At 44.5% G+C, this 72,089-nt stretch overlaps 3 protein-coding genes and 1 long non-coding RNA gene across 4 annotated transcripts; 3 read left to right on the forward strand and 1 right to left on the reverse strand.

The window, feature by feature from the left end:
- The first annotated feature begins 13,268 nt into the window (after positions 1 to 13,268).
- On the forward strand, positions 13,269 to 14,219 carry LOC136473216 (uncharacterized). Its single transcript, XM_066470896.1, has one exon. The coding sequence runs from the start codon at positions 13,269 to 13,271 to the stop codon at positions 14,217 to 14,219; it is 951 nt and encodes a 316-aa protein (XP_066326993.1).
- A 2,143-nt stretch (positions 14,220 to 16,362) lies between these two features.
- On the reverse strand, positions 16,363 to 21,514 carry LOC136473218 (protein Brevis radix-like 1). Its single transcript, XM_066470897.1, has 5 exons — positions 21,152 to 21,514; positions 20,354 to 20,766; positions 17,595 to 17,730; positions 17,065 to 17,498; positions 16,363 to 16,782 (listed from the first exon to the last, which is right to left on the reverse strand). Exons 1-5 carry the CDS (start codon positions 21,317 to 21,319, stop codon positions 16,704 to 16,706), a joined length of 1,230 nt encoding a protein of 409 aa, XP_066326994.1. The 5' UTR covers positions 21,320 to 21,514; the 3' UTR covers positions 16,363 to 16,703.
- A 17,941-nt stretch (positions 21,515 to 39,455) lies between these two features.
- LOC136473220 (uncharacterized) lies at positions 39,456 to 40,341 on the forward strand. The gene is made up of 3 exons (XR_010762542.1): positions 39,456 to 39,639; positions 39,891 to 40,091; positions 40,201 to 40,341. It is a non-coding gene; the product is annotated as an uncharacterized lncRNA (long non-coding RNA).
- Positions 40,342 to 40,344: 3 nt separating this feature from the next.
- On the forward strand, positions 40,345 to 41,747 carry LOC136473219 (uncharacterized). The gene is made up of 4 exons (XM_066470898.1): positions 40,345 to 40,449; positions 40,518 to 40,736; positions 40,820 to 41,135; positions 41,221 to 41,747. Exons 1-4 carry the CDS (start codon positions 40,399 to 40,401, stop codon positions 41,481 to 41,483), a joined length of 849 nt encoding a protein of 282 aa, XP_066326995.1. The 5' UTR covers positions 40,345 to 40,398; the 3' UTR covers positions 41,484 to 41,747.
- The last annotated feature ends 30,342 nt before the right edge of the window (positions 41,748 to 72,089 follow it).

Genomic DNA, 72,089 nt, shown 5'->3' on the forward strand with positions numbered 1-72,089 from the left:
CAAAAACTAATAGGCTACATAGCGGCACTCAACCATTTCATATCAAGACTTGGCGAAAAAGGGTTACCTCTCTTTAAACTACTAAAGAAGACAGACAAGTTCAAGTGGATGGAAGAAGCCAATGAAGCTTTCAAGAAACTTAAGGCATACCTCACTTCTTCACCAGTCCTCACACCTCCAAAGAAAGATGAAGACATGATGCTATACATTGCAGCAACTTCTACTATAGTCAGCACGGCGATAGTAGTGGAAAGGGAAGAAGAGGGGCACGTGTATAAAGTACAACGCCTAGTATACTACATCAGCAAAGTGTTGTCAGAATCAAAAATCCGGTACCCACATGTGCAAAAACTACTCTACGCCCTACTGATCACTTCACGCAAGCTTCGTCACTATTTTGAAAGCCACAAGATTACCGTGGTGACAGATTTCCCACTAGGAGACATCTTACACAACAAAGATGCAATAGGATGCATATCCAAGTGGGCGGTTGAACTCGGTGCTCTCAACATCGATTTCACCCCATGGAAAGCAATTAAATCTCAAGCCCTTGCTGATTTTGTTGCCGAATGGATAGAAATTCAACAACCTGTGTCAAGCGCCATCCTTGATCTTTGGAAGACGTACTTTGATGGATCACTCAAGCTAGGTGGAGCCGGCGTAGGCATCCTCCTAATCTCTCTAGATGGAAAACAACTCAAGTATGTCCTTCAGATATTATGGCAAGCTACCAACAATGAAGCAGAATACGAAGCTCTCATACACGGGCTAAGAGTGGCTATTACCCTCAGAATCAAGCGATTACTCATATATGGTGACTTGGCAGTAGTCATCAACCAAGTCAACAAAGATTGGGATTGCACCAAAGAAAACATGGGTGCTTACTATGCTGAAATCCAAAAACTCGAAAAACATTTCCAAGGATTAGAAATTCTATATGTCCTACGGGATTCCAACATTGCAGCAGATGTCCTCGCCAAGCTTGGATCAGACAAGGCAGAGGTACCACCCGGTGTTTTCATAGAGGAGTAATCAGCCCCCTCTATCAAACAACCCGGAGAAATAACCCCTCAAATCTCAGCAAAAGGCACCCAGATCTTGGTAATCACCACTTCATGGACCCAGGTTTTTATTGATTACATCAAAGAGAATAAGTTGCCAGCGGAAAAACAGGAAGCCACACGAGTCGTTCATAGAAGCAAGAATTACGTTCTAGTAGGAGACAAGCTATATAGAAGAGCCGCATCATTAGGTGTACTCCTAAAATGCGTCTCATTTGAAGAAGGCAAACAAATCCTAGACGAAATACACTCAGGTTGCTGTGGAAATCATGCCGCTTCAAGAACACTAGTCGGCAAAGCATTTCGCACTGGTTTCTACTGGCCAACCGCCTTGAAAGACGCAGAAGAACTCGTCAAAAGATGCAAAAGTTGTCAGATGTTCGCAAGACAGGCTCATGTGCCAGCCCACAACCTCATCTGCATCCCACCCACTTGGCCTTTCTCCTACTAGGGGTTGGATCAAGTAGGACCTCTCAAGAAAGCAAAGGGTGGTTTCGAGTACATCTTTGTAGCAATTGACAAGTTCACCAAGTGGATCGAATACAAACCACTCGCAAAATACAGCACAGCCAAAGCAGTCGAGTTCATCCAAGACATTATGCACCGCTTCGGCATGCCCAATCGAATCATCATAGACTTGGGTTTTCCCTTCACAGCTATAGAATTCAAAAGTTGGGCACAGGATTGTGGCTTCAGCATTGATTACGCATCAGTCGCACATCTAGAAGCCAACGGATAGGTAGAAAGGGCTAATGGACTCATACTAGCTAGATTGAAACCAAGACTGTATGAAGAACTAGTAGACTATGGATCAAAATGGATTAAAGAATTACCCAAGGTTGTATGGGGGTTATGGACTCAAATAAGCAGAGCCACCGGATACTCACCTTTCTTCTTGGTGTATGGATCAGAAGCCATACTACCCATAGACTTGATCTGGACGTCACCAAGGATAGAGCAATACGACGAAGGAGAAGCAGAACAGACACGAAGATTAGAACTCGACAGTACAGAAGAAGTCAGAGTAAACGCTACCCTGCAATCAGCAAGATACCTCCAAGGACTAAGGCGCCACTACAACAAGAATACCCAGTCTCGATCATTACAAGTCGGAGACCTAGTACTAAGAAGAGTACAAAAAACCGACAGACGCCACAAACTACTCAGTCCATGGGAAGGTCCTTTTATAGTCACAAAAGTCATCGGACCAGGCACATACAAGCTCATAACTGAAGACGGAAAAGAAGTCAACAATACATGGCACATCAGTCAGCTACGAAGATTCTACGCATAAAAACAACTCAAGGGAAAATATGTATACAAGACAAAAGAGATCAATGTTCATGATCAACAAAGATAGCGCTCATCAAAAACATATGTACCATTGTGACACATCAATATTCATGATCAATAAAGATGATTCTTTCTCGACAAACATATGTCTCATCATGGCTTCCTCCGAGTTGTTTCCTAAATGCAAAATGGCTGAAAATACGCCTGAGCATCCCGACCGAGAGCAAAAAAGCTGAAAAGATGCTTGAGCCTGCCGATGAGGGTAGCTAACAAGCTAACACCCGAAATAAAATGCAAAATGGCTGAAAAGACGCCTGAGCATCCTGGCCGAGAGCAAAATAGCTAAAAAGATGCTTGAGCCCGTCGATGAGGGTAGCTAACAAGCTAACACCCGAAATAAAATGCAAAATGGCTGAAAAGACGCCTGAGCATCCCGGCCGAGAGCAAAATAGCTGAAAAGACGCTTGAGCCCGCCGATGAGGGTAGCTAACAAGCTAACACCCAAAATAAAATGCAAAATGGCTAAAAAGACGCCTGAGCATCCCGGCCGAGAGCAAAATAGCTGAAAAGACGCTTGAGCCCGCCGATGAGGGTAGCTAACAAGCTAACACTCGAAATAAAACACAAAATGGCTAAAAAGACGCCTGAGCATCCCGGATGAGAGCAAAATAGCTAAAAAGACGCTTGAGCCTGCCGATGAGGGTAGCTAACAAGCTAACACCCGAAATAAAAGCTAACAAGCTAACACCCAAAACAAAAAAGAAAAACGACTGAAACTAAGTCTAGGCATAGACCAGAGCAATTTCAAGACAAGACCCTCCAGCTACTTGTCCCAAATAGCAAGAGGCTTGGGGGCTACACTAGAAATACCCAACAACACAAAGACCTACATATAACGAGTTGTTTACATGGCACAGAAGAAGGCCAGACAAGCACTCGACAGATCAGGAAAGGTTGTCAACAAAAAGACCTACATATAACAAGTCGTTTACATGGCGCGGAAGAAGGCCAGATAAGCACTCGACAAATCAAGAAAGTTTGTCAAAATAGCGCACAAAGTTGTTTACAGGGCAAAGATGAAAGCATGACAAAGTACTCGGCAAGTCGAGTAACTCTGGCCAATTGGACAAATCATCCAAGGAATAAACAAGGAATCCTGGCAGAGAAGACATCAACAAAAATCTTCATTCAAAAGAAGCATAATGTCATATTACAAGGCACAGGCATAAAGGTCAAATACATCAAGCCTCATCATCAGGAGGAGAGAGAACAATATTAAGATTATCTACTATTCTACTAGCTAAGTCTTCAACCTCAGGCTCCATCCTCTCAACGGCATCAATGTATTCTTGACTATCAGCTTCCTCTGCTATCTTGGACAAAGGAGCCACTGGAGAAAGAACCCGAACCTAGGCTAGGACATTCTTGGTACACAGTTGAGCGCACCTCTTCACAAACTCTTGGAAACAAGTCGGAATTTGAGGAATCAACTGAGCCCAAGATTGCCCATCATCCGCTAGAGTTCGAAGAACGTCGGCTACTGAACGAAAGGATTTCCACAAAGCCTTCCAGTTTTCAGTAGTCATCACCAACTTGCTAGACAAGTCTTCAATAGTTTTTTAGGCCTACACAAGATCTCTATTAGCTCCATGCCTAATCAACTTAGCAAGCGCGAGTTCCTCCTCAGCATGAGTAATTACCTCCTCAGCCTTGTTGTGACTTGTACGAACAAGAGTCTTCATTTCTTCAACGCCCTCCAAGAGCTTCTGCTTTTCAACCTGGAGAGCTAGACAAGATAGCAAACAACAAGTTAGCAGAAACGAGAATTTGAATGCAGAAAGAAACAAAAAGAACCCTCAATACCGTTGCACTCCTTCTTCATGGCCTCCAAGTTCCTCACGGCCTCTGAGTTCTTTTGAGCCTCCTGAAAAGTGGCATCCCTCTGCTTCTCAGTCTCAACAACCCGGGCACGAAGAGATTTTTCCTCATCTTGATGCGTTTGACGCTCAGCCTCCATCTCGGCCTAGAGGAGGTCAAGATCAGCTTTCAGGGTGCTCACTTTGGAAGACAACTTTTTCTCGTTTTCGGACGAGAAAAAGAAGCTGGTATGATCGTGAGAAAAGGACTGAGCAGAAAGAGATAAAGAAAAACAAAGCATAAGGACAGAAGAAAAGCGAATATCCAAAGAAGGAACGGCGGGAAAACTTACCTGGAGCTTTTCTCCAAAAGAAGTCACAAGGGACGATAAGCTTCCCTAGGCAGTAGTTAACTTCGATAGCCGATGTGTAGCATCAAACTGCTGCACCACATCATCAGCAAAAGGCGGACCACCAGAGGTAAGAGAAGGAGAAGGAGAAGCCAGCCGAGGCGAAGAAGGCATCACCAGAGCAATCTCCTAGGAAGCCGAGGCCAATCCTTCAGAAGGACCCGCCGCAATGGCCACGGTCACCTCCGGGGCAACCAAGTCAGCAGCGGCATCACCGCTAGAAACCCTTGTCACCCCCACAACCACTTCACCAACAGTGTGCTGTGAGTCCTAAGGCTCAGTACTCGGTGGCACAACGGAGGGCTGAGAAGAAGTCGACGGGGGGACGAGAGAAGACGAAGGCCTGAAAGTTGATAAAAGAACTCGCCAATGAGAACAAGAGAAAAAGAAAACAGAAGCAAAGAGACGAAACCAGAATCCACTCACCCAGCTATCTTCTTCTTCGCAAAACAAAAAGAGGACCTCGCAGGGGGAACCACGGCGGCAAAAACATCCCCGCCACTTGGCGGTAGCAGCGGTATAGCTGGTACCGGAGCCCCGAAAGAACTTGGCACCGAAGCTCCAGAAGAACTCGGTACCAGAGCTACTGAAGAACTCAACACCGGAGCGACCGAAGAAACCGGTGCAGGAGCCTCAGAAGAACCCATACCCGACGTCCGATTACTACAAAAGATCAAAACTAAAGTTAAAGCAAAGAGGAGGAATTCAACGGCAGGAGAATATGAAAGCAACTCACCGCCGCATGATAAGGGGTACTTCATCATCCTCTTCCTCCTCGGTCTCGACCAAGGCCACCAGGGCACCCGCTAAAAAAAGAACAAAAGTACTCGGTTCAAGATAAAAACAAGAAAACAAAGGGACAGAGAGTATTAATATGCTCACCTAAGAGCATGCTAGCTACAACAGGAGTACCTAGACGAGTACTTGGTTTGCGAGACTTCTTGGAAGCAGGCAGACCAGATGAAGAGTCATCCATTCACCCTCTCTTTAGGACACTACGAGGACCTTGAGGGACTAGACGAGGAACATATTCTTCATATACATCAACAACTCCAGAAGAAACTCTAGGAAACGATGCGGTGATTTGGAACTTACTAATTACAGAAGCCCCAGTAGGATCCTCCCCAGTATTCACCACGGTAGGGAGGACATCAAGGGGAATTGGGTCAATAAAGTTGCACCCCAATTCCTACAAAGAAGAGTAAAACAACCAGATGAGAAAGATTAAACAAAGGTGGAGACCACAAAGGAAATTCAAAAAGTACTCGAATAAAGAAAAACAACTCACAACAAGAGGAGGATTCTTAGCGCAATACTCAACAATAGCATAAGGAACGATGTTCACCCCTTTCAGCATCTTCCGAAGACGCTCGAGCACCTCCTCGTCGGTCAACTCAAGGGCAGGGACCATACGAGAAGGATCCTCTGCCCCAGAGTACTCAAAACCAAAGTTTTCTCGCTCCTTAAGAGGTTGGACTTGATGGTGAAGAAAACTGGAAATAATACCAAGGCCGGTCAAACCTTGCTGTTTCAGAGTACTTATCCTCTCAACAAGCGGCTTGATCGCCTGGTTCTCATAATCCGTCAAGAGTTTCTTTTCCCATTTATCGTTAACCGTGGGACCAGAAGAAGAATGAACGGAAAGAGGAGGAATCATGTTGGCGGAATAAAACCACTCGGAACGCCAATTCTTCACAGAGTCAACTAAGTCATAATCAAAAAATTTAATTTTGAGACCCTAACGGAACTGAATCCCACACCCACCAAGAACAGAAGTGTCATCACGGCGGGGTTGTGGTTTCAGATGAAAGAAGAAACGGAAGAGGGAAAGAGAAGGAGGAATTCCAAGAAAGGTTTCGTAAAGATGAACAAAGATAGAAAGATGGAGGACAGCATTGGGGGTAAGATGGTTCAAAGTAACCCCAAAATAATTAAGGAATCGATGAAGGAAGGCAGAAGCGGGAAGGCAGAGTCCAGCACGGACAAAGGAGACAAAGAGGATGATCTCACCAGGACCGGGAGCAGGGACCCAATGCTCGCCTGGAGCTCTCCATTCAGCAAAGTCCTTATTCTAGATCAAGCCGTCGCTGACAAGCTCGCGAAGCTGCTCTTTGGTTGTTGTCGGAGCTGGCCAGACCTTCTGAGCAGCCCTCATGGCCACAAACTCCTGGTTCTCGATCAAAGAAAGAGATGATTCCTCGTCCACGAAATCAGACTAGGACTTGCTCGCGCTTTTCTTCTTACCCATGTACTAATAGAGGCAAAAAGAAACTAGGGGAAGAGAAAGTTTGGACGGCAGCGCTAAGACGACGGCGGCAATGGCGACGGCGGATTTCTGAGAGCTAGGGTTTTCAAGGCAAGAGAAGGACAGTAAAGAAAAAGAAGGTGAAGGGTCTTTAAATAGATTTTACAGCGATAACAACGGCCCACCAGGCCTGTGAAAGCACCGTGTGAGAACGCAACGGTCCATTTACTGACACAGCTAAAATGACAGAGGGCATAAATCCACACAATGGTACAATTCAACGGACAGATTTCAGACTTATCTATCTAGCACTACGATGGAGTTGTCAGATTGCTGCAAAAAACAACCCGTCAGCCATGAAGAAAAGAAGGGCTACCTCACAAAGAACATAAGAACTTGGTTCTTACTGAAAAAACTAGGGAATCTGATGAACAACTAGGACCATAGCAGAAGAATAAATGACAACTCAAAAGACAAGACTCTCTCCATTACAAGCAACTTCAAAAATAGAAGATTACAAATCTTACAAGACCCAACGAACTCGGTACCACGAAAAGCAAAGTAGCAAAGAGGAACCCGGACACGGCTAGGCTCTGGAATGACTACATGTCCCAAATTGCTACTCGGAAGGACAAACCACCATCGGCTACACTATTTTCTTCAAAGGACAGACGTAGTGCATCCAAGGCGGAAATAAGCAGCACGGCAGGACAACATGGAGTAGAGAAGGCCGGCAGGCATCTGTCTACCCAAGACCGATGTGATGCTGGATATGGTGTTGATCTATACCGGACAGTCTTAGGATAGGCAATGAGGATCAACCCAGAACTGCCAGATGAAGGAATGAAGCCCACATCACAAGACTTCCTCCAACTACCGCCATGTACATCCTAGTACAATGCTGCTGCAGGATTAGCCTACCTCTAATCCCTATCACAAGACTTCCTCCAGCTACGACAAGACACATATGAACTACAAAACATGCCTAGGGGTTGCTCTACTTCACAAACTACCATGTTCATGACCACGAAGGTTTCAACAGAATGTTCAATGGATGAAAACAAGCACTCCGGGAGGGTATTTATAGATCAAAGGAGCGGTGCACATGAACTAGGAGTACCAACGAAATAAGCCTAACAAAGGACACAGTGAAAAGACAGGACTCAATAATGGAAGACTCAGGCGAGAGGGAACAGTACTCGAATACAAGCATATCCGGAAGAATATACCAACACAGTACAACCCGTGAACAAAAGGCATTTACACTCAACCAACACACAACTACATCTGACAAACAATAGACTACCAGAGAATACGCCAAGATTCTACATCTGAGTTCTTCCTGAACAAAACAACTCGGATATACGCTCGGGGGCTGCAAAAGGAAAGGTATATAGTTTTTTTGGACAACTCAGATTCAAGACCCTCCAACTTTTTGTTCCAAATAGCAAGAGGCTCAGGGGCTACATTCAGTGAGTGCACTTTTTTTCAAAAAAAAAGCGCAGTCACTCGGAAGACTTCTTTAGGACAGACGACTTCAAGGCCACAAGACAAAAAGAACCCAGACATAGCTAAAACCAAACTCTTCTCAACAAAGAAAACGGGTATATGCTCAGGAACCTTTCGACGAAGAGTCAGAGAGATTTCAATAAAAGACCCTCAAAGCTCCTTGTGCCAAACAGCAAGAGGCTCGGGGGCTACATACAAATGGGAGTACTTTTTTCTTCAAAAAGGTATACACCACGCAAAGGTCTCATGAAGCGCTACACGGTTTCATTCAAGAAAGTACTCAGACGACGCTTGTTCCTACTCGATGAGACTTGAAGGAACAAGACGAGGCTTCTAGAACTCAACCATGAAGTGCTCGGGGGCTTGTCGGTGCGGGACCCATGGGATACCCCACAAGGAAGAGAGAAGACCTAGTCTAATTAGGATTCTTCTCCTGTAATCTTAGTAGTAGTATTACTCTGTAATCCTACTAGGAACTCTCATTGTAAACCGACTAGGACTCTGGTCTCCTAACTATATAAAGGAGGGTAGGGCTCCTTAGATCGGGAGTTCAAGACAACAATTGTACAACACAACACTTACAATCAATCCAACGCAAAGGCTAAACACCGACTGGACGTAGGGCTATTACTCAATCACGGTCGAGGGCCCGAACTAGGATAAATCGACTATCTCTTGCGTTAACCGTCGAGTTCTGCATACGCTGAAGCCCGAACATACTGCCCCGGGGACCCTCGTGGTATGCTATCGGTGGTGAAACATCGACAAGTGAGTACATAATAATCTAATGATCTTATTGTAAAAATTTCATGGCTAAAGCTATCATCAATTTGCCACAAAAATTCCTACAAATATTAAGCTAAGTAATACTAAGATTTCTAAATCGAATTTATGAACCTATCATCATCATAGCTAACTGTAAACTAACTACACTAATAGATAGATGACATTTTTATGAACCTAGTAAAATTTGTCTCACTATTTTTGGATACCTACAACATTTACTATCATTTTTTAAAGTTCAGCTCAAAACTAAATTGAATAAATATTTGTTAAGTCACTGGAAAATGAAAAATCGATTCCTACCCGCGTGGCCCGCGAGCGAGCGGCTCGGCCCAGTCCAGTGCAACGCGTGCGCTCACGCGACGCACCGGCGTGGCCCAACGTGGGCGTGGCCCAGCCGAGTGACAACAGCCCGCACGCGCCGGTCATCGTGCAAAAATGCCCTCGGACTACCCAGTAATAGCGTGAGCACTAAGCGTACTATTCTAACAGTCAGCTAACTTACAATTCCACCCCTCCCCCTTTCTTCTTTACCACGGCCATACCCTCGGCCTCCCATGCGTGCACCGGCACGGCGGCGCTGGCATCGGGTGGTAACGCCGGCCACACCCGTCCCTCCCCACCCTATTTATGGAGCCGATACCTTACTAGGCTTGAACGCGAAGCACTGGGTGAAGGAAGTGCAAGCTAGGATGTCGCAACAAGGTCGAACCACAGTGGCGGAGCTCCTACACTGCAACGACGATGTTCCAGTGAGCTACAACAACGTTGAGGCAATTAGTACAGTGAGTGAGCTTCAGGCACTCACCACGGACCCAGAAGAGGTGGCGGTTTGACTGAAGGTGGCCCGAGTCAAGCTGGCCGCATACGCACGGACGGTGCGGTGGCGCACGGCGGTGGCAAGCCTGTGTCAGGGGGCGGCTAGGCGGTGGTAGAGATTAGACAAAGGTGCACAGGGTGATGAGCAGGTGGAGGCGAAGCTGGCGGTACAGTGAATTGGACGCGAGCAGCACTGGAGTGGGGCTTTGCCGTCGACACGTGCCATGGCGGGAGGAAAGCTCCAAATTGGTGCATGGCACAGTATGGATCACGACGCGATGGGGTCGGGCGGTTGGCTAACTACACCGCGAAGCTATGCACGGAGTTAATTTGGCCAAGGCAGCTCCACCAAGTTGAATTGCAAGCGCAGGACTGGCGACCAAGGTAGCAGAGGAACAGGGGACGGTTGGCATGGCTTGGCGTGACGTTGTCATGGCAGGACACAGCTGTTCATCGATGCACAAACGCGTATGGCTATAGGGCAATGGGGAAGCGGCCAACATGCTCAGGACGGTGGGCCGCACGGCCATAAACCGTAAGCCAACGACGGCGGCTCGGCCCTACGCGCCGCAGCAGATGGCACCGGTCTGAGGAGGCAGCATCGCTAAGCGCTGACGTGACGGCAAGGCAGGCGAGGCAAGGCGACGTGCCTGTAATGCCAAATGTGGCCACGCGCGCATGGTACCGCTAGGCGGGCATGAGGCGGTAGAGCGGCCAGGCGGACGCGACAGTGGTGGCAGGGTGCACGTGGTGACTTCACACAAGCGACCACGGCCAGCAGCAGCGCAGTGATGCAACGTGCGGGGTCAGCAACACGGCAAAGCGGCGGCAATAGCCGAGCCAGAGCAGTGGGACCGCAATGCCGGCGGTGGTGGCCAACCGGCTAGGTCGTCGGGCGTGGCAAGCGTGTGCGTGTGCGTGCGTGGCGTGCCAGGGCACAGCAACGGCGGCGTGGCCTGCAGCGCAAAGCCAGCGATAGGACCAGCCAGCATGGTGGCCCACGTGCGGCATGCGTGTTGGGCAGCAGGCACGGCGACGCCGAGTGCCGGCACGGTGATCGTGCCCAGACACTGCAACCGTGTCATGCACGCTTTTTAAAGCTACCCAAAAATCCAAATCAATGACCTAGTAGCTAACTAACTATTTAACGCTCGAGATGGGATGTCAAGCTACTAAAACAAACCCTAAAACCATACTGCTACTTAAATCGATTCTCCTATAAAAATTCCCAAACTTCGCTTCGTCGGTCCATTTTCCAACTTAAAAAATGACTTAAGTTTTTATTCGGATTCGCGTAAACTTCGATTTCCAAGCTATTGAGTAAGCTATCTAGCAAATTCAGTTCTCGACCGCAAGTATTTCATCGCCACCTACGAAGTTTATACTACAAACTTTATTAAAGTGCTGGGTATGCGTTCTATAGCATTTTCGTTCAATAAAAATTCGTCTAGAACCCTAAGTGACACAACGCGACATGAAATATAACATTCGTTTCGCTTTTCCGATGAACATTTCAAGTTACGTATATTGCTTTACATACTATGTTACACACATTTATACATAAGTATGATGCTCATGCAGTGTTTTAGCAAAAGACTGTACAGTGTAACACCATTCCACCAGACCTCTGCGGCCTTCTCCACTGGAGTGGCGAGCTCCATGCCATCGGTAAAATCCATGCGTCGACTAGCCTCTATTTGCAAGCAGCAAGGAGATGTTATGATGAAAGAGCATGTTGCAAGCTTATGTTTCAAGTGTTTTATACGTTTCATAGGTATGTTGCAAGTGTTTCATATGGATATTGCAAAAGTAAAATCGGGATGTTGCATATGTTGAAATGGTTGTACACATATGTTGCAAGCTTCTGTTCCCTATGTTTTATCTGTTTTTTAGACGTATGTTGCAAGTGCGTTTATTTGGATGTTGCATATGTTTCACACATATGTTATAAGTGTTTTATCTGGATGTTGCGTATATTTTACAATTGTTTCAAGTGTTTTTTAAGGTGTTTTTGCAAGTGTTTCAGGTGCATGTTTCAAGTGTTTCATCTGTCTTCAGACGTATGTTGCAAGTGTTGTATCTGGATATTTCAAAAATAGATCAGGTGTTGCATCTTCCTCCTCACCTTCTGCTGCTTCACCTCGGTGTCTCCGCCTCCTCCTAGTGTCGGCTGGGCATCCGAACCAGAGGCACAGGCGGGCACTGCCCGCTCCCCCTCTTCTCGATGCAGTGATGTTCGGGGCGGTGCGGGCCTCGTGTGAGGCGTGCGAAATGAGTGCAGGCGCAGAGTCCGGACACGCCGCCAATAGATATAGGCTACTTGATTTGACCGTTATTGGTCTGGTCAAGAGAGCAAAACTTGGACACCACCATTCGAGACGATGCTAATCTCTATTCGTGTGAGAGAGAGAGAGAGAGATTCTATGGGCGCTGCCTGGTGGAATTTAATCTGACTTTGCTATACTAGCTAACATGATTCCAGCGAGCCATTCGGTTCGCAGATGAACGCGTGTGTGTGTGTGTGGGGGGGGGGGGGGGGGGGGGGGGGAGACAGAAAGAGTTGCATTTGACTTTCCGTACGTAGGGAAAACAGCAGGAGGTTTGAGCTTATACATATTCACACTCAAACATCTCCGAGAAATTGAGCTGAAAATCTTAAGATTCTAACAAATATATTAAAGGTTATATTACTCGTCCATCGGCACTTAACTAGCCGAAATGCGTGAGCACCTATACTGAGTTGCTAAATAAGTTCTATCATCTAGATATGTTGATTGCTTGAGATCTTCACTTTAGTCTAGCTCAAGTTCATCTTTATATCCTACGGGCTAATGTACCTTATATACTAGCACCTGTTGTTAGTCCATATTATTATTGTTGATAATTAACTATCAAAATCACTAAACCCTTGCCCGGGTTCATATTACTTACAATGTCCACCATCAAAGTACATGTTTTTATTAATGGTACGAGGTACGTGACAAATTTTTAGATTAGCGTTATATACCAGTAAATAATACCACACAAGAACGCCAGTAAATAATACCACACAAGAACGCCTAAACAAAATTTGAAATGTTCTAGAGAGAAGAGTGTGTCACGTGCACAAAATGCAAAGTCCAACTCAACGGAAGAAGCTCGTAAAACCTTCCAAGCCGTAGTCAAACCATCTTAAAACCTGGAGACCTCAAACCCAAAACGGCCACACCATCGCTTGCTGCCTTGCTCTCCTACACGCCCACACCGGAGAATAAGCAAAGACCCAACCCAACTCGATCAACGCTGGCGCGTCATGGGCACGCTCGTCGGCCACGTCGCACCGGGCGTGGGCTTCATCGTCGTCGGCCTATGGCACCTCTACAACCACATCAGGCTCTTCCTGCTGCGTCCCGGCTCCTACGTCGCGCCCGTCTGGTTCCCCGTGCGCGGCGCGCGCCACCTGGAGCTCATTCTCGTCATCGCCGGCGCCGTCGCGTCCATCCTCATGGAGCTCATCGTCGGCCCAGCGAGGCACCAGCCGTTCGACGACGACGGCACGGTGCCCTCGGACCACCTCCACAACTTCGAGCACGCGTCCATCTCGCTCGCGCTGCTCGTCTACGCCGCGTCCGCCATCCTCCTCGACCGCGCCGGCCGGGCGGCGCCGTGCCGGGACGCGGTGTCCCAGCTTGCCGCCGCCGCGGCGTTCGCGCAGGAGCTGATGCTGTTCCACCTCCACTCGGCGGACCACGTGGGCGTGGAGGGCCAGTACCACCTCCTCCTGCAGGGCGTCGTCGCCGTCACGCTCGCCACGACGGTCCTCGGCGTCGCGGCGCCCCGGAGCTTCGCGGTGAGCCTGGTGCGGTCAGCGAGCCTGGTGCTCCAGGGCGTCTGGTTCGTGGCCATGGGTGTCATGCTGTGGACGCCCGCGCTCCTGCCCAAGGGATGCGTCCTGAGCCACGAGGACGGGCACGACGTCGCGCGGTGCCGCGATGAAGGCGGCGCGCTCGCCCGCGCCAAATCGCTCGTCAACCTGCAGTTCAGCTGGTACCTGTCCGCCACCGTCGTGCTCGTGGTCGCGCTCTGCCTCCGGATGTGCAGCCTCTACAAGGAGGAGCCGCGGTACGTGCCGCTGGTTAGGGGAAACGACCATGGAGAAGATGATGATGATGGTGACGGCGAAGAAAACGTCGTCGAGGCAGCGAAAGGCGGCTCAGGGCGTGTGCTCGGCGAAGCGAGGCCGATGGAGATATCACGGCCATAAGAGGGCATAAAGGAAAATGATTTTCAGCGTGGGAACGTTTGTGTAAAATGTAATTTTGTGCGCAAATAGAATTGGAGGTAAATTGTAGCTTAGGGCGTGGTTCTTTGTTTGGTCATCAGTCCTCACTGTATGCATACTGATAAGGTTTGAATTACCATATGCTGTGATTGGAGGAGAGTTTGTACTTAGAAAACAGGAGTAATAGTCTAATAGCTATTGCAAATTTGGTCTTGTTCATGTCAGCTGCTTATATCTTGACTAGAATTTTGATTTGATCTTTGGCTGTCCCTCATTTACGATTAGGGATGAAAACGGATCGGATACGGACGGATATCACCGATATTATATTTTTCATCCCTATTTACGATCTTGTTGATGATGAACTCTGGCAATGCAAAATTGCTTAATGCTTATCTTTACATATGGCCTCTGGTTTCTGAATTGTCTTGAGAACATTATTATACTACTTGCTGAACGGAAAGGTGCCACACTGGAAACTTTTCATGACTCAGAAACAGAAAATGCAATCATATGGTTACAATCTTTGTTTCCTGGTGCATGACACTGACAAAGAGATGGAAATCCGCTGGTCTAAAGTATGATTAATCTGCCCAAAGTAAATTCTCCTACGCCCCCTGATTGGGACGGGCACACTGGTTTCGCCCTTTTTCGCTTCATCGGTTTTTCCAGTTCTGGTATAGCAGCCGGTAGTGAGAAGGCTTAAGAGTATCCAGGTAGGCAGGTAGCACACAAATTGAAGATGATTGGCTCCAGGGGTTTTTCTTTTCATCAAGCCATCAATAGTTTGTGGATGCTGCCTTCAAAAATACTCCTTTATTAAAACATTGCATTCTTTCTGTTTTTTAATGTGTTCAGAACATTCGCAGTCTGATAGCTCAAACATTATCAGCGAACGTTTATATATCTTTTCAGTTTCTCTCTTCTTGAACTATTTGCACACATAATTTTAGTCACTACTAACCCTTTTATTTACTAACCTAGATATGCACATGATTTAAGGGTCTGATTGATTAGATGCATTAGCTTATATTCAGACTTGTGTAGTGTAATTTATCCATGTTTGATTCCCCGAAAAGACTCTTTATAGAGGCTTGCATGCCGCTTAAAGTTCAACACAACACTAGCTACTAGTATGCCAAATTTAATCATATTAGTCAATACAGATTTGCACAAATCAACGGGGCAACACAAAAAATGCAGGCTCTTCACCTCCTCCACCTGGATTAGAAATTTAGAACATGAGACTTCTAGCACACATTGGTGACCACGTGCTACATAATATAAGGAACCAAACATAATCTTACCAACTATAGTTTGTTTGTGCGAATAACCAAACAAAAGACATCGCATACACTTAGGGTGTGTTTGGTTGAGCTGTGGCTGTAGAAAAAAACTGCTGTGGGCTGTGAGCTGTGGGAAAGCTGCTGTGGGCTGTGAGCTGTAGAAAAGCTGAAAGCTGTTTGGTTAAACAAGTATAAAATATACCTTCTATATTTATCTCTCTTGAAACAACTATGGAAGAGCTTTTTATTCCACCAATTTCGAAAAGCAGAAAGCCAAAAGCCAAAAGCAGGGTCAAACCAGCTTTCAAAACTGTACTACGGAAAAGCAGCTGCTTCTGAAAAAGCCGCCTGGAAAAGCAGCCCCTTTGATTGGGCTTTTAACTTTTGGGGCCAAAAGCCAAAGTCCAAAGCCCAACCAAACGGACCCTTATGCTAGCTTAGATATACTCCATCACAAAATAATCGACTATCTTGCTTTCTAAGGAGTCAACCATTTTAATATTTGACCAAATATATAAAAAAGATACTATGTTTATTATAACTATTGTTAGATTGATCGCTGAATATACGTTCATAATAAACTTGTTTAGAGATATAAATATTAATATTATTTTCTATGTACCTAGTTATTTTTTAAATAAAAAGTCACTCCTCAGGAAGCGGATGAGAAGCAAAATTCGTGGTTATTTTAGGACAAAGAGAGTACCGTATAAAATCCAATACAAATTAAGACTAATGCAAATAAACAATCTCTCTCAAAGCTTCTGTTGATGCACGGAAATGACTTTACATGCGGAGAATCACTAGTGCTCATGCTTGGACTAGCCATCAGTGATTATCATGCGTCAATTCAGTGATTATCATGAAGCCATCAGTCCAGTTTTGTTTTCCAAAACAGTAACTTATGGTTGGTATAAAAAGGTACAATTTCTCAATTTTTTTCTCACATAAGCCGTCGAGCAAATGTTAGACACAAAAAGAAAAGAAAAAAAATAAGCCTCGAAGCCCACTGTCAGTTCTGTCACACTACACATGCAATGCAAACAGTCCTAGCTGCCCAGGGTCATTGTTGCGCCAGCAAGGAGCAAACCTGATGACACGATGTTAGTGCCCGATGTACAGAGATGTTTCTATGATGGTAGAAGTAGCGAATGGTAAAATGTAATTGACACGTCTTCTCTCAGAGATATTGCTCATGTATCCTCGCTCGGTTTTCTTCCCACCACAACCTGGCATGCATCTCACTGAATCTCTGCCGGCTGCACAAAGAACAGACAGAAAAGAGTAAGTTCTCTAACCATATCAAAAAAAAAGGACAGAGGTTCTCGATTTTATAGTCAACCAATGTGTTCTTAAAAGTAATCTCACTCATACTATATATTGTTGATACAAGTTTAGTTTGCAAATTGAGTAGCAATATCTTTGCAAAAGTCCAGGCTCTCAATGAGCACATAATAATTGCAGGGAGATAATAGTTCTATTCACACACCCACTAAGGTAATCCATCCAAAAACCATGATCATAAGCAGAAAACAGCAAACCTGAATCTGACGCGACGTAGTTCTCTGATGCCACCAGGCAAAGCTCGAATAGTAATATACACACCAGACTCGTCCTCTTCTACCCATTCCCTCTCTTGGTCACTTGTGTTGCTAATAGAGGCTGAAAGTTCACCTGATCGATCGATCTCTTCAGGAGATGAGCTTGTCCTGACTGATGCATCAATAGAAGTTTCTGTCTTTGCTCCACTAATGCTTGATAACTTAGGCGTTGATGCCAGTCCAACTGAATCATAGCATTGGTGCCCAAGGTAGCGGTCTTGGCGGTAAATGTTGCCAAGATGATTGGGTTGGTGATGAAGACAATCTGAAGACGAATATCCTATGGCTCCACTAGCTTTTAGTGGTCTGTGCAAAGTATGCACTGGCTGCCCCTTGTTAAGGGGAGCTGTAGCTGGGTTATCATCTTTGGAGCTCTGCATGAAGTGCAAGCCATGACACAGCAGGGGACAACATAAGAAGGCATGCTTCAAATAATCACATCTTGAAAGGTGATTCAAAGGGGCTCTTACCTCATTTTCAGACCTTGGAATGCTTGGCAGAGGAGCAGCTTGACTGTTGAACTTCAGAACGTTGTAAAGCTCCATGACCTTCTCGTAATTTTCAGTCCACCATCTTTGTGCTTGCCATTTGTTGAACATTTCACGGCTATTGTGCGTTAGTCCATGCATGAAGGAACACAACAGAAACTGGTAAGTTGTCATTATCATACAGAAAACACTTAGTTTTGTACTTTTGTCACCTGAAACAAGAAGCAAGCATATTGTAAAGTAAATAGCGAAGAAGAGGAAGGACCATACTGGACCAACAGAAGACAAACTTGTCCGTCTCCTTATTTTGTCCCAACATCATTAAACTTATGCAAGCTAATTCTTACTTAGTGCAGCAACATATTTTTGTTTATATTAAACCATACTGAGCAAGTGAGCAATTTTGTTTATATTGAACCATGCTAGAATGCTCATAAACAGATATACCCATCCATTCCTACAAATTATATGAACTACAAAAAGAACTAAATTACTAGCCAACTTGCTCTCCCAGCTACGAATTAGAATCTCCTGTTGGCAAAAAGCTAAAGATTGTTCTCTCTACCAGTGTTCAGCTTTGCACAAACTATCAATGGATGATTGGTGGGCATTTCATTTAGAATATGATTGGCTGAGTTCTGCTGAGCTAATCCACACATGTGACAAGAATGATTGTTCTTACAGTTCATGTTTATAGACAAAGCACCAACACTCAGAAAATCTCATGATTTGTTTTTAGACCACGAAAATAAGCTACAAGTGAACCATATTAGCGTTCCAAATTCAGTTCATCTTCCCATATAGAATAACAATCTTTTATTACGCCCTCATCCCATGTAACATTACTGGTGGTAGGTAATCAAAGAAGCGTACCACGAGGAACTTCTCTCATAACATTCTTAATACAGAAATACATTCCAATCTGAAAAAAAAAATACTTAACCATTTCAAAAGTTCAGAACATTGTAATAAATTTCACAAGTATCTTTTTTCCTTGATAGTGTATGAATCAAGTTTCTAGGAGTCATTTACAAGATCTACATGAAAGCCAGCACTACTTCAAATAAAATAGCCAAAGAAGTGCCACCAATCCAATTATCTAGGTTGGTTGGCTCCCCGCATAAGCAGGGGGGGGAGGGACCCCATTAGAATAATGAGATACCAAAGCAAGGCTACCCTTTCTTTATTACAGAAGGACAACGAACGAACACAACCACTTGCAGTTTTTGTCCTTTAATTTTGTTCCATTAAGACTACTAGATGGTGGTCCTCTACATTTCAGACTCACTTTTTTCTTCCTGCTCTATGATGAGATTATTAGGTTAAGACAGATTGCGTTAACCTAATAATCTCATCATAGAGCAGGAAGAAAAAAGCTGAGTCTGAAATGTATGGCATGGACTCATAGAAGCATGAATGTGCAAGCTTGGCTTCAGAGCTATTCTACCTGGTAGAGTTTCAAATGTAAGTGACATTTAATTGATGCTCTGATGAATAATTTAGAAGTACAAATTTATTAGCTTTCTGGCAGACAGATCCAGATATTGTCCTGTTGCAGCATGTGAGTGACTAACTAGATGCTCTTTGTAGGAATCATGCCCTTAGACCCATGTAGTTCAAATGCACAGTGTACCATTTGAAGAATGGAAATTTTGTCAGAAATCAACACATGATGCTTTGAGAAATAAGAGATTACATAACAAATTTCCGTGTGCTTTTTAGTCATCTGTTCAAGCCATATTGTACACACACGTTTATAACTGCCTGCGCTGATTAAACACTAAGCTGATGGCAAAACATCTTAAATGTCCCTTTTCTTGGTGGCTGGGACAAGTAGAATATTTTTTTATTTGGAATAAAAAGTACACAAATAACTTATGTCTAGAAAAGAGAGATATTGGAATTGCAGAAGGACTGCAGCTCATGCACAGAAGTTGCAGGTGTTGAGATTCTCACACGGTTCCCCCCCAAATTTAGAAATCTATTGTGCATTGTTCAAAAAATTCCTTCTAATTCGAACTCATGTAATCATATGAGTACCCAAAGCGATGTCTTTTATGCTTGTTCAGAACAGTGATGAATCAGTGTTTCTATTTGACTCTTCGAATGGTAGATATGTCTTTATCCCTTCCTTCTCCATTTTATTCTTAGTGTACAATCTCCTTTTCTTTTCCTCTTTCAAATTCCGAACTTCTCATGAAAGCAAAGGTGGAAAAGATCAAAAGGAACAAAACAACAAAGGCGAAAAGCAAGATAAAGCATATACTTGTCTCGTTTACCTAAAAATATGAAACCAATACTCAATCGAAGGATCATTGGAACTCCAAATTTAGCTAACAAGATCAAAGTTTAAATTTTTCCAGGATTAGACGCTTCAATTTTTTCCGGACCAATAACTTTCTTACTCATTTTGCTTCCTCTGTTACCACATGGAAACTTATGAAATAATCCTAGAGCTCAAGAACAATCATTCAGGAACAGAAGGAACAAACCAAATGAATTGTACAAGTTTCCTTAAATAACAAACCAGTATGCACAAAATTCGGCATCGCAGAGATGCAAACCTATGTTTTCCGGTTGCTTGGGCAATGGACAAGGTGATGCCCACAGCATCCAACGAAAGTAAACTAAAAATCTAAACCAAATTTATTGAATTTTAAGCACTAATATCTGTTGCAAGTATCAACCAAGTTGTTCTACCAATGAGCAAATGTTTGGCACAAATGAGAGCAAGATCTCACCTGAATCGGATGCGCTTCAGACCATTGCCGCCCCGCGGCAGCGAGAGGAAGGTGATGAGCACCCCGGGCTCTACCTGGGCGACCCACTCCTTCGCCTCATCCTCCTCGCTGCTGCCAGCCGCCGTTTCCTCTTCATCATCCCCGTCCTCATCGCCGGAGAGGAAGTCGGTGCGCGCGCTGACCGACGGCGTGATGTCACCGCTGGACATCGCGCCCCCCGTGCGCAACCACGGCGTCGATGCTGCGGAGCTGCCGGCGCGCTGGTACGAATAGTGGAAGCGGTCAGACCCGGACTCCGCGTACGCGCCGTGGTAGTACGGTTGCTGCGGCCGCGACGCCGCCGAGGAGGACGAGCCGGCGCACGGCTTGCAGTGCCGGTACGCGCCCGATGCCTTCAGCGCCATGTCCTTGATCTGAAACCCACGAAAATCTCCCATCATCCATCAATCGTACTGCCCAGCTCGCACTTCACACCGTCCAAACAAATTTTGTACCAAACATTTCAAAAAACATTGAGATTTTGGAGAAATTGAACCATTCCAACGCCTCAAAACCCTCAAAGCAGGCCGAATTGGTACCAGTTTGCGCTTCTCCCAGGCCAAGGCAAGGTACATTTGATCAGATACACACATAAAAAAAACAAATTTTCCACTCAGTCTAAACCAACAACAATTGGAACCCTGGTCCATTTCATGATCAGAAAATCACAAAGGCACCGAGAACAACCACTGGATTTCAATTATCGCCACCAAAGGCCCAAAGGGGGAACATTTCAAGAACTCAAGCACGGCGACCAACCTGAGCGGTGAGCGACTTGACGGCGTGCCTCGTGCCGGGCGTCGTCGCCGATTCACCGCCGCCTCCGGCGATGGCGTGGTCTTCGTCGTCGTCCTCCTCCTCCGGCGGCTCGCGCAGCGGCGGCGCGCCGCCCGGGAGGTGCTTGGAGCACGCGATGCACGTGAGCATCGCGTCTCGCGGACCTGACGCAAGCGCGCGCCCCTCGGATCCCGCGACGAAGAGGGGGGGCTGGGGGCGGAGAGAGGACGGGAGGGCGCGGCGCAGGTTTATAACAGAACGGGGAACTCGCGCCTCTGCGATAGGCGTCGAGCTCTCGAGCGGAGGACGTTAATGGCGGATTAGGATCCGGCGTTAGAAGACAGAGTCGCGGTGTGGGGGTTATTTTTACTCTCACCTTTTCCCGGGGTTCAGTTGCGCCTACTGTTTGTTCACTGAGATAGTGAGATGGTCAAACTCAATCAAATCGGAGGATTTTGCAGTTTCACCTTCGTTTCTATATAAAGAAACTGAACTGCACAGATCTCTTTTCCTGTTCTCCGTATGGGACGGTGGACACGTTTTGTGACATTGGGACGGTGGACACGTTTTGTGATATCCGCCGCCTCTGTGGCACGTATTTTCGGTCCAAGGGCCTTTCAGCTTTTGACAACACCACTGAGCTGAAAACCTCAGAGGGCGTACCTTTGCTCTATGTGGGTATGTTTAATGATGCGGAAAAAAAAATACTAAATCTCTTCACCAGCTAGCGGCACATGTAGTCAATAAAATCCCCAAACATTGGCTTTTGCTACCGTGCTAAGAATTACGGGTAGGTTAAGCATGAATCTAGCCATACGGCACACCATGTATATATTTAATAAAACCGCAAATCTTCTCTACAAGTTAAGGGTATGGCTCACAGCCATAGCACGCTGAATGGTGGCGCGCCGTATCTATGTTTAGTTATTGCCACGTCTTGGACGTGCTGAAAGTGTTAACCATTCGCTGTGTAATTCTACGCCAATTTTGACCAAACGTAGACGCTTGTTTTGTTCGTTGCACTTGTGGCGCGCTAAGACTCGTGGCAGAATGACATGCTGCAGGAGCCAAATAGGCCCTAAGTCACAGCACTCATAGTTGGGCAACTCACCTGGTCACTAGGCTTGTTCAACCACGGGTTACAGCGGTGTCAACTGGTTTCGTAAACTAGAAATTGAAGTCACAACACTCATAGCGTTTCAGCGGGGTTACAGTGGGCGATCTAAGTGGTCTTGCCAACCTTAGATCATCCCCAAGCGTGCCTCCCTAACAGGTCTTCCCGGGAGGCGTCCATGGGTTTCTGCGCGTTCTCTACAAAAACTAGCTAGGCTTGGTTCAGAAGTTGGCTAGGTCATGTTTCGCAGCACTGCCAGCTATCACCGTGTTTGCACGGCACATGTGAGCTAGCACTCATCTGCTAACAGAATCAGGACAACATCATCTTGCCCTCAAACTTCGATCAACTCCTAGAGGACCTTTCGCAAGATGTTGCAGGCAAGATACGCAGCCGATCTAAAATCTGCTCTCAGCTCACGAGCTACATTGTCGATGAGCGGGGTGTTGTAGCTCAATATAAAGAACTTGTCTTCGACGAATCGTAAAGAACAACGCAAAGATTGATGACCCTCATCCTACTCATGATGGTTTTGCTAAGATGTTAGATGATCATAGAATTATCAATGATAGCAGCCTTCTAGCTATGGTAAATATGATAATAGCTCGCTTTGATAGATTAGAAGGTCAAAAGGTTGACCATATTGATGCATCTACTAGTGGATCAACCCCGGTTGCTAAACAACCTCAGAACTTGTATGCATTTGCTAGTCAAGTTAAATTGGGCCCTTCGGCGACTAAAACCGATGAATCCAGTTTAGGTGAAGTTAGCACGACTTTACAAAATTGTCACATTCGTTCCAAATTCGACTTAAAGGAGATTAAGGGTTTGAGAGTTGAATTTGGGGTCCTTGTCCTTCAAGAGTTTGATCCAAAAGTTAACTTTGTGTCTATGAGGTTGTCCATTGCCGGAGAAGAGCTAACTAGAGTTAGGGCTTATTAGTGCCATGGTTGACCAAGTTCGTGATTTAGACATATAGTGAGATACATCGAGTACTCGAGTCACTGTTCTGGGAGAGGCTGGTGAGAGTTCTGGGCTACAAGGGCTTGGTCGGGACACTCCAAGGACAAAAGGAAAATATCAGGTAAGAATCATCACTGAAGTCTATGAGGTACTCCCTCTGATCTAGTTTATAAGGCATTTTGTCTATGTCAATAATCAAACTTTATAAACTTTGACTAATAATTTGGCCAACATTTTTTAATTATTATAATACAAACTTAATACTATTTGATTTGTAATCAAATATACTATCAAATAATCTTAGTGGGAGTTTCATTTGAGTTTTATCTGCATTTAATAGGTTGCCACATAAATATTTTTGAAGATATGACAACTTTTTTAAGAAGAGAGAGAAGAAGTGGGTTTCATGGGGATGAAACTCTCTTTGCTTAGTTTCCAACTCTAGATGAGTCATGAAATTAAATGTCCATGAAACCAAAGAATAAAACTATCCATGGCCTTAGGTTGTACCTGAAACTAACTAAAAAGGTTTTTTTGTATCCAAAGCATGTTCTTTTGGTGGCTATTATATTAAGATGGTATTTCTTTCGAGTACCCACAGTATGGTTTGCCTGGTCTCAGCTGATTTGATTTTGGTCTCATTTTCAAGTTTGCAAAACAGTTTATTGTGTGATTCATTGTTATGAGCAATTGTCTATAAGAAAATCAAGGGTTTAGTCATTGCAAGTGAGGTGAGTTTGCCGTCACTTCCAAATTTGCAATCCAGTTTATTGAGTGATCCATTGTTCTAAAACAATTGTGTGTTTAAGAAAAATCAAGGGTTTAGTGTTAGAGTAGGGATAGGAAGGAATCGTATTGAAGAAGAGCGAACACAACACAGAGAGAGGTAGGAGAACCACGATGACATGTCCCTGTTGGGTTGCTCTTAGGGTGCGCGCTGGCTGGCGTCGAGCTCGCGTCGTTGGGACAACAAGCTTACTGCCTGTTGCGCCACCACACACTCGAATAGTGTGCGAATCTCGCGATGAGCCCGATGATCCTCGGGTGTCGTAGGCCCCGGAAGCCCCCGGAGCAAGGCCACCACAGCAGCGATGTTCTAGCTTGCCCAAGTGAAGTGTGGGAGGGCTTCGTCGTCCTCGATGATCCTCTGGTTCACGTCGCAGGCCACGGCACGCGCACGCCCACCGTCTCTGTGGCGCTCGATCTCTCATTCGAGCTTCGCGCGTTCTTGCTCGAGCTAGAGTCATGCTTCCTCGAGCTCTTGGTGCCGGGCCTTCAGCTGCTCTACCTATAGGTGAGGTGGGGCCCCTGCATCTCCCTCGACCTCGTCGTCGAATCCATTCATTGAGGTAGCCTCTCCCTCGTGGATGCTTTCGACGTACCCTTCGGGGGTACCTACCATGAAACATTCACGAGAAGGGTGATGGCTCCCCCTGTTGGAGTCAGAATTAGAGGGCGGCTCCGAATCTCCTACAAGGAGGTCATGGAAAGATTCTACGATATATTCGGTCATCCCCACGAACTCGTCGTTCGTGGGGGATGGGGGCATGCGTTGCACCATAAGGTAGCCAACGGTCTCAGTGGCATTGCGTAGACTGAATGAGAGCGCTATTGAAAGGTCATAATATGGCTAGAGGGGGGTAAATAGCCTATTTAAAAATCTACAAATCAACTAGAGCAATTTGATTAGTATGACAAATAGCGTAATGCAAACTTGCTCTAGCTCTACAAGGGTTGCAAGCCACCTATCCAACAATTCTAGTTGCAATGATTACTAAGGCACACAAACTTGCTATGTAATTACCCACTAAGAGCTCTCAATCTTGCTACTCTAAAGAGCTCAATTAGATGAATGTAAATAATAAAGCAAGCTCTCAATTCTAATTACACTAAAGAGCTTATATCAACTAGTTTGCAAGAATGTAAATAAGTGAGTAGGGTGATTATACCGACATGTAGGGGATAAACCAATCACAAGATGAATATATAGCCAATCACCGGGAGAATGCCAAAGACAAGAGACAATCGATTTTCTCCCGAGGTTCACGTGCTTGCCAACACGCTACGTCCCCGTTGTGTCGACCAACACTTGGTGGTTCGGCGGCTAAGAGGTGTTTCACAAACCTCTTCCACACAATTGGACACCGCAAGAACCGACCCACAAGTGAGGTAACTCAATGACACGAGCAATTTACTAGAGTTACCTTTCGGCGCTCCACCGGGGAAGGTACAAGTCCCCTCACAATCACCGGAGACGGCCACGAACAATCACCAACTCGTGCCAATCCTCCACCGCTGCACCGAGCCGTCTAGGTGGTGGCAACCACCAAGAGTAACAAGCGAAATCCGCAGCACAACACGAATACCAAGTGCCTCTAGATGCAATCACTCAAGCAATGCACTTGGATTCTCTCCCAATCTCACAAAGATGATGAATCAATGATGGAGATGAGTGGGAGGTCTTTTTCTAAGCTCACAAGGTTGCTATGTCAATGAAAATGTGCAAGAGAGTGAGCTTGAGCCGGCCATGGGGCTTAAATAGAAGCCCCCATGAAATAGAGCCGTTGTACCCCTTCACTGCACTGAACATGGGCCGACCGGACGCTCCGGTCATATTGACCAGATGCTGGACCTCAGCGTCCGGTCGTGCGATGTGCGCCACGTGTCATCGGCTTCAAACGCTGTTCGTCAGATTTCAACGGCTACGAAGCTGACCGGATGCTCCGACAAAACTGACCGGACACAGAATCCTCAGCGTCCGGTCATTTCCAGTAAGCTCCCCGAGGCATATTTCTTCGACCGGACGTGTCTGGTCCACCTTGACCAGACACAGACCAGCATCCGGTGCAATACCCTCGGTACTGTGCAGACCCGTCAGTTTGACCGGACGCACGCTGTCAGGGTCCGATGCTTTCAGACCCAGCGTCCAGTCAGTTGACCGACGCCAGCGTCTTCACGATCAACTTGTTTTCACTTCTAACTTTTTCACCCTTGCTCTAATGTGCCAACCACAAGAATTTGCATCCGGTGCAATAGAAAATAGGCATTCCATTTTCCCGAAAGCGCACCCATCTCAACCCTGCAAACACCACCTCCTTTGTAGATGTGCCAACACCACCAAGTGTATCACCTTGTGCACAAGTGTTAGCATATTTTCACAAACATTTTCAAGGGTGTTAGCACTCCACTAGATCCTAAATGCATATGCAATGAGTTGGAGCATCTAGTGGCACTTTGATAACCGCATTCCGATACGAGTTTCACTCCTCTTAATAGTATGGCTATCTATCCTAAATGTGATCACACTCACTAAGTGTCTTGATCACTAAAACAAAATGGCTCCTACATTTTATACCTTTGCCTTGAGCCTTTTGTTTTTCTCTTTCTTCTTTTCCAAGTTTAAGCATTTGACCATCACCATTGTCATGATCTTCGCCATTGCTTCATCACTTGGAGTAGTGCTACATATCTCATAATCATCTTGATAAACTAGGTTAGCACTTAGGGTTTCATCAATTAACCAAAACCAAACTAGAGCTTTCAGCTATCAAGGCGCTCTGGATGAGGTATTCTGGGGAAAGCGGCTCTCCTCCAACAAGCTACATCGTGACATTGGTGAACAAGAAGGTGAGGCGGCCTAGGTCCTCTCAGGACGGTCGGGGTCCTAGGAAGGCGCTGAGCTAGCGTTCTAGCCTCCCATAATTGAAGCCGAGGAGCTGGTCACTCCCAGGGGCGTGGGCCTCCGGTGCGTGCAGCCGCAGCTCCTTAAGCACCTCGGTGATCGCATCAAGGTCTACGGAGTGGAGAGGTTGGATGGCGACGGGAGCCTGCACCAACTCTCCCCCCATCGTGACAATGAAGTCCAGGTTCCCGAAGTGCACGTACGCGCTCGGGACCCAGCTGACACCATGACTAGCCATCCGAGGCCTGATGTGGACGTCGAGACACGTAAAAAGCCCCTACCTGGCGCCCCAACTGTCGGTGTTTTTAGACCACCGGCGAGTAAATTTGTATTTGGGCATCTGGCTCGGATGGTGTGCTCGTAGGACACAAGGGTTTATACTGGTTCGGATAGAACGTCCCTACGTCCAATTTGCTGCTGCTCGTGTTACCGGCACTTGGTTTGTAGTAGGGGTTATAAACAGGCGAGAGAGGAAAAGGATCCCAAGTCTCTGGTGAAAGAAATGAACGGGTGCTGAGAGCTCGATCACTAAAACAAAATGGCTCCTACATTTTATACCTTTGCCTTGAGCCTTTTGTTTTTCTCTTTCTTCTTTTCCAAGTTTAAGCATTTGACCATCACCATGCCATCACCATTGTCATGATCTTCACCATTGCTTCATCACTTGGAGTAGTGCTACCTATCTCATAATCATCTTGATAAACTAGGTTAGCACTTAGGGTTTCATCAATTAACCAAAACCAAACTAGAGCTTTCAATCTCCCCCTTTTTGGTAATTGATGACAACCCTTATACAAAGATATGAATTAAAGTTCATTTGAATCCATGTTGCTTGCCCAAGCATATTTACCATGTGCAAAGGATATGGACAAGTTTCATGAACTCCATATGATAGCAATTGCTCCCCCTACATATGTGCTAAGAGTTTGGATTGTAGCTTGCACATATGCTTAGATAGGAAATATAGGAGTCAATTTCTACCAAATGATGCTAAGGTATAAGAGATGGACCTTTGAAGCGTGATACCAATCGGAGTGCACCAATATACCATCCTTAGCACCATTAGTAACTAGACATATACAAAAACTAGAATACCCCATGAGATCAACATTACATGCAAGGGTCTAGTTTCTATAGAAAGAACATAAGTCTAGTTACTTAGCCTATGCATGCTAGTTTTTCATTTCAACATTCAAACCTACAACTAGCATACACCACACAAGCATGGATATTTGAAATTAAAACTTATGCCATGCAAACAAACATATGTAATGCTCATTCAAATGCACCATACAAGTTTATGAGCTTGCTCCCCCTATTTGTATGCTTAAAATTTTAATTAATCCCCTTCCTTTGTCATATATTTTCTCTCCCCACTATTTCTCCCCTATCACTCATATCTTTGTTTCTCTCCCCCTTTATCAACAATTAGCACAAAAGGTGAGCTCAAATTATCGATAGGTTGGGGTGAAACCATGTGAAATGAGGATCATTTTCCCAATTTGGTTCAATCTAGATTACTTGCAAAAGATATTTAACTCGGTTTGATCCAAGGACAAGCTTCTTCACACCTCCAAATAAGGGTTATCTTATACCATGTTGAGTTAAACACTTATAGCTCATTTTCTAAATCAAACACTAGGTTTATAAGCCCACAAACATGTCATATGCTACCACTAGATCATTTCAACCATACAATCAATAGTGGTACCATATAAGCATCAAATTTATTTGATTTTAATGAATGAGCCTAGGACATGATAGGAATGATTAGATGCACTAAACAAGTCCTTAGCAATGGATGGATGACATGTCAATCAACTTTTACCTTGCTTTGCTTGAAGGAGAGGCATGTCATATAATGGGGGGTGCATCAACACATATTAGAGAAGTCAAGTATGTTCAATTCATTCCTTAGCTTGCAAAACCTCTTCTCATCAAGTGGCTTGGTGAATATGTCGGCAAGTTGATCTTCGGTGCCCACACTCTCTATGCAAATGTCCCCTTTTTGTTGATGATCTCTTATGAAATGATGACGGACATCTATATGCTTTGTTCTTGAGTGTTGAACTGGGTTGTTGGTGAGCTTTACGGCACTTTCATTGTCACATAGCAATGGCACTTGCTTGAACTTGATTCCAAAGTCACTCAAAGTAGCCTTCATCCAAAGTAATTGAGCACAACAACTACCGGCCGAAATATACTCCGCTTCGGCGGTTGAAAGTGCTACACTATTTTGCTTCTTTGATGACCAAGATACAAGTGATCTTCCCAATAGTTGACATGTGCCCGATGTGCTCTTTCCCTCAACTTTGCATCCCGTATAATCGGAATCTGAATATCCAATCAACTCAAATCTTGCTCCTTTGGGATACCATAATCCAACATGTTGTGTATGCTTCAAGTACCTCAATATTCTCTTAGTTGTCTTTAAATGACTTTCTCTTGGTGAGGCTTGAAATCTAGCACACATACATACACTAAACATCACATCCGGTCTTGATGCGGTCACATAGAGTAGACTTCCAATCATAGACCGATACATCTTTTGATCCACCATGTTGCCACTAGCATCACTATCCAAGCTTCCACTTGTCCTCATTGGTGTACTAATAGCTTTACTCTCATCCATTTCAAACTTCTTGAGCATGTCCTTGATATACTTGCCTTGACTCACAAATGTGCCATTCTTCATTTGTTTGATTTGAAGACCAAGAAAGTAACTAAGCTCTCCAATCATGGACATCTCAAACTCACTTGCCATCATCTTACCAAACTCCTCACAAAATTCTTGATTTGTTGACCCAAAGATGATATCATCAATATAGATTTGCATTACAAACAAGTCATTCCTAAGCTTTTTGGTGAAGAGAGTGGTGTCAACCTTTCCCATCTTGAATCCCTTAGAGAGTAGGAAATCCATCAATCTCTCATACCATACTCTAGGTGCTTGTTTCAATCCATACAAAGCTTTTCTCAACTTGTAGACATGGTTGGGTTTCTTCTCATCTTCAAAACCAGGAGGTTGCTCAACATACACAAGCTCATTGATGTACCCATTTAGAAATGCACTTTTCACATCCATTTGGTACAACTTGATGTTGTAGGCACAAGCATAAGCTAGCAAGATCCTAATTGCTTCCAATCTTGCAACCGGGGCATATGTTTCTCCAAAGTCAAGACCTTCAACTTGAGTGTAACCTTGAGCCACTAATCTTGCTTTGTTCCTTATTACTATCCTATCTTGATCTTGCTTGTTCCGAAAGACCCACTTAGTTCTAATTACATTATGATCCTTAGGCCTCTCAACTAAATCACATACTTGGTTTCTTGTGAAGTTGTTTAGCTCTTTATGCATAGCATTGATCCAATCAACATCCCTCAAAGCTTCATCTATCTTCTTAGGTTCAATGGATGACACAAATGAGAAATGCTCACAAAATGAAGCCAATCTTGATCTAGTTTGCACACCTCTTGAAATATCACCAATGATAGTATCCAAAGGATGATCTCTTGTAACATTGGTTGGTTGAAGCACTTGCACTTGATTGCTAGCATTTGATTGATCACTTGATTGAGATGATGAACTAGCCATTTGTTGATTTTGCACATTGCCATTACTAATGCTTGCTTAGATTTGATCATGAGAACCACTAGCTTGCACATTTGAGTTAGAGAGCACTTGATTCTTGTCATCTTCAATATCAATCACCTCTTTAGGCCTTAACTCACCAATGTCCATGTTCTTCATTGTATTGATCAATTGAGTGCCTCTTACATCATCTAGATTCTCATCTTTCTCTTGGGAACCATTTGTTTCATCAAACTCCACATCATGAACCTCCTCAAGAGTACCACTAGCCAAATTCCAAACTCTATAAGCATTGCTAGTAGTGGAGTAACCAAGCAAGAACCCTTCATCACATTTCTTTTCAAACTTGCTCAATCTAGTGCATTTCTTCAATATATAGCATTTACAACCAAAGACCCGGAAATATGCTATGTTGGGCTTTCTTCCATTCAATAGCTCATAAGGTGTCTTCTCCATCATGGGGTGACAATAGAGTTGGTTGCTATAGTAGCAAGCCGTGTTGATTGCTTTGGCCCAAAATGAATGACTCACATTGTACTCACTCAACATTGATCTTGCCATGTCAATCAAAGTTCTATTCTTCCTTTCAACTAAGCCATTTGATTGAGGAGTGTACTTGGCCGAGAATTGATGTCTAATTCCAAATTCATCACACAACTCATCAATTCTAGTATTCTTGAATTCACTACTATTGTTACTTCTAACTTTCTTGATGGTTGTTTCAAACTCATTGTGAATGCCCTTGACAAATGATTTGAATATTGCAAACACATCACTCTTGTCACCAAGAAAGAACACCCATGTGTATCTAGTGAAATCATCCACAATCACAAATCCATATTTGTTTCCACCAATGCTAGTGTATGTTGTTGGTCCAAACAAGTCCATGTGCATCAACTCAAATGCCTTGGATGTGCTCATCATGCTCTTCTTAGGATGTGTGTTACCAACTTGTTTTCTGGCTTGACATGCACTACATAGCTTATCTTTCTCAAAAGTGACATCTTTCAAGCCTCTAACTAAGTCATGCTTGATTAACTTGATTAATTGTTTCATTCCAACATGACCAAGCCTTCTATGCCATAACCAACCCATGCTAGACTTAGTGATCAAACATGTTGATAATTGAGCTTCTCTAGCATTGAAATCAACTAAGTATAGATTCTCATATCTAAATCCTTTGAATATCAAGTTAGAGCCATCTACACTTATGATCTCTACATCATCCACACCAAATATGCACTTGAAACCAAGATCACACAATTGAGCTACCGACAATAAGTTGAAGTTCAAGCTCTCTACTAGTAGCACATTGGAAATGCTCAAATCATTGGATATTACAATCTTACCAAGCCCTTTGACCTTGCCTTTACCATTGTCACTAAATATGATACTATCAATCCCATTGCTCTTGCTTTCATTGATTGAATTGAACATTCTTGGATCACCGGTCATGTGTTGTGTGCACCCACTATCAAGCACCCAATGCCTTCCTCTGGCTTTGTAATTTACCTACAAAAGAAGATCAATTCTTTTTAGGTACCCAAACTTGCTTGAGTCCTTGTAGGTTAGTCACCAAGGACTTTGGTACCCAAATGGCCTTCTTCTTTGGGCCCATAATTGGTGTACCAATGAACTTAGCCTTCACACCATTGGCACCCTTATAAAGCATGTAACAAGAATCAAATTTGATTGAGGATACATTAGGTAGCTTGTTCTTGTTAGTCTTGCAATTTTGCTCTATATGCCCAACTTGCTTGCATCTATTGCAAAACCGACCATTGCACTTCACAAAGCTAGCTTTGGGAGTGACAAAGGCCGCCTTACCCTTCTTGGGGGTATAGCCTAGTCCCTCTTTGTTGGGAGAAAATCTTTGGCTACCCAAGCACTTTAGCAAGTGGGCTTCTCCGCCATAGGCATTGCCTAAGGCACGAGTGAGCTCATTCACCTCCTTCTTGAGGGTTTCATTTTTCACCATAAGTGAGGCATCATAAGTGAGACCATCACTCAAGGGTGAAGTGGAAGTAGTAGTGCTACAAGAAGTGTTAGTAGGAGCAACAATAATGGGTTCATGAAAAGATTCATCAATAAGATCACATGTTAGTCCCACATCACATGTTATGATCACTTGCTCCTTCTTGGCTTCCTCCACTTTGACTTGCTCAATGAGAGAGGAGTGAGCCTTTTTAAGCTTAGAGTGAGCTTTGCCAAGCTTCTCATGGGCTTCCATTAGCCTCTCATGAGTTGCATTGAGCTCATCAAGGGATTGCTCAAGAAATTTGACTTTCTTGTTCAATTCCTTGCACTCCTTTCTCTTTATCTCAAAGCAAGTATGCACTTGCTCACACATGTCCATGAGCTCCTCCTTGGAGTACTCCTCATCATCATCATCACTCCTACAAGCATCACTTTCACATTCATCATCTTCACTCACATCATATTTTACCTTGGTAGGTTTTACCATGAGGCACGTCGATGGAGTGTTGAAGATGGAGGGCTTGTTGTTGATGGTGATGCTTGCTAGTGCTCTCTTGATAGATTTCTTGTCATCATCACTAGAGCTATCACTATCCAAAGAGCCATCACTATCCCATATGACCACATAACCTCCACCCTTCTTCTTCTTTTGGAAGGTCATTCTCTTCTCCTTCTTCTCCTTTTCTTTCTTATCCTCCTTGAGCTTCTTCTTCTCATCCTCATCATTGTCACTATTATATGGACAATTTGCTACTACATGATTGGGGCTCTTGCAATTGTAGCATCTTCTCACATACTCCTTCTTCTTGGTGTGATCTCTTCTCTTTCTTGCACCATAGCCCTTCTTCTTCATGAATTTTCCCATCTTGCGCACAAAGAGAGCTATAGCTTCATCATCAATATCACTAAGATCATCATCATCACTTGATTCTTTCTTGGACTTGCCCTTGTTCTTTGATGATGATGAGCTAGCCTTGAATGCTATGCTTTTCTTCTTCTTGTCTTCTTCTTCCTTCTTGTCATCCTTGTCATCCCCCTCCCTTTCCACACGGTATGTCTCTTGTGTCATGACATCACCTAGTACTTGGTTGGGGGTAATATCCTTCAATCCTCCTCTTATGATGAGCAATCTCAACATCTCAAATCTTAGAGGTAGGCACATTAAGAACCGATGAGAGACATCATCATCCTTGATCTTTTCTCCCAAAGCCTTCAAGTCATTGACAATTACTTGCAATCGATGGAACATCTCTAGAATGCTCTCATCTTCCTTCATCTTGAAGCTTGTCAACTTGTCCTTGAGGATGTACAACTTGGCACTCTTCACCGCCGGTGTGCCCTCATATGTTTTCTCCAATCTCTTCCACACTTCATTTGCTCTTTCACAATCCTTGATTTGCTCAAACACCTTGGAATCAATGGCATTGTATATGGTGTTGAGAGCCATTGTATTGCATTGCTTGTTGATCTTATCTTGGTTAGTTGGATCATCGGGATCAATGATAGCATAGTCATTCTCGGTCACTTCCCATACTTGATCATTGATTGAACCAAGATACATCATCATCTTTCTCTTCCAATAATCATAGCATGTGCCATCAAAGAACGGTGGTTTGCCCCCCACATGGTTGAACACAACTTGAGTCATAATTTGACACCGAGGTTGTTAAGCCTTCAATCAAACGATGACCACTGCTCTGATACTACTTGAAAGGTCCTAATATGGCTAGAGGAGGGTGAATAGCCTATTTAAAAATCTACAAATCAATTAGAGCAATTTGATTAGTATGACAAATAGCGTAATGCAAACTTGCTCTAGCTCTACAAGGGTTGCAAGCCACCTATCCAACAATTCTAGTTGCAATGATTACTAAGGCACACAAACTTGCTATGTAATTACCCACTAAGAGCTCTCAATCTTGCTACTCTAAAGAGCTCAATTAGATGAATGTAAATAATAAAGCAAGCTCTCAATTCTAATTACACTAAAGAGCTTATATCAACTAGTTTGCAAGAATGTAAATAAGTGAGTAGGGTGATTATACCGACATGTAGGGGATGAACCAATCACAAGATGAATATATAGCCAATCACTGGGAGAATGCCAAAGACAAGAGACAATCGATTTTCTCCCGAGGTTCACGTGCTTGCCAACACGCTACGTCCCCGTTGTGTCGACCAACACTTGGTGGTTCGGCGGCTAAGAGGTGTTTCACAAACCTCGTCCACACAATTGGACATCGTAAGAACTGACCCATAAGTGAGGTAACTCAATGACACGAGCAATTTACTAGAGTTACCTTTCGGCGCTCCGCCGGGGAAGGTACAAGTCCCCTCACAATCACCGGAGACAGCCACGAACAATCACCAACTCGTGCCGATCCTCCACCGCTGCACCGAGCCGTCTAGGTGGTGGCAACCACCAAGAGTAACAAGCGAAATCCACAGCGCAACATGAATACCAAGTGCCTCTAGATGCAATCACTCAAGCAATGCACTTGGATTCTCTCCCAATCTCACAAAGATGATGAATCAATAATGGAGATGAGTGGGAGGTCTTTTGCTAAGCTCACAAGGTTGCTATGTCAATGAAAATGTGCAAGAGAGTGAGCTTGAGCCGGCCATGGGGCTTAAATAGAAGTCCCCACGAAATAGAGCTGTTGTACCCCTTCACTGCACTGAACACGGGCCGACCGGACGCTCCGGTCATATTGACCGGACGCTGGACCTCAGCGTCCGGTCGTGCGATGTGCGTCACGTGTCATCGGCTTCAAACGCTGTTCGTCAGATTTCAACGGCTACGAAGCTGACCGAACGCTCCGGCAAAACTGACCGGACGCAGAATCCTCAGCGTCCGATCATTTCAAGTAAGCTCCCCGAGGCGTATTTCTTTGACCGGACGCGTCCGGTCCACCTTGACCAGACATAGACCAGCGTCCAGTGCAATACCCTCGGTACTATGCAGACCCGTCAGTTTGACCGGACGCACGCTGCCAGGGTCCGGTGCTTTCAGACCCAGCGTCCGGTCAGTTGACCGACGCCAGCATCTTCGCGATCAACTCGTTTTCACTTCTAACTTTTTCACCCTTGCTCCAATGTGCCAACCACAAGAATTTGCATCCGGCGCAATAGAAAATAGGCATTCCATTTTCCCGAAAGCGCACCCATCTCAACCCTGCAAACACCACCTCCTTTGTAGATGTGCCAACACCACCAAGTGTATCACCTTGTGCACAAGTGTTAGCATATTTTCACAAACATTTTCAAGGGTGTTAGCACTCCACTAGATCCTAAATGCATATGCAATGAGTTAGAGCATCTAGTGGCACTTTGATAACCGCATTCCGATACGAGTTTCACTCCTCTTAATAGTATGGCTATCTATCCTAAATGTGATCACACTCACTAAGTGTCTTGATCACTAAAACAAAATGGCTCCTACATTTTATACCTTTGCCTTGAGCCTTTTGTTTTTCTCTTTCTTCTTTTCCAAGTTTGCATTTGACCATCACCATTGTCATGATCTTCGCCATTGCTTCATCACTTGGAGTAGTGCTACCTATCTCATAATCATCTTGATAAACTAGGTTAGCACTTAGGGTTTCATCAATTAAACAAAACCAAACTAGAGCTTTCAGCTATCAAGGCGCTCTGGATGAGGTATTCTGGGGAAAGCGGCTCTCCTCCAACAAGCTACATCGTGACATTGGCGAACAAGAAGGTGAGGCGGCCTAGGTCCTCCCAGAACGGTCGGGGTCCTAGGAAGGCGCTGAGCTGGCGTTCTAGCCTCCCATAATTGAAGCCGAGGAGCTGGTCGCTCCCAGGGGCGTGGGCCTCCGGTGCGTGCAGCCGCAGCTCCTCAAGCGCCTCGGTGATCGCATCAAGGTCGACGGAGTGGAGAGGTTGGATGGTGACGGGAGCCTGCACCAACTCTCCCCCCATCGTGACAATGAAGTCCAGGCTCCCAAAGTGCACGTACGCGCTCGGGACCCAGCTTACGCCGTGACTAGCCATCTGAGGCCTGATGTGGACGTCGAGACGCGTAAAAAGCCCCTACCTGGCGCCCCAACTGTCGGTGTTTTTGGACCACCGGCGAGTAAATTTGTATTTGGGCGTCTGGCTCGGATGGTGTGCTCGTAGGACACAAGGGTTTATACTGGTTCGGACGGAACGTCCCTACGTCCAATTTGCTGCTGCTCGTGTTACCGGCACTTGGTTTGTAGTAGGGGTTATAAACAGGCGAGAGAGGAAAAGGATCCCAAGTCTCTGGTGAAAGAAATGAACGGGTGCTGAGAGCTCGATCGCTACTCAGCCATGTGCTCGTGTCGTGCTCTTGTGTTTTTATCTCGTGGTTTGGTCTTGTGCCGATATGGATCGATCCCCTTCGTGGGGCGCCCTACTTTCCCTTTTATAGGACAAGGGAAAGTGGTGGTTACAGTGGAGGAAAAGGAGAAGAACAAGAGAGAGGAAGGCTTTTAGGATCGCCGGGTCCTTTTTCTCCTTCATGCGGGTCCCGCCGATCCTGTAGATGTCAACAGGGACGGCTCCACGTCGTGATCCTGTCTATCACTAGCGCCATGCGCAGGCGTCATCTGCCGGGTGTTCCATCCCGTCCCGGCGGACGTCGTGGTGAAATGATGCGCCTGTCGGCGTTCGTACGAGGGTTAGGCAGAAGAACACCTGTAAGTCCGACGCTGTTCTTGATGTGAATCCCCATGTATGGCCCGTCATGGCCTCGGGTTACATCGAGTCGTGCCCGTCTCTTCCCTGGTGTCACAGTTTTGACCTAGGCCCGTACGCCTGGACCTGGAGTGGTTGGCAGTGATATGAGTCCCCGTTGGGCGAGACAGAGCCCGCGACTCTTGGGGGGTCGGACGAGACGGAGCACGCACCCAAGGGTCGGGCGAGATGGAGCCCGTAGCCTTGGGCGAGACCCCCGCAGTCTCGAGGTCGGGCGAGACGGAAATTGTCCTCGGGGTCGGGCGAGATGGAGCCCGTACCCGAGGGGTCGGACGAGACATGTTAATATGTCTTGCTCTGTCCGTGGAAATCAGCGTAGATGCTAACTCACTTGCTTTGGTTATCCCTAATATCGATACTCGATAACTTTGCTTATATTCAACACTCATGCCTTTTTCCCCCTCAAAACCACATTATCAATGGCTTTTCAATGCAAGAAATAGTTTGTGATTTTCATTTTTACTAGAAAAACTCTTTTACTTCCTCGCAAAAAGGAAATAGAGAAGCAAAACTCTTTTACTGAAAGCAAGGGCTGTCGCAAAATGATTTATTTGCTCCAAGAAACATGCTTGAGCTGTCCAGTACAGACTCACCGCGTCCAGATTTGTAATCCTCAGGCTCGCTGCCACCCAGGCCCACCTGTCATCCTCGTTGGGCCTTGGGCCCTGGGCCGAAGCACGTGGGTGCTGAATCAGAGCGGCAACTTATTCATGCGTAGCTGCTAACTATTCCATTCTGGACTGGACCACCGTAGCGTGTGCTGGGCCGATCACGGCGGCCCGACCTGCGAGGACCATCAGCAGCTGGAGCTTCCTTTCTGTCTTTAGGAACAACAGCAGTGTCTGTTATCTCCTAGATAGGAGAACAAAAAAAAAGAACCCATTAGCATATTTTTCTGCATTATCAGGAAGCCACGTCATCCTTCTGCTCCATCAAGAAACTGCTCCATCGCATTTATTCGATCCAGTCGCTACATGCTCCACAGACTGCTTCATCTGCCACCGCTACCTTTCGCGTTAAAATCATCCCGCTCTCATCTCGGCCATCACCCTCCGCCTAAGCAAGTGCCCAGGCAAGTGGTCGTACCCTACTTTCTCCTATCCCAAAGGTTAATCTCCCAAAAGTTAATGTTTACAATTTGTCAGATTTCATGATTTCGTGATTCCAGAGATGCTTGCCATGATTTCGTGAATGCACTTTTGCTCTATTGCTCCGAAGGTACTCGACGATTTGCTAAAAAGGGAATATCTGCAGAGTTTGTGCTTCATTGATCTCTTCCACCTCCCAGCTCCCACAGGTACAGACTCTCATCTCATTTACGTTGGATGAGTGTATTTTTCCCCCTGTTACTTCTGCTGCTCCATTCCCGGTCCCATGCCTGAATTTTTGTACGCCCATGCCTGTGTTTTTTTTTACATTAGATGACCAACAGCAACGTCTATTTGTTTCCATGCATGTTAACTACAGATTAACCAAAGAACACAACGTACACATTTATGCTTTTTAAAGTAGATTTTCCCCGAAGATGGATGACGCTGAAAATTTTCCGAGACATCCTGGAACCGATTCAGTCTCACGCGGCCGTGGACGCCCCCGTCAAGCTGAAATTTTTTTGAGCAATCGTGGTGCCCATTCAGTTTCACGCGGCCATACATATAGGTATTACACATGCAACATCGACCTCTGCAACCAAAGTATACATTAACTTGGATATAGATGAAGTTAAAAAGTACCAAATCAGGTCAGTAGTAATCCTTCCTCTGTAGCTGAGTATATGTCTACACTATCTGTAACATAATCATAAAAGCTGACATTTTTTGCTGTTAAAATTATCAAGCTATCAATGGCGATGTCCACCTCTACAGCAACAACCACCTCAGGTCATACGTTTATCGCCAATTCAAGCAGCAGGGAAACTTTATACGTTACAGGAAATATCCGTCGGTCCCGAGATCTCCGGTACGGGTGAGCCAACTGCTCACCGTGAATTTTTTTTTAATTTTAACACTTTTTTGAAACTAATTTTAAATCAAACACTGTCAGTTTTTTTTAAACTAACACTTTTGGCCGCGCCTATTGCCCTGGCGCGGCCAAATGCCTGTGTCGCGCCATGCATAACGGCGCGGTAGAGGGCTGACGTGGTGGCAAGCAGAAGCGCTGGCCGCTGACGTGGCAGGGCTCTGCCGCGCCACCGATCTTGGCGCGGCAGAGCCGGGTATAACCCCACGGCCAGTCCCGCTGCCCGAGCAGCAAGGCCGCCTAGGCGTCGCTCCCGCACTCGCTCGTCGCCAAGCACGCCGCCCGCCGCACCACGAATGGCGGCAGCCCGGCCCTCCATTGTCGCCTCCCTCCCTTCCCTTCCATTCCCCGGCCGACTTCCTCCCTCCTCGTCCTAGTTCAAGGTAATGACGCACATTTTAATTTCGTTTGAATGGTGGATAGGATATTATGAATGGGAGTTAAGGTTAGTAGGAAAATTATGTTTGAGAACTATGCTGAAAATATTAGTTTGATTTAGTTAGAAGTATGTTTGTCATGTATATTTTTGTTGCTATAATTATTGTTTATAAAATTTTAGTTGCATTGTAAATGATTACATTTTACATTAATTTGCCTTGTTTTGATTGATGTTTAATTTGAACCGTTTTATTAGATGAAAGACATGTTTCGGGAGCAGTTATGACGAAAATAGGGTCGTCCTAGAGAAATGTACCCCGACGAGTGTAGCAAAGATGCCCCCGTCCCTCCTGAACTCCCTGTCCCTAATTGTGACTGTGGTCGTCCGACCGACGTGTTTCAATCGAGACATCCGGACACAGCGGCTCGTTGCTTCTACACGTACAGTCGTTTTAATGTAAGTAATTATTTCCACTATCTTTTTCTTCTTCATTTGTATTACTAGATTACTAATATTTTGTTGAATTTTTATTGTGTATGACCATGAGAGGTGCTTTTTCTTTCAGAGGATCGACGGTGCAGACAAGTTTGACCCCAGGTACCTCCTTTTCGACGATTGGTGGAGAGAGCGACATCCACGAGAGCACTTCGAGCGGTGGGTTCCACCTCCCCCTAACCCCCCTCCAATGATGGCTAAGGAGAAGCACTTAGCCGCAGTTAGACAACTCGAGGAACCTCCTCTGTGCCATTGCGGAGACCGAGCCATGATAAACCCTGACAATATGTTAGAGTTTGTGTGTCCAAACAAGCATGAAGTAAGTGCAAAGTGTATTTGTTGAAATATTGAGCTATATATGTCATGTACTAATGTCACGTTATTTAGGTGTATTCAATGGCGAAGTATTGTTTCAAGGAGTGGTTGTATGGTCCTAAGAACAAATGGCCCGAAGAACCTCCAAAAGCAAAACAAAAGAAGAAAGAAAGGTTAACTTACAAAGCACCACCAGTCAAGTGCGAATGTGGTGTTAAATCCAACTACGGTCTAGTCCCTTCGGATCTTGGAATAGGCCATTATTGCGGCCATATGATTGACTATGACGAGGTTGGTTATTTTTGTGGTAACCATAAAATCGTATTTTGTTTATTTTGCTAAGGCATATATGATATAATATATCGTTTGAACAGAGCATAAGAAAATACAGGTGGGAATGTTATGATGGTCAAGCTAAGTTCTTAGATGAACTAAAGGGGAGGCAAGTAATTGCACGAAAGAGGAGATATGGATCTGACTACGTCAACCTTTTCGTTAAACATCACAAAGACAAGATGCGTGAGTTTGCTAGACAGCGCGGTATTTGTAACCCGATCGACATTGGGCTTGTCAAATGGGGATTGGAGAGACGGGTGGCATTAGAGGAGGAGAGGGCAAGGAAGAAGGCAAGGGAGGAGACAAGAGTACAGATGCAGGTCCTGAACGAGCATATTGTTTCATTATGTGCAAGTGAGTGCTTGAAAGCCTTTTTTCATTGCCTGATTTTAAATGTAATATAATCACGTTGCTAACGGATTGCATTTTATACATAAAGGGATTGGATGCAGCAAGGATCATGCTGCAGAGGTGGCCCGTGCAATGTACGAGGAAAAGAAGCTAGATGAGCACAGAAAGCGAGTTGGTCGCACCGTTGAATCACCGATTGTGTTGTCTGATGAGAGGGGTGAGGATGAGGACGACACTACCAGACTCAGCGAGCTCATCACTCTAGCAGAGGCGGGCTTGCAGGCAAATGAGGCTGAAGACGACACTGCTAGACTGAGCGAGCTCATTGCTCTAGCAGAGGTGGGCTTGTAGGCGGAGGAGGCTGAGGACGACACTGCCAGACTGAGCGAGCTCATCGCTCTAGCAGAGGCGGGCTTGCAGGTGGAGGAGGATGACGACGCGTTCTTCACTCAGGCCGCAGAGGCCGCAGATGAAGCGGAGGCCGCTTACTACAGGTGAAAGGCAGATCAGGGCAATGCAGGTGACCCTAGCCACAGCAACAGGGTTGTGGTTGAGGATTGGTACTCGGACGACGAGTTGCTTACTCAGTATGTTTCTGACTGAGGGTTTTTGATTGCGTCGTTTGTTAGTTCCATGCTTTATTAATGATCAATGTAGCTATATAGTAGAAATTCTATTGTGTTGTCTTATATTCTATTTGAACTACTGATGTATTGTACTCATGTATCATGTACTCGAATTACCCAAGATCGATCTTAAGTGATCACATCTATTTGTATCATGCGTTCAAAATTTCTAAAATGAACGTAATCATTTGCCGCGCCATAGCCCAGGTTCTGGTGCTCCATAGGCATGGTTGTGCCGTGCCAGAGCCCATGGCGCGTCTGTGCCGCACCATAGTACATGGCGCGTCAGTGACGCGCCATAGACCACATCGTGATAGTGATGCAGACAGACAACAGCCAGCTACAATTGAGTTGTTGTCGGTGCTATACAAAACTACAAGTGCTATACAAAACAAACATGAAGCAAATAAATGGACAAAAATAAATGGACAAAACTACAAGTTGTCACATAACATTTTGATTGGTTTATGAGTCTACAAGTTTTCGACGACAATATTCGTTCGACATAAGTTCGACGTAATGAACTAAGTCCCACGAATGTAAGGATCCCTTGAACGCCTCTTGGAAACCTCGTCGTCCGGTAGAAGAAGGGGGTCGTCATACTCCACATCAAGAAGGGGGTACAGCTGGTGCGGCGTGGGAGGGGCCATCCTGTTACAAAATGATAAACAAAGGGTTAGAGTATTCAAATTAACAATTTTTAGATTAACATTATGTAGCATTGCAAAATTTGAACTACTTGTTATGCAATACGAACACAATATGAAATCACTTGCTGTCTTCTATGCTGGCTAGCCTTATGGCCAGATTGTTTACAAACGGGGCAAAGATTCCTACCACGGGTCTCGTTGAAGTCTCCCCTGCCGTACATGTCTTCGTCGTACCCTCTTATAGCGTCCATGTCCCCCTTCAGTCGCTTCTTCTTCCTCCTACCCTTCCCTACCTTCATTAGATCCGGATGCGGCACATAGTCATAACCATTCTAAGGTGGCCACTGTGTTAGGTCAAGGTATGGCTCGAAGCTCATCTGTCAAATACTAACGGTGTTCGAACGGAGATACAAGGGTGACTTATATGGCAGATCCTCATAGTTGTAACCGCGAACCCTATAGGCTGTGATCATATGAGAGCATGGGGCATGCATGATTTGAGGGATGTTGCAACTGCACTCTACCATTTCAAGATCAACTTGGTAGTTTCGTGCACCATAATGTTCGCCGCCCAAGCTTGTGCCACCCTTGCCCCGTACACTAAAGATATGGCGGCGGGGTCCATACGGCTCGACGATGTGCTGCTTGGCCAATTCCTCGGCCTCCTTCAAATGTTCAGCTCTGGCCTTTCCAAAACACCCCTGCTTAGCTATATTTCTCTACGCAAGTTCCCACCTCTTCATAAAATATTCGTTGCACTTATGAAAGGAGAACTCAACAATTCTAGACACAGGCAACGATCGAACTTCGGTGAATACACGGTTGAAGGACTCCGAGGAGTTAGTGGTCATGATGCCATACCTGAAACCCCCCTCATCATATGGTAACGCCCACTGAGCCTTCTGTTCCATCTGGGCCTCTAACCAGGCCTTTCCCGCTGCATTTACCATCTTGTCCAGTTCTCTCTTTGTCTCCTAAAACTGGTGCTCTGTACGTACACAACATAGAGCCTTTACCTTGTCACATACCTCCTGCTTCTGCTGACGCCGCCAGAAATTACCGACAAAGTGTCTCATGCACCATCTATGTACTAGAGGCGGGAACCCATCTATATGCTCAACTGCAGCATTAAGAATCCCTGCGTGACGGTCGAAGATCAAACATATAGTGCGAGTTGGACCAAGCACTTGCACACGTAGAAGCCGCATGAACCATGACCATGATTTATTGTTCTCTCCCTCTGCCAAAGCAAAAGCCACGGGTACTATCTGGTCCTCAGGATCAACAGCAGCAGCCATCATCAAGGTGCCCCTGTACTTTCCTATCAGGAAAGTGCCATCAACAAGTACGACTGACCGACAAAACTAGAATGCATGTTCCGTTTGCGCGAACGACCAGAACGCATGATAGAGGACATGCCTCATTGGGTCCTAGAAAAACATCCCTCCAGTGTCCACAAACCATTTAAAGCCAGGGTTGTAATAATGCATTGCACATAAGATGTGGGGCACCCTGTTGTACGCTTCCTCCCAAGTACCCCATTGAATTGCTAGAGCAATTTGCTTAGCACGCCAAGCCTTTCCGTACATCACATCGTACCTAACGAATCCAGATATGGACTATTGTAAAGAAGACACCAAGATGTCGTTATTGTCATCAATGAGCCCCAATATACGACGGGTAAGGTAACGTGCAGTGAGCTGCTGATGATTTTCCTTCCCCCTATTGTCTAGGCAAGTGTGGGGTTCAACAACTTTAGTTATCCTCCCCTTGCCATCACTCTGTCTCCTTCGTGCATTTAACCTCCACAGATAACCGTTTTTGCATATCAAGTGGTACCTCAACTTCTGGTCTGAATGAGTGACGGTGTACGGTCTATGGTGGTACATGGCATAGTCCTGAAGGAAGAGTTTCATCTCTGACATTGTATTGAATATCATCCCCTTCCTAAGGGTTTCTTTCTCATGGTTATACAATGAATTCCTACACAGCTGGAGACCGGTATCACAAACTGCCATATCCGTCATGCTGACATCCCTATAGTTCAGAATGCCCCTGAAAGGTACGTTCTTGGACCTTAGTTGCTCAAGCTTAGTCGCTATGTAAGGTGGTGGTGGAACATACTGCTATGCTTCACTAATTCTGGCCCATGAATCATAGGGGGTATCATCTGTAGCCAAATCTGTGACTAGTCTACCCTAAGCATGGACATCTTACAAAACCTCAGTTGGTACTAGTAATGGCATAGTATGAACCAGTACTGGCATAGCATCAGCCGGTGTTGCCATAGCATCTGTACCTCCTTGGTCATCATAAGAATCGTCTGAATCACTGCTAAGTACATCACCGATCCTATTGTAACACCTCTGGTGTTTTGACCTAATACTAAAATTTGACATGTCATCATGTGCATTGCAAAGCATTCATATAGTATAAAGTTTTGAATGCATTCACTAAATAAGGTTTATTTCATAATGTTGTTATTTCATGTGATGTGTTTCAAAAACCCTAAATACAGATCATGACCACAGGGGTTAAATTTCATGTGATCATGTGAGGTCATATGTCCTTTGACTCAAATAACCCTAATGGGCCATGTTACTGGTCAAAAATCAAAATCTAAGTGAAAGGAAGACAAATCAAATTTGAATTCATATTCAAATTATAAAAGTCCTTTTTGCCCCTTTTAACTAATTCAAAATCCATGAGGAATTTGGGGTTGAGGCAAAAATCAAAGTTGGAGATTATTTTATAAGGATCAACTTTGGCATTCAAAGTTTTTCAAGTTTACATACAAAATTTGGAGTAATTTTGAAATGATTCAAATCTTTAAATGTACCCCAAATGTGAAATTCAAAATGGAGGTAGAATTTGAAAATGTTTCTTAAATCAAAGTTGTAGTACTTGAAAAGTTGAGCAACTTTCATTTTTGGAGATTTTCAACTTCTTTAGAAAATTTGAGAGTAATTTGAGAAATGGACGCAATGGCAGTTTAGTAAATTTTTCAAAATTTCACCTCCACCTCACTGCTCACCGCCGGCGCCACGCAGTCAGCTTGCCGCCGCCCTTCTTCGCCGCTTTCACGCGCGGTGACACGCCGTTGTCACCGTGGCAAGTCCGCCCGTGCGTTGGCGACACCGTACGCCTCCTTCCGGGCTATAAATAGCCACCGTCGTCGCCGTCGCTCCCATTTCTTCCCTCTGCTCTACTCCGCCACCGCGTAGCTCCGCCGCTCGCCGTAGGTCTCGTCGAGCCGAATCTATCGTTCCTAGCTACGTCAACGCGAGCGCTTTGGTCTTGTGCTCCTCCCCGACTTGCTCTCGTCGCTGATGTTGGCCAGAATCGCCCGGCGCAACCCGTCTTCCCCGTGACCGGTCGGAGCTCCGCCGCGACTGCCTTCACCGTGGCCAGGCTACTCCAGGCCATCTCCGACTGCGCCAAGCACATCATCGTGATCACTGTGAGCTGCTGATCCTTTCTAAGCTTTTTGATTGATCTCAACCGCCCTTGTTTCGCCGGCATAACATCGCCGTGCCACCGCGTCCGCCATGGACGGCGTAAGCCTAGCTCCGTGTTGTAATTTACCTCCGAAATCCCACTGGTCGACGCGGCTAGTCCTTGTGATTGTTTTGGTACCATGGTCGTCACAGTTGAGCTCGCCATCGGTGAGCTAGCGCCGGTCAGCGCCGTCGCAGCCACGGTCAAATCCCGAGGTTAGGGATGACAGGTGGGGGCCGGCTGTCAGTGAGAGCGTGAGTGAGAATAGTGACTTTTATTATTTTCTGATTTTGAATAGTGCAGCAATTTTGCAATTTTGTAGGAATTTATTTACACATCCAAAAATTCTGAAAATTTTTGTGTAGCTTCTGTACATGTTCTAGTATGATGTAAAAATTTGAAGTTTGAAATTTGGATAAATTTTGAATGTTCAAATATTCAGTCCATTAATTGAGAAATGCAATTTCCATGATTTTTGTAGGTCACTGTATCATTCCAAAAATTATGAAATTTGTTTTGGTACACTAATTTGTCATAAGGAAGCTTACATAAAATTTTCAGGTCATTTGGAACAAGTTTATTTTTGGGCTTAATTTCAAATTAATTCAAAAATAGATAAAACCAAACCCTAAGTGTTTGATTAGTGTTGGATCTTGTTTTGGTCATGTTTTGTGACTAGTAGGGTTTCAAGATCCATTTGGTCAAGTCACATGTGTGGGTCATAATGGTAGGATTTCAAGTTGGTTTTGTTGGCTTGCAACTGTACCGTGAAATAAAATCATTTGCGGGTATTTTACATTTCATGTACTGTGAAAGCATCATGTTTACATTATCATCATGTTAAAGCATATGTTATCATTTCGTGTAGAACCCGAGAACGAAACGATCCTAGTTGAGCAAGTTCTGGAAGAATCCCCGGTTGTCACGGGATTTGATAATTGTGGTACTAACCCGGAACCTGAGATCGTCAACGAAGGCAAGCCCCGGTTTATGCATTAAGCCATTACCTTGTTTACTTTGAAAAGTTATCACCTATGTTATTTATTGCATTAAGTTGTTTAATTCAAATGTTACCTACTTGATGCATTACCTACCTTGATAATTGTTTACCATCCTTGAAGATGTTTTCGTTTATAAAGGCGTAGTGTGCTTAGTATGCTTTATGATAGGCTTTCAAAGTAAAAGTTTTGATACAATCAAAGATGGCATACTGGCCAAAGAAAGAAAGGATTTAGAATGAATTAGAGACTAGTCGGGTGACTTATCTTGAATGTTGGGTAATGTTGCCGACTATGTCACTTAAAGGCCACTCATTGTGGATCTTCTGAACGAGACACTTTGTAGTACTGGTCACATACTCCGGTAAGCCTACTTCGGCTAATCCGATACTAAGACGAATGCCCGCGCACTGGGAGTGGAGAGATGGCGGGAGTAGCGTGTACCCTCGTGGCTAGAATGTGGCCGGATTTGAGGTGTGCTGTGCTCTCGGGTGGCGTGGAGACGGCTTAGTATAGGAGGATCCTGTAGCGAGGTTGATATATGCAAGATTAAGTTCTGCATATGTCGTGTGATAAGGAATCCCCAGCTGGGACTTGAATCAATTCGAATTGCTGGTGCTCCGCGGATATGGAGACTCGATTCATTACAGAAGCAATGTAGTACTGGTGAATTACTAAAATATGATGAGAAGGAATGGAATATGAGAAATATATATTTAGTTGAGATAATGAACTAAAGAACTAGTGGTAAACTTGAAAATAGAATGAAGGATAGTAAGCTTTTGGCAAAGAACTTTTGAACCTTGCTACATCCTTACCTTGCCCCAAATCCCTGCATCTCTAAAGTCTTACACCCCGTTACGTCGGGTTAGTCTTGTTGAGTACCTTTGTACTCAGGGTTTGTTAACCCTTGTTGCAGGTGAGTCGCATGCGCAGGCTTGTTTTGGTCCCTGCTGCATGTCTGTGTTTGAAATCAATGACGATGAGGAGTGATGAATGGTCTTTGGACAAGGCACTAGTTTGTTTGATAAATAAAGTTAATGTAATATTATCCCGCTACTATGGTTGTATAACACTTATGGTATTGTAAGTTTGAAAACAACTGGTTTGTAATTATGTTATCTTAAGACTTCCGCTATCTTTTACTCTGGTATATATATTTGAATAAACTGTTGTAATCTGCAATGACTGTGATTGGGATCCTGTTTGAAAAGAGAATCGTGGATGATTCGGGTTTCCCGAGGACACCCGACAGACCTGTTGAGTTGTTGGGAACTCGTGTACGCTATCCGAAGTCGGTTAAGACAACGATAGGTGCATGTGGGCCTGATTCCTTAGGAGGTTCTGCCACAGCTGGTATCAAAGCAGTTCCTATCTAAGATCATTGTAGGTTACTTTAGAAAACCTTCAAAATGATTTGGATCAATGAAAGTAAACATGATATTTTGAAAGTTCAATTTCTTTCTTCTTACCTATGATCTAGCCTCAAGCCTGTCTTATTTGAAAGTTTGTGGCGGATAATATGATTAGGTTTGTCCTATGTATTATGAAAATCTAGTGCTTATGATTATATCAATCTTTTGTACTTAGAATCGTAAGATCGATTCATGCATCATGCTTGAGCACAGTGCATAATAATTCCCCTTAATAGTGGTTGGGTAAGTAATGTCAAGCCCATTCTTGCTAACCTCCGTTATCCTCAAGCTATTCTTATAGTCCTACCCTAAATTCTTCAGGCTATGGCAAAGACCAAGAAAACCACACGCAAGTCCACGGGACCTCATGGAGTCCCTCATCACCAATTGGCACCAAGAAACCATGAGCTTGGTGAAGGAAGTGCCAAGACCCTAGGAGATGAAGGATCTTCAAGCAACCCCATCAATGTCGAGAACCTTAACAAGGAGCTCAACACTCTTCGTTGAGCTCATGCTAAAGATCAAGAAGAACTGGCGGAAATGCAAAGGGGTATCACCATGACCATGGAGCTGCGGAATGAAGCCTGGACACGAGAGGATGCGGCCAATGAACGCGTCCATGAGTTGGAGTTCTACGTAGAAGACCTGGAGATGGACAATGCCATTCTACATGAGAATGTCCATATGCTATATGCTCAACTTCATCCTCCTCATGGGGATGGTGAAGTTACCGATGAAGAAATGATTGTAGCTCCAGGAGAGGTCGAGAATGAAGAAGAGGAGGAGGACCCTGAGGAGTTAGTGTACTTCTCAGATGAAGATGAGGTTTCGTCTGATACGGGCACGGATGCCGAAGACTGAAAGCTTGGAGTAGAAGTAGTTCCTTTACTGCTTTCATGAAAACCATGGTTGTCTTGTGGGATACAAGACATGTAATATAAATAAGAACCCTTTGTAGTATGCAACCTTTTAAAAGCTTTCAATAAAGAATAATGTACGTAAATGTATTTCTCCAACAGATGCCGCGTCCTATCACCCGAGCTGGTGCTAGTGGCTCGCATGATGATGATGAGTGTCCAGATCCTCCACCAATGCCCTCGACTATGGCAGATGCCATAGCTGCACTCGTCAACGCAACGGCAGAAAATGCCAGGCTGTTAAGGGAGTTAGCGCAGAACCAGCAGGCACCATACCCTAATCGTGGCCGTCGTAATAATGGAAACGACGAGTCAACTTATGTGGATTTTACTGACACACGTCCGCCTGTGTTCTCTAAGGCAGACGAACCTTTAGAAGCTGATGATTGGCTTAGGACAATAGAGCAAAAGTTCGAGCTAATCCACTGTACTGAGATTCAAAAACCAAGGTTTGCGGCACAGCAACTCCGAGGAGCTACTGGTGCCTGGTGGGCAAATTTGGTAGCAGTACAGCCCGTTGGTCACCAAATCAACTGGAGGGAGTTCAAGGATGCCTTCAGGGCACATTATATTCCAGATGGTGTGATGACCATGAAGCTGGAAGAGTTCTTGGCTCTTAAGCAAGGGGAGCACCCGGTGATGCATTATGTTGGGCGTTTCAACCACCTGTCTCAGTATGCTATTGAGTATGTGAACACGGACAGGAAGAAAAAGAACCATTTTCTTCGAGGCTTGAACACTAAACTTCAGACAATGATGGCAGCCTGTGGTAATGCAACTTACCATGAAACAATCAACATTGCTATCGCTTCGGAAGAAAATTACCGCCGACACAAAGAGGCGAAGAAGAAGAAAATAGTTGCTTCCGGATCATCAAGTGGCAAGCGTCAGAAGATAGTATACCATCCTCAGAATCATGGCCGTACGCCATTCCGCCCACAACAAGGCCAAAGCAGGCAGCAAATCTTCATTCGCCCTGCAACTAGTACACCTTATACACATCAAGCACCACAGCAGCAGAACAATGTCAATAATGCAAACCGCAATGTTACTTCCCAGAATCACAATTTTCCATGCTATAATTGTGGTAAACCCGGGCATTTTTCCCGAGAGTGTCCGTATCCTAGGAAGAACAATCCTGATGCACCCAAAGTCCCTGTTAATCAAGCTCAGAATCAGTACAAGGGCAATGCTCAGAACAGTCAGAAGGGTCAGGCTAAGAAGAAAACTGGAAGGGTATTCTATACGCAAGTGGAATCTATTCTAGAAGGAGAACCAGTTATGATGGGTATGTTTCCCATTGCTAAGCATCCTGCAATTACCTTATTTGATTCTGGTGCATCCCATACATTCATCAATCGTACATTTGTTGTGAAGCATGAGATAGCTATTGGGGAAACAAAAGAACCCTATCATATACAGTCGCCAGGGGGACGAATCTATACAAGGGAGGTAGTTCAGCATGTACCTATTGATTTGGGAGGATATGAGTTCCCTACCAATATGCTGATATTAAAGGATCAAGATATAGATGTGATCCTTGGTATGAACTGGCTAACTCAACACGGGGCTATCATAGATGTCCTGCGTAGAACAATAAGGGTAAATGCACCTGACAGCAAAACCCAACTTCTCATCCAACTTCCTTTTCCTAAGAGTACAGTGGAGACCGTCTGTGCAACTATTGTTGAAGGAGCTGAGAAAATTTCAGTGGTATGTGAGTTTACGGATGTCTTTCCCGATGACCTGCCTGGTCTGCCACCAGACCGAGACGTAGAGTTCAGAATTGATCTGAAACCAGGGACAGCACCAGTGTCCAGAAGAGCATATAGGATGCCACCGAAAGAATTAGCAGAATTAAAAATGCAACTACAAGAGTTGTTAGACAAGGGTTTCATTCAACCCAGTTCATCACCTTGGGGATGTCCTGCTATTTTCGTGAAGAAGAAGGACCAAACCTTAAGGTTATGTGTTGACTATAGGCCATTAAATGAAGTCACCATCAAGAACAAATATCCCTTACCCCGAATCGATTTACTTTTTGATCAACTTGCGGGAGCTAAGGTATTCTCTAAGATAGACTTAAGATCAGGCTACCATCAGATTAAGATCAGACGTGAAGATGTGCCAAAGACAGCGTTTACTACCCGATATGGACTATATGAGTATCTAGTCATGTCTTTTGGGCTGACCAATGCCCCGGCTCATTTCATGTACCTGATGAACTCAGTTTTCATGCCTGAGTTGGATAAGTTTGTCGTGGTGTTTATTGATGACATTCTTATCTACTCTAAGAGCAAAGAGGAACATGCGGAACATCTCCGTATTGTTCTACAAAGATTAAGAGATCACCAACTATATGCCAAATTCAGCAAATGTGCATTTTGGTTGGAGGAAGTACAATTTCTGGGTCATGTGCTATCTGCTGAAGGTATAGCTGTTGATCCGAGCAAGGTAGAAGAAGTCCTCAATTGGAAGGCACCTACAACTGTTCATCAAGTTCGTAGTTTCCTGGGGTTGGCAGGGTATTACCATCGGTTTATCCCTGACTTCTCTAGAATTGCGAAGTCAATTACTGGACTGTTGAAAAATCAAACAAAGTTTGTATGGTCGAAAGAATGTGAAGAGGCCTTTCAGACATTGAAGAAGTTGCTGACAACTGCACCAGTATTAGCACAACCTGATATCGAGAGGTCATTTGATATCTATTGTGATGCATCTGGAATTAGTATTGGCTGTGTTCTTATGCAAGAAGGCAGAGTCATAGCATATGCTTCCAGACAACTCAAGAAGCACGAAGAACATTATCCCACCCATGATCTTGAATTAGCTGCTGTTGTCCATTCACTCAAGATTTGGCGACATTATTTATTGGGCAATATATGTCATATTTATACGGACCACAAGAGTCTGAAATACATCTTCACTCAGTCAGAGCTGAATATGAGGCAAAGAAGATGGTTAGAACTTATCAAAGATTATGTCTTAGAAGTGCATTATCATCCGGGCAAGGCTAATGTGGTTGCCGATGCCCTGAGTCGCAAGAGTCATTGTCATTGCTTGATTGTAGAACCGATGCAGCGAACAGTGTGTCAAGAGATGGAGCATCTGAATTTACAAATCATAGAACAAGGTTCCCTATCCAATATTGTAGTTGAGTCCACTATCAAAGATCAGATCATTGCTGCTCAACAGAAAAGTAAGGGCATAGCCCATATTAAGGATAAAGTCAGATCTGGAAAACCAACATGTTTCAAGATTGATGAATCAAATGTCGTATGGTTCAAGGATAGGTTGGTAATACCCAAAAATCCGGAGCTGCGAAAGCAGATTCTCGATGAAGCTCATTCTACAAGATACTCCATTCATCCGGGTAGCAACAAAATGTATCATGATCTGAGAAAGAGATATTGGTGGACCAAAATGAAAATAGAAATAGCTCAATATGTGGCCAAGTGTGATGTTTGCCAGAGAGTCAAAGCAGTTCATATGAAGACTGCAGGTCCATTACATTCGTTGCCAGTTCCATCTTGGAAGTGGGAAGATATTTGTATGGACTTTATCGTGGGATTGCCTAGGACATCTGCAGGCTACAATTCAATATGGGTTATTGTTGATCGTCTAACCAAGATAGCTCATTTCTTACCAGTCAGAGATAAATATCGAGCGGAGCAGTATGCAAAGCTTTATCTTGATAAAATTTTCAGTCTGCATGGGGCACCCAAGACCATTGTCTCTGACAGAGGATCATTGTTCATATCCAAGTTTTGGAAAAGTCTACATGAGTCTTTAGGAACTAAACTTATCCATAGTTCTGCTTATCATCCGCAAACAGACGGACAGACCGAAAGGGTAAATCAAATTCTTGAAGATATGTTAAGAGCATGTGTTCTTTCCTTTGGTACTAAATGGGATGAATGTCTTCCCTTAGCTGAATTCTCATATAACAACAGCCATCAAGAGAGCATTAAAATGGCACCGTTCGAAGCACTGTATGGCCGTAGGTGCCAAACACCTTTAAATTGGTCAGAAGCTGGAGAACGTTGGTTCTTTGGACCGGATGTGGTCAAGGAAGCTGAAGAGAAAGTTAAACTCATACAAGCCAATATGAAGGTAGCTCAATCCAGACAGAAAAGCTATGCTGATAAGAGGAGACGACCGCTAGAATTCAAAGTGGGAGATTATGTCTACCTCAAGGTATCACCGATGAAAGGAGTTCATCGTTTTGGGATTCGGGGAAAGTTGGCGCCCCGTTATGTCGGTCCTTTTCAGATCCAACAACGATGTGGACCAGTCGCCTATCGCGTCAAACTACCAGATCACATGTCAGCGGTGCATGATATCTTTCATGTATCTCAGTTAAAGAAGTGTCTTCAAGTACCTGACCAGGAAATCGACTTTGGTGGTGTAGAACTAGAACCTGATTTGACTTATGCCGAGTACCCCATTAGAGTCTTAGATCAGAAAGATCGAGTCACTCGGAGACGTACGATCAAGTTCTACAAAGTACAATGGAATCAACACACTGAAGATGAAGCTACTTGGGAGTCCGAGGATTACTTAGAAGAGAATTTTCCTGACTTCTTCGCTTCTATCTAGTTGCAATACCTTGTCTATATTGTAACTTGTCTTGTTGTTAACGGAATGGAAAACCCCCTCGCTCGCCTTTTTGAATAAAGTTCTAAAGTGTTAGCTTGACACATTTCCTTTTCCATTACTTAGCCTTAAGTTTTAAATCTCGGGACGAGATTTCTTTAAGGGGGAAGGGTTGTAACACCTCTGGTGTTTTGACCTAATACTAAAATTTGACATGTCATCATGTGCATTGCAAAGCATTCATATAGTATAAAGTTTTGAATGCATTCACTAAATAAGGTTTATTTCATAATGTTGTTATTTCATGTGATGTGTTTCAAAAACCCTAAATACAGATCATGACCACAGGGGTTAAATTTCATGTGATCATGTGAGGTCATATGTCCTTTGACTCAAATAACCCTAATGGGCCATGTTACTGGTCAAAAATCAAAATCTAAGTGAAAGGAAGAAAAATCAAATTTGAATTCATATTCAAATTATAAAAGTCCTTTTTGCCCCTTTTAACTAATTCAAAATCCATGAGGAATTTGGGGTTGAGGCAAAAATCAAAGTTGGAGATTATTTTATAAGGATCAACTTTGGTATTCAAAGTTTTTCAAGTTTACATACAAAATTTGGAGTAATTTTGAAATGATTCAAATCTTTAAATGTACCCCAAATGTGAAATTCAAAATGGAGGTAGAATTTGAAAATGTTTCTTAAATCAAAGTTGTAGTACTTGAAAAGTTGAGCAACTTTCATTTTTGGAGATTTTCAACTTCTTTAGAAAATTTGAGAGTAATTTGAGAAATGGACGCAATGGCAGTTTAGTAAATTTTTCAAAATTTCACCTCCACCTCACTGCTCACCGCCGGCGCCACGCAGTCAGCTTGCCGCCGCCCTTCTTCGCCGCTTTCACGCGCGGTGACACGCCGTTGTCACCGTGGCAAGTCCGCCCGTGCGTTGGCGACACCGTACGCCTCCTTCTGGGCTATAAATAGCCACCGTCGTCGCCGTCGCTCCCATTTCTTCCCTCTGCTCTGCTCCGCCACCGCGTAGCTCCGCCGCTCGCCGTAGGTCTCGTCGAGCCGAATCTGTCGTTCCTAGCTACGTCAACGCGAGCGCTTTGGTCTTGTGCTCCTCCCCGACTTGCTCTCGTCGCTGATGTTGGCCAGAATCGCCCGGCGCAACCCGTCTTCCCCGTGACCGGTCGGAGCTCCGCCGCGACTGCCTTCACCGTGGCCAGGCTACTCCAGGCCATCTCCGACTGCGCCAAGCACATCATCGTGATCACTGTGAGCTGCTGATCCTTTCTAAGCTTTTTGATTGATCTCAACCGCCCTTGTTTCGCCGGCGTAACATCGCCGTGCCACCGCGTCCGCCATGGACGGCGTAAGCCTAGCTCCGTGTTGTAATTTACCTCCGAAATCCCACTGGTCGACGCGGCTAGTCCTTGTGATTGTTTTGGTACCATGGTCGTCACAGTTGAGCTCGCCATCGGTGAGCTAGCGCCGGTCAGCGCCGTCGCAGCCACGGTCAAATCCCGAGGTTAGGGATGACAGGTGGGGGCCGGCTGTCAGTGAGAGCGTGAGTGAGAATAGTGACTTTTATTATTTTCTGATTTTGAATAGTGCAGCAATTTTGCAATTTTGTAGGAATTTATTTACACATCCAAAAATTCTGAAAATTTTTGTGTAGCTTCTGTACATGTTCTAGTATGATGTAAAAATTTGAAGTTTGAAATTTGGATAAATTTTGAATGTTCAAATATTCAGTCCATTAATTGAGAAATGCAATTTCCATGATTTTTGTAGGTCACTGTATCATTCCAAAAATTATGAAATTTGTTTTGGTACACTAATTTGTCATAAGGAAGCTTACATAAAATTTTCAGGTCATTTGGAACAAGTTTATTTTTGGGCTTAATTTCAAATTAATTCAAAAATAGATAAAACCAAACCCTAAGTGTTTGATTAGTGTTGGATCTTGTTTTGGTCATGTTTTGTGACTAGTAGGGTTTCAAGATCCATTTGGTCAAGTCACATGTGTGGGTCATAATGGTAGGATTTCAAGTTGGTTTTGTTGGCTTGCAACTGTACCGTGAAATAAAATCATTTGCGGGTATTTTACATTTCATGTACTGTGAAAGCATCATGTTTACATTATCATCATGTTAAAGCATATGTTATCATTTCGTGTAGAACCCGAGAACGAAACGATCCTAGTTGAGCAAGTTCTGGAAGAATCCCCGGTTGTCACGGGATTTGATAATTGTGGTACTAACCCGGAACCTGAGATCGTCAACGAAGGCAAGCCCCGGTTTATGCATTAAGCCATTACCTTGTTTACTTTGAAAAGTTATCACCTATGTTATTTATTGCATTAAGTTGTTTAATTCAAATGTTACCTACTTGATGCATTACCTACCTTGATAATTGTTTACCATCCTTGAAGATGTTTTCGTTTATAAAGGCGTAGTGTGCTTAGTATGCTTTATGATAGGCTTTCAAAGTAAAAGTTTTGATACAATCAAAGATGGCATACTGGCCAAAGAAAGAAAGGATTTAGAATGAATTAGAGACTAGTCGGGTGACTTATCTTGAATGTTGGGTAATGTTGCCGACTATGTCACTTAAAGGCCACTCATTGTGGATCTTCTGAACGAGACACTTTGTAGTACTGGTCACATACTCCGGTAAGCCTACTTCGGCTAATCCGATACTAAGACGAATGCCCGCGCACTGGGAGTGGAGAGATGGCGGGAGTAGCGTGTACCCTCGTGGCTAGAATGTGGCCGGATTTGAGGTGTGCTGTGCTCTCGGGTGGCGTGGAGACGGCTTAGTATAGGAGGATCCTGTAGCGAGGTTGATATATGCAAGATTAAGTTCTACATATGTCGTGTGATAAGGAATCCCCAGCTGGGACTTGAATCAATTCGAATTGCCGGTGCTCCGCGGATATGGAGACTCGATTCATTACAGAAGCAATGTAGTACTGGTGAATTACTAAAATATGATGAGAAGGAATGGAATATGAGAAATATATATTTAGTTGAGATAATGAACTAAAGAACTAGTGGTAAACTTGAAAATAGAATGAAGGATAGTAAGCTTTTGGCAAAGAACTTTTGAACCTTGCTACATCCTTACCTTGCCCCAAATCCCTGCATCTCTAAAGTCTTACACCCCGTTACATCGGGTTAGTCTTGTTGAGTACCTTTGTACTCAGGGTTTGTTAACCCTTGTTGCAGGTGAGTCGCATGCGCAGGCTTGTTTTGGTCCCTGCTGCATGTCTGTGTTTGAAATCAATGACGATGAGGAGTGATGAATGGTCTTTGGACAAGGCACTAGTTTGTTTGATAAATAAAGTTAATGTAATATTATCCCGCTACTATGGTTGTATAACACTTATGGTATTGTAAGTTTGAAAACAACTGGTTTGTAATTATGTTATCTTAAGACTTCCGCTATCTTTTACTCTGGTATATATATTTGAATAAACTGTTGTAATCTGCAATGACTGTGATTGGGATCCTGTTTGAAAAGAGAATCGTGGATGATTCGGGTTTCCCGAGGACACCCGACAGACCTGTTGAGTTGTTGGGAACTCGTGTACGCTATCCGAAGTCGGTTAAGACAACGATAGGTGCATGTGGGCCCGATTCCTTAGGAGGTTCTGCCACACCTATCCTCCTCCTCCTGCTCCTGCTCTTCCCGTTTGAACTCATTCACATCGAAGTCATTGCTTATACAACCTACTGTAGTTGAATGAAACTGCTCCTGCGTCAACTGACCGTCCAAATCCATGTTATCCTGAGTTGCTTTCTCTTCGACCCCAAATTCTTGTTCATTGCCTCCAAAACCATCAATGGACGGGCCGTCCTGAACACCATGCATCTTGTACCCATTCTCCACCACCACCTCAGCCATGGACACATTGGAACCTTAGCGAACCCTAGTGTAGCGGGACAAGTGAGCAGGGTCGCGCAAGGGCATGAGGACATAGTGTACCCTAGTCTTCTCAGTATCAAACCTCCCATTTAGTGTGAAATCACCGCCAAACTTTGTATTCAAACGGACACAAAGATCGTTGAAGCTAGGAGGTTCATCAAACCATTCCAATTCTTCTTCCATATTCTCAAACATGCCATCTTCTCTCCTAACACTTTCTCTGTACAAAACTCTAACACAACAATCCATCTATAAAAGCATTTCAAGAAACTTCATCAAATCGTCGAAAGCATTTCGTCCACTATAACTATACTAACTAATCAAATATTAACATCTATACAAGGCTAACTACAACAACTAATTAGACTAAATCCAATGTACAACTAGAGTCAATAACTGTACTAACTAAACTACCTAACTTTACTACATATACTAACTTATTATATTACGTATACTAACTAAACTAACTAACTTTACTAACTATACTTTAATAATTTTACTAACTTGATTAACTGTGCTAACTATATTAGTTGAGTACATCGCTGCAGCACGTAAGACCGGGCCGGGAGGTGCGGGCGTAGGCCTAGGCGGGCAGCCGCCGTGCGTGATCGGAGGTTCTGGCCGGAGGGGGAGGTGCGCCGGCGAGCGGACGCGACGGCCGCACCGAGCGGCCGGCAGCCTGGCCGCCTGGCTGGCGTGGGCGGGCGGACGTGGCTGGCTTGCTGGCGCGGGCGGGCAGGCGCGGGTGGGCGGACGCGGCCGCGGCGGATGGCGTGCTCGGCGGCCAGGCTGCCTTGCTGCGCTGCTCGGGAATGGCGACTGCTCGGGCACGCGGCCCGCGGCAGAGGTTATACCCGGCTCTGCCGTGCCACGGATCAGGGAGCGGCAGATCCCTGCCACGTCAGCGGTCAACGCTTCTGGTCGCCGCCATGTCAGCCTCTGCCGCGCCACCATGCATGGCGCGGCTGGCGCGGCACAGGTATTTGGCCACGCCAGGATAATAGGGGCAGCCAAAAGTATTAGTTTTAAAAAAAACCAAAAATGTTAGATTTAAAATTAGTTTCGAAAAAATGTTAAAATTAAAAAAAATTCTCTGCTTATCCACGTTATCGAAGTCAGTAGGTTCGTGCATATTAAAGCATGGATGTTTTTTTTTTGTGACCGTTAAAGCATGGATGTTTGTGGCACATGGTATGCGTGATGCGCGCAGATAATAGAAAGAGTAGACTTTCCAGGGGTTAATTAATTCCTTCTTGGCTTCTTCTGCTCACAGATACACATTCGAACAGGGTTCTGCTTAATTAAGACACTGATGACTACTTTTAAAGCAGGAATTTTTTAGTGCCAAGGAACTGTTGGGTGCAAAAGTGCAAACAATAATAAGTAAATCTTATCAGCGTGGTTTCTAAACATTTATACCAGTAGTTTTGAGCCTTGGTGGTGAAAGTGGGTGGTATTAATAATCTTCATTAGTCTCAAATCGGCGGTAAGGCCTCGTTTAGTTCCCCCAAACTCTCAACTTTGGCACTATACAAAAAGAAGATTCCTCGTCACATCAAACTTGCGGTACATGCATGGAGTACTAAATGTAGACGAAATCAAAAACTAATTACACAGTTTGCTTTAACTTTACGAGATGAATCTTTTGAGCCTAATTAGTCAATGTTTGGACAATAATTTACAAATACAAACAAAATGCTACAGTGGGGAATCTTTTACTGTGCAAAGTTTACACCTCTAAAGTTGGCCGAACTAAACTCGCCCTAAAAATGATAATCACTGCTAGCCGGTTAAACGAACCGAAGAAAAAGAAACACAACAGTCAGCATCAGTCGGCTACCCCGCCGTTGTGGTCACCTCGCCCAGCCTGCCGTCTTCCCTTGCCCAACTTGCCACCTCCTTATGTTACAACCGCCGTCGCCCCAACCAGGTCTGAGAGAGGGAGAGAGGGTGAGGGAGATCCGACGAGGTCTGAGAGGAAGAGACAATGAAGGCACCTCGCTCATAGCACAGGGCGGACGGTGGTGCTCGAGGTGGGACGGGGTGCAGCCACCGCACCCAGCTGCTCGTGCCAAGGCACCGGGCCACGCTGGTGCCGCCCTGTCGTGCCGTCCCTCGGGCAAGGGGCACGCTGTGCCAAGGGGTTGCGCTTGCGCTTGGCTGGGGCATCGCTGCTAGGGCCCACCGCCACCGTGAGTAATACGGAGGGGGAGGGGGAGGGGGAGAGAGTTATTTCCTTTCTTCATATGAGAGAAAAACAGAGAGGAATGGAACACTGAATAGAAGAGGCGGTGAGTGGTGGATCTGTGTTATGCCCTTTCAACCACCATAGGGTGACACGCATGCACGTGGCCCCGCTTGTCAGCCACCTAGAGAAAAATCATGCAGTGCGAGCAGTGCTAGAGAGAGACGAGTGCCCAAACGGCTCCACCGTTAGCCATTTTCATCGACGGTTGGTATAATGAACCGTCAGTGAAAATGATTTTCATCGACGGTAGGCTGAACCGTCGGTGAAAATCATTTTCACCGTCGGTTCGTAATATGAACCGTTGGTGAAAATTATTTCTAGCAACAATGGTTTGTATTACGAACCGGCAGAGAAATCATCAGCGACGACTTTTTTCAAACCAGGAGTGAAAATATTGTTGGTGAAAACTATTTTTGTAGTAGTGAAACATGCTACCCAAGCCACCTGATCCCGAACTCACAATCCTAGTTTAGGCGGGGGCTTTCTCCACGGAGAAGAATCCATCGTTGTTTTGTGGAAACCAATCCCCATGCAAAGTTTTTTTTCGAGAATATATATGAAACCAAAGGAACATGCTCCCCCAATTGGACCACTCCCACTCATTCCCTGGCCGTACTAAATAGCGGTGGTAGGGGCCGTTATAGCGGCCGCAATAGCGGTAGCGGACTCCTACGCTGCCGCAATAGCAGTAGCGGGTGACGTAGCGAACTGGATTTAGGCCGTTAGAACTTAGCGGCCGCTATTTGAGTTAGCGGGCCGCTATATCACTATGTAATTCTTCGTAGCGGCCGCAATAGCAATGGTATGATATGCAACAAATAAATAATTCTAGTTCACTTAAGATACACAATTGGCTCTTTCGTAAAAAAACACAATTGGTTTAAGTGGTGTAACACCCCTGGTGTTAAATACTCGATTAGCGATAGGCTAAAGATAATGAAACTTGATTAGTAAGTTTCATGCGCTCTGTAATGATCTTTTGTTTGTAATACTAAAAATGTGGAGAAAATGGTTAAAAATGCCAAAAACCTTACCTTGTTTTAATTGCTCCATAGCCTTTTGGAGGATAAATAAATAATTATTTTATATTGAAACTGTAAAATATGTCCGTGTGAAAAACTTAGTACAAGTTATGAACTTTGTGGTAGAGTGCTTGTTGGTGTTTAGTTTGCATGTTTGATAGATTAGTTAAGGCTCCAAAGTTTCAATAAAATGCTGTTTCGTGGGAGACTTGGTGCTCAACGTTTTTGCTGACACTGCGATGTTTAGAGCTGCTTATCTCCTAACCCGTGATAGTAATGACCTTGGGCACTTAATAAGAATTAAAGATTGAACCGAGGTGAAGATATTTTATTACTGTGGGTTGGACTGAATCTTCTTGGAATCTCCTGAAATGTGGGTCCCGCAGGGCCACATCGGGCTGCCACTGCTCTACTCTGCTCTGGCCGTGCCCACGCCCTGCTCTGGCCATGCCCACGCCATGGCCGCCCATGCTCTACTCGCCCACTGCGCCCATGCCGCGCTGCCGCTGACCACTCCCTGCTCCGCCCCTGCCCCGCGCTTAAGTAGAGCCCCAGCTCGCCCCGCCGCGTTCTCTCTCCCTTGCTCCCTCTGCTCTGTCTCTCGCCCGCTTTGGACGGACGAGCAGAGCATGCCGCACCGTGTTTCCTTCCTCCCCGCCCAAGCCAACCTCTCCCTTGCTTCTCTCCTCGCCCTAGCGCCCTTGCTGGTCGCCGTCGCCGCTCCATCGCCGGGGCAGGAGGGCCGCACGATACCGGGCCGCCTGCTCCCGTGGTCAGGCCGCCACGGGTAGCCGCTGGCCGAGATGTCTCCTCCCTCGGCTGCACGCTGGCCCAGGCGTGCTCAAGCGCCGCCCCTTGCCGCCGGTGCACTCCCATGCTGGCCGAATCGACAGGACCGAGCCCGTCCCCTGCTCTATGTACGTGAGGAAGAAGGAGGGCCAAAATGTAAAAGAAACTCTTTCTTGGGTCTAGATGCGAAACTCTTTGACTTACTAGAAAACGCGGCGTTGCCGCGCCATCTTTGAGCAGTCCAGTGTTGATTAAATCAGAGAAAAAAATGATACTCCTTTCATCTCATTTATATGGAGAACCTAGATGGAGTAGAACCGAGATCCATGTATATATGAAGTCATAGCAAAAAAAAAGATTAAGAACAAGAACTGTGAGGCTTGAAACATTGCTTTATTTCTTCCTGATCCATTGTAATGCAGAAAGTGAGAACGGGCACTATATCCAAATCAATCAACAATTAACAGTCTATTCGTTTCGGCTGAAACGATCTTGGATTATTACTGCTGGCTGGTTTGGTGTGAGAGAAAAATACTGTTCTAACTTATAATCCACGATTGTTTACGACCAAACGAACAGGCAGTAAGTAAATATACTCTCCATCTAGCATGTCTTCTTTCACCTCTGGTTTACCTAAACTTTTTTTTGATGGCCTCAACCTTCGATTAGCTGTAGATCTGAACTGAAAGGCATGATAGTGGTGCCACATCCGTACAAGACAACTGAAACTTATTTATCGGAGAAACCCCCTGGTGGACGATCCAGGGATCGAACCCGCGCCCGACAGCTCGCCCACTGCGAAAGCGTACCGAGCTCAGCATCAATTGGAGCAGACAAACAGCCCGTTCGGCTGGTAGGGTCCCAGCTCGTTTCCGCTTGTTTCAGCTTGTTTCAGCTTATTCTCTCTCACAGAATACTATTCAACCATCCAAAATCATCCAAAACCAGCCAAAACCGTACCAGCCAAACACGCTGAAAATAGATATCCGTTCAGACAGTGTGGACCAATTGGACAGCTCAAGAGCACAGATCAATTGGACAGCTGAAAAAAAGGTGCACATAATTAGAAAATAATCCAAGAGGTGAACCGCGACTACAACTGGTTGAAAAAACATAAAATTATTATCCATGAAACCGAAACATGTGCTGAACTATTTGGCAAAAGGCATTCAAACTATTACCCATGAAATATATACTAAATTATTATTGAGGTGGTAGATATAGGGACTGTTCGGCAGGACTGAAAAATAAACCAAAATACTGTTCCGACTGATTGTTGTGAGAGAAAAATACTATTCTATCTGGACATGAACAGTGTTTCTTTGAGTGAGCTGGCCAGCCAGGCTCAGCCTAGCCAGCCAGCCGAACGAAGACATATTGGGCACACAATAATATCGCTAAAATAATAATATATCTATTCATCTATTGAATACTTCGTGTGGCTAGAAACCTTGTGGAAAAGGTAAAAATTGCGTACCATGATAGAATTGCAGCATATGCATAAGGAAAAAAGGGGGTCATGGAGAAGAGGATAATAATTTCCGTTAAATCAAAGTAGAATATTTTTTAGGACGTAAACCTGCATTGGTCTCTAGCAGCCTGCGGGAAAGTATGTAAACTTACAAAAAGTTACAAAACTAATACAATGAGAGTGGCAGGAAAGCTCAGCACTAAGCTATGTCATCGTAAATGTCTCTATAGTAGTGCAACAGGTTCACCTGCAGCTGAGTGTATGAGGCTATGAGCGTAGCCTTCCTCTTCCTATGTTTGAGGCAGCCACTAAGCGTGGATGACCCAGAAAATCAAGGCATGATTTGTGGAGAAATGCAGTTCGAGCTGAGAAGAATCGTTTAAGAGGATGAAATACAGGGAAAATGAGTTTGCATGAGACTTTATTCACCTATACGGCTATACCAACAGTTGAAACCTAATAGTAAACAGGTACTCCAAAGATGAAGGCATATGAAATTCTGGTATCAAAGTTGTCAAAGGTAGATGAAGATAGCGTCAAAGGGTAACACCATCAATGCCACCATAAATAGTATCAGAATAAATATAGATGAGACTGAATAGTGTGGAGTATCTTAAGTAAATTCCGATGGCAAATAAATAAGGTGTTCCAAACGCAATAAGGGCATAATCCTGATATTGAAATGCAGTATTAAGAACTCATCATCGTTAATGAGTGCACATGTTGCATTTGTAGGGCATTTATCAAAATAAATTTTGGAACACAATATTTAGTAACTTATTCATCAACACTAAAAGTAAATGCAGGTAATCTATAGCAACAAACCCAGGTAAGTGCAAATAATTTCTCTATGACAGCAATTCCAACAAATTGAGAATAAAATAATTTAAATGCAAGTGCAGAGATATTCTGAGATGGTTATTGGTGTTTTTGACATACAAAATGAGAATAAATGAGCAAGAGTGCACTTGCTATTTTATTTGCATCCCATGTTCAGGCTCAGGAACATACAGAGTTGAGACATTCAGGTAAAGAAAGGTGATGTGGGTGAAGAAGAAAGAGATAGAAGGGAGAAATAGCTCTGATTTCGGATAGCCTAGGGACTTACTGTAGGGAGTATGCTGGTGGAAGGGCACTGGAGTGATGAGGGAAGCATCCAAGCTTAACGTTAACCCTGCAATACTTTGCAACACGTGCTGGTCGACCTACAGTATTTCCTACAAGAAGAGGAATAGTATAACGTGCAGCATCTTTATACAGAAAATGAAATGTGAATGACTCTCCAATTGACTTTAGAGCCGATCAAAACTTTTGGCTGTTATTAGTTTTGCATATACTTCAGAGAGTTGATGAAACATGCATAGCTGCTCAACTAACTTAGAATTGATCAAAATTGGATGCACCAAACCTTACAGATTTCTGATAACGTATACATGATAAGAAAACTAAAAGTAGTGTTCCTTAGCAGTCCAATCCATTGCTTATTGTCCAAAGCCACATGCTTTCATCTGCACAGGAGAGTGCAAATAGTGTCCACTTGAAATTTAGGATCAGTGGAATTAAAATATACATCACAATGTTGAGGAGGGAAAAGGACTCAACAGGATTTTTAACCTTTGCTCATTCGGCCCATCTGTGATGGTAAAATTATTATTATCCCTGCATTAAGAGGAACATAAGCGGTTAGGATATAGCAGGGAAGAAATTGTATAATTGTATCACAATAGACTTTGAATTAGCACTAAAACATATATGTGGAAGTTTAAATTGTGACTCGGACTACCAATACGGTTCAGATGATGATAAATAGCTGGCAGCCGTTGAACTAACTTTATAGCTTATCAAACTTCAACGCACCAAGCTTACATAATTAGATAAAACCTACTGTAGTACTCATTAAATATCCAATCCATGTATATATATAGTCTAAAGATACATGCTATCATCTGCCCAGCAAGGTGCAAAAACCATTCATCGGAAATAAAAAATTAGTGGTTTTGACATATACATCATCTTCACTTTAGCTCCGGGTTGAGAGGACATTTGCACAAACTTGAGAACTGAGCATTTCTATTGGTGATGAACACAGTTTTACAAATAAAATGGGATGAAACTGCCCACATGCACATTTCATCAAACACCACAGCTTCACTGCAGTAACAGTAAGCAGAAAAGGGGAGCAAGAATATCAAACCAGTAACAGGAACCTCCACGCTGCTTTTGCACACCAGCAGGGATCGACGAGCGCCCAGTCCGTCGCGCGCTGGCCAGTCCGTGCCTGGGCTGCTGCGCCGGGGGCCGCCCGGGCCCAGGCTGGCTCGTTGAGGGCCTCCCACGCCATTGTGCCGTCCCGTCGCCGGGGCTGGTGCGCGGGGGGCTCCCGCGTCGTTGCGCCGCGCCGCCGCATGGGGCCGTCGCGCGTCGCCGTCGAGGAGGCATCATAGGGGAGTAAGGGGTGTTTGGTCATTTAGTCGCTCATAAAATTCACGTCCCATAGAATATTTAGATACTAATAAAAAGCATTAAATATAGATTAATTACAAAACCAATTACATAGATAGAGGCTAATTTGTGAGACGATTTTTTTAAACATAATTAATCTGTCATTAGCACATGTTTACTGTAGCACCGCATTGTCAAATCATGGACTAATTAGGCTTAAAAGATTCGTCTCGCAAATTAGTCGCAAGTTATGTAATTAATTTTGCAATTAGTCTATATTTAATACTCTATGCATGTGTTGACACCGTTTTTTGCACGTGTCAAAATAATCGGAGTGGACTAATCGGCAAGGGGAAAAGTTATTGAATACTTTGATAGCCGATGAAAGCCAGCTTGTAAAGATGGTTGCCGATAGCTGGTGATGGTCGATGGAAAGGTTGATTTGGACTCGGGCGTTGCCGATGAGGTTGGAGGTGTTGTTGTCGATGCCGATGAAAGGGAGGTTTGAAGATTACTGCCGATGAAACATGGAGTATGCCGATGAAGGGAGGCTTGAAGACTACTGCCGATGAAACAGGGAATATGCCGATGAAGGAAGGCTTGAAGACTACTGCCGATGAAATAGGGAGTATGCCGATGGGAAGGAGGACGGTGAGATTTCCATCGTAATTGAGGCGGACAGGGAAATAGATAGAAGTTGATTTCCTTTTCTATATTAGTTAGAGTATGATTCATGTAAGAGTCACGTGTTTCCTTAGATATGGGATTGGTGTCCTAGTTGTGTTTGGTTGTGTCTCTTTAGATCAGGGTATAAATATAGAGTAAGGGGCAATGTAAAAAATATATATCAATCAACATCAAAAACCAACTTTTACTCCTATTTGCATCTACTTACTTTTCGGCGACTTCGTCAATTTGCATACTTTTTCTTTTTTACGAGTTCTCATTGAATCGGCGAGCTGCATCGTTTCAGTGCGACCTTCGGCGATTCTCGAGTTCCGCGTGAGCACCTCTTGGCCGTGACTTCCGGGCGTATCGCTGTTGTCAGGACTAAAGTGTTCGTATCTTCATCCTTGTCGATTAGCAGGTCAAATCGACTGGCACGCTTTGGATATCGATTCGGGTATTAGCCCTTTGTGTTTGCAGATCCACTTTTGCATCAACACATCTTTTGGCACGCTCGGTGGGACCAATCAATCAATATGTTCAATTCCGAGATCGATTCAGGGAACATTATCGCAGTATCAGAAGAAGATCTCAAGGAAGAACAGAGGCAGGCTATGGAAAAGGCTGTAGAAGAATACAAGCAGCTTTGTCTGAGATCATTTAGCTTGAACAAGAGTGGACAAGTCATCCAGAAGCAAGATTTGCCGTTGCCTCGGCAGGTTACCTTTGACTCCAATCCTGGTAAACTTCAAGAGATGGTTAATTCTGCAGTAAATCATGCTTTGATTAATCATTCCAGTGTGCTGTCCAACACTGTTCATAATGCTGTGGTTCGAACTCTCAAAGAAGGACAAGCGGCACCACATTACGTTGGGCCTGCCTATCATCAACCAGAGCCAGCGTCTGTCAAAACTCCATCGGCTCCTTCGGCCGTTGTGGGTACAGAAGTTACTTCCCCTCCAGTATTGGCGGGCTCACCTAATGTTCAATCTACACCAATACAATCAGACCAGGTACTACCAGGAGGGCAAGTTCAGCTTAATACAGATCTATCGGCATCAGCTATGTCAGGCCCTGTGTCTCAGAATAGCCAGATTCCTACTAATTGGTGGGGATATGGCATGCCTCCAGAGTCATCTGCTTTCAATCCTAGATTACCTCAAGTGTTTGATGCAGTAGGGAGAGCGCCTATACCATCGGCCGTTTCGCCGATGGCTCAAGTGCCTCAATATGCCGCAACTACTTCTGTGCAACCAACTCCAGGAGGTTTCCGGATGCCTATGGTTCAAACATTCAATTCAAGTCCATCGGCGAGCTTACTGCCGATGCAGCAGAGAGCCCCTGCTATGAGTCAAACTGGGGTTCAGTTCATGCCTCAAACCAGTTATAATTATCCAACAATATCAGCAAATTACCAGCCATCGGTTGCAGGGATTCAACAAGGTCATATGCAAGCTGGTTTCTAGAATCAAGCATCGGCAGCCCAGCCGATGAATCCTTTTCAACAGGTTAATGGGCCACAAGTAACGGCAAATATGCCGATTGCTGGAGATCGTGGGCCACAAAGATATGTGGAGGGATGTCAGCAGGCACCTCCTGTAGAAATTCAATCAGTTCGACAGCAGGAGGCTGATGCTTTTTGGGCCGATAAGATAGCAGAAATTATGAAGGATCAGTTTGGGATAAAGCCCAAGGTCAATACTTATTCTTATCGGACTCCATACCCTCCTGCATACGATTTAATTCCTCTCCCAAATCGGTACAAGGTACCGGATTTCACTAAATTCTCTGGGCAAGATGATACATCAACAATGGAACATGTCAATCGCTTCATTATTCAATGTGGAGAAGCAGCTAACAGAGATGAATTAAGAGTTCGATTATTTTCATCATCTTTGTCTGGATCAGCATTTACATGGTTCATTTCATTACCACCAAATTCTATTATTACTTGGGTTGATCTAGAAAAACAATTCCATAAGTATTTCTTTGCTGGAATCCATGAAAAGAAGCTTACCGATTTAGTAAAATTGAGACAGCGTAATGATGAATCGGTAGAGAGCTTTGTGCAAAGGCTACGAGATGTAAAAAATAAGTGCTACAGCCTGGTGCTGGATGATCGGCAGCTTGCCGATCTGGCTTTCCAAGGGTTATTGCCACATCTTAAAGACAGATATGCTTCTCAGGAGTTTGAAAGCCTCAGTCATCTTGTGCAAAGGATCTCTGATCAAGATACTAGGGTTTTTGAACCTAAAAAGAATTGGAGTAAAAAGGTATCATTTGTTGAAGAAGTAGGAGATTCTGACTCTGATGAAGAACCAGTTATCGGCTTAGCTGAGTGGGTTAAGAATAAAAAGCCGATATCATGTCCCTTTGGTCAAAAAGAGCCAGAAAAGTTTACCTTTGATATCACCAAGGCCGATAAAATATTTGATCTTCTGCTTCAAGAGGGCCAAATTAAGCTGTCACCTAATCATGTGATCCCATCGGCAGAGGAGTTGAAGAAGATCTTGTACTGCAAATGGCACAATGCAACTTCACACAGTACAAATGAGTGCAAGGTATTCAGGCAACAGTTACAATCGGCTATTGAATCTGGGAGGATTAAGTTTGGTACTTCCAAGGCCCAGAAGCCGATGAAAATTGATCAACACCCTTTTCCAGCAAATATGTTGGATGCCAAAGGAAAGACCAAGGTTTTGACGTCAGAGGCTGCTGAGAAAAACGCGTCAGTGGACCCCCAACATCGGATAACTACTGATGATGCAAAAAGTAAGGGTTTGCTAGGAGAAAGCAGCAGTTCCAAAAATCCTCCTCGACCTGGCATTGTGATTACTCATCGGAGGCAGCAGGAGGGTTGGCGTCAACGTAATGACCGATATCGACAACAGCAAGAAGTGAGACGTCGGGAAGAATGGAATCGACATAAAGATCATTGGAGATGTCCGTTTTTCATCCATTGCTGGGAAGAAGGTATTAAATTGCCAACTGTTGAAAATTGCCCTGAGTGTAATGGTTATTACGGAGTCAATCGCTCAGAAAGGAGGTTTCAACTTGGTAATCAGGGTTCGTCTATCAATGAGCCGATCAGAGGCAGAGCATCAGTGCATGATCGGCTGGGGGGCAGACTTAGTGTACATGAGAGGCTTGGTAAACGCGCTGGATATTTTCCAAGGAATCAAGAGGAGCTTGAGGAGATGGCAAATGCAAGAGTTCCCAATGAGGAAATATTCTACAGGGACCCTAATATCCGTCGTGTAGAACCAACTAGGACTTGTTATCAGCCGGTTTGGAAAACCAAGTTTCCTCGATGGTGCCCAGAGGGTCTGACAAAGACGCAGAGGAGGAGGATGCAACGTGAGCGTCAGGAGGATTTATACCAAGAGGAAAATTCCTCCAATGAAAAGCCTGGTCGTCAGCAGTGGCAGGTAAAACACAAAAATAAGGGTCCATCGGCAGATGTTAATATGGTATTCATGTTGCCGATGGAGTTTTTGGCATTATCCGATAATGAGGAAGAAGTTGTTCTCTCTGATCAAGTAGCTCAGTTAACACTAGATCCAATGATGGCTGTTTTTGAGAAACCTACCGATGACGAGAGACAGCATCTCAAAGCTTTATTTGTGAAGGGCAGAGTTGATGGGCAGCCTGTGTCTAAGGTACTTATTGATGGAGGGGCTGCGATTAATATTATGCCTTATGTGATGTATCGGAAACTTGGTAAGGGGGATCAAGACTTGACCAAAACCGATATGATGTTGAAAGATTTTGAAGGCAATGTGTCACCGGCTAAAGGGGCAGTGTGCGTGGAATTGACCATCGGCAGCAAAACCTTGCCAACGACGTTCTTTGTTATCAACGGCAAGGGTGCATATAATCTGCTTCTAGGGAGGGATTGGATTCATGCTAATTGTTGTGTTCCTTCTACAATGCATCAATGCCTCGTACAGTGGATTGGGGATAAGATTGAGGTCGTCCCTGGTGATTCTTCTTATATCATCGCATCGGCAGAATCAGATACTTATGAGCGAACTAAATGCATATCAGGAGAAGCTTGGGAAAAAGAGTTCCTTAGAGTTGCTGATTATGAAATTCCACCGATCCAAGCAGTCGGTTCTGAAGAGGAGTTTTAATGGATAGGTTTGCCGATGATGGAAAATTAGGTCAAGGGTTCACATCGGCAGATGATTTAGTAGAAATAGATATTGGTGATGGTGATAGGTCAAGACCTACTTTTATTAGTGCTAAGTTAGATTCCAAGTGTAAGCAGCGAGTAACAGATTTGTTAAAAGAATATAAAGATTGTTTTGCTTGGGATTATACTGAGATGCCTGGATTAGACCGATCGATAGTTGAACATCGGTTACCTATCAAATCTGGATTTCGGCCACATCAGCAGCCAGCGCGCCGATGCAACCCTAATGTACTTCCTGACATTAAGGCCGAAATAACTAAATTAATTGAAGCAAAGTTTATTCGGCAATGTCGATACGCAGAGTGGATCTCTAATGTGGTTCCTGTTTATAAGAAAAATGGAAAACTTCGTGTTTGTATTGATTTCAGGAATCTCAACAAAGCCACACCAATGGATGGCTATCCAATGCCGATTGCTGATTTGTTGATTGATGCTGCGGCTGGACATCAAATTATCAGCTTCATGGATGGTAATGCAGGTTACAATCAAATATTCATGGCTGAGGAAGATATTCCCAAGACTGCTTTCAGATGTCCAGGTCATGTGGGGTTGTTCGAGTGGATAGTCATGACGTTTGGTTTGAAAAATGCCGGTGCTACTTATCAAAGAGCTATGAACTTTATTTTTCATGAATACATCGGCACATTAGTGGAGATCTACATTGATGATGTAGTGATTAAGTCTGGAGATATCACAGCACATTTAGCCGATCTGCGAAAGATACTGGAGTGCACAAGGAAGCATGGATTGAAGATGAATCCTAATAAATGTGCATTTGGTGTATCGGCAGGACAATTCTTGGGTTTTATGGTACATCAGCGAGGCATTGAAATCAGTAGGAAGTCTATTGATGCAATTAACAAGGTGATTGCTCCTGCCAATAAGACTGAATTGCAATCTTTGATCGGTAAGATTAATTTCATTAGAAGATTCATATCTAATCTGTCGGGTAAGATCAAGGCTTTCAGCCCACTACTTAAATTAAAAGCTGATCAGGAATTCGTATGGGGAGTTGAATAGCAATCAGCCCTTGATGAAATTAAGAAATATTTATCAAATCCTCCAGTGTTAGTTCCACCTCAACATGGAAAGCCTTTCAGGTTATATTTGTCAACTGATGATACAGTTATCGGTTCAGCTCTTATTCAAGAATTTGAAGGGAAAGAACGGGTTATTTATTATTTGAGCAGAAGGTTAGTGGATGCTGAGACGAGGTATTCGGCCATCGAAAAATTGTGTCTGTGTTTATACTTTTCTTGTGTCAAATTAAGGCATTATTTGTTATCTGCCGAATGTACGGTCATATGCAAAGATGATGTGGTCAAGTATATGCTGTCGATGCCGATATTAAGTGGTAGAATCGGCAAATGGATTTTAGCATTATCAGAATTTGAACTACGTTACGAATCAACTAAGGCAGTTAAAGGGCAAGTGATGGCTGATTTTGTCACTCAGCATTGTAATACAGTGGACTTTCTGGGGATTGCTCCCT

This window comes from Miscanthus floridulus, chromosome 8 (assembly GCF_019320115.1).
Source record: "Miscanthus floridulus cultivar M001 chromosome 8, ASM1932011v1, whole genome shotgun sequence".
In the NCBI taxonomy this organism is placed as follows: domain Eukaryota; kingdom Viridiplantae; phylum Streptophyta; class Magnoliopsida; order Poales; family Poaceae; genus Miscanthus; species Miscanthus floridulus.

What these genes read in the sequence shown, in the direction of transcription:
- LOC136473216 (XM_066470896.1), top strand. Translation starts at nt 13,269, where the DNA reads ATGGGCACGCTCGTCGGCCACGTCGCACCGGGCGTGGGCTTCATCGTC.
- LOC136473218 (XM_066470897.1), bottom strand. Translation starts at nt 21,319, where the DNA reads ATGCTCACGTGCATCGCGTGCTCCAAGCACCTCCCGGGCGGCGCGCCG. An exon ending in CTGAAGCGCATCCGATTCAG is followed by an intron (nt 17,731 to 20,353) that starts GTGAGATCTTGC and finishes AACGCACAATAG; the next exon opens with CCGTGAAATGTTCAACAAAT. An exon ending in TTCCAAGGTCTGAAAATGAG is followed by an intron (nt 17,499 to 17,594) that starts GTAAGAGCCCCT and finishes CACTTCATGCAG; the next exon opens with AGCTCCAAAGATGATAACCC.
- LOC136473219 (XM_066470898.1), top strand. Translation starts at nt 40,399, where the DNA reads ATGATAAACCCTGACAATATGTTAGAGTTTGTGTGTCCAAACAAGCAT. An exon ending in TGTGTCCAAACAAGCATGAA is followed by an intron (nt 40,450 to 40,517) that starts GTAAGTGCAAAG and finishes CACGTTATTTAG; the next exon opens with GTGTATTCAATGGCGAAGTA. An exon ending in TATTGTTTCATTATGTGCAA is followed by an intron (nt 41,136 to 41,220) that starts GTGAGTGCTTGA and finishes TTATACATAAAG; the next exon opens with GGATTGGATGCAGCAAGGAT.